Source organism: Ictalurus furcatus, chromosome 3 (genome assembly GCF_023375685.1).
Source record: "Ictalurus furcatus strain D&B chromosome 3, Billie_1.0, whole genome shotgun sequence".
Taxonomy (NCBI): Eukaryota; Metazoa; Chordata; class Actinopteri; order Siluriformes; family Ictaluridae; genus Ictalurus; species Ictalurus furcatus.
Window position 1 is genome coordinate 19,841,383 of NC_071257.1, and position 50,924 is coordinate 19,892,306.

The 50,924-nt window shown below is 37.2% G+C and overlaps 4 protein-coding genes across 9 annotated transcripts; 1 reads left to right on the forward strand and 3 right to left on the reverse strand.

Moving 5' to 3' along the window:
• Positions 1-11,068: 11,068 nt before the first annotated feature.
• On the reverse strand, positions 11,069-17,198 carry rps24 (ribosomal protein S24). 2 transcript variants are annotated; one of them, XM_053621299.1, is made up of 5 exons: positions 17,112-17,198; positions 16,347-16,412; positions 16,053-16,262; positions 15,765-15,878; positions 11,069-11,138 (listed from the first exon to the last, which is right to left on the reverse strand). In XM_053621299.1, the coding sequence occupies exons 1-5, from the start codon at positions 17,112-17,114 to the stop codon at positions 11,136-11,138; spliced, it is 396 nt and encodes a 131-aa protein (XP_053477274.1). In that variant the 5' UTR covers positions 17,115-17,198; the 3' UTR covers positions 11,069-11,135. The 2 variants fall into 2 exon arrangements, with proteins under 2 accessions (XP_053477274.1, XP_053477273.1); XM_053621298.1 differs by having other exon boundaries at positions 11,069-11,598.
• A 2,515-nt stretch (positions 17,199-19,713) lies between these two features.
• Positions 19,714-27,360, forward strand: LOC128605648 (microsomal triglyceride transfer protein large subunit). Of its 2 annotated transcripts, none has more exons than XM_053621296.1 (18): positions 19,714-19,850; positions 20,125-20,309; positions 20,497-20,622; positions 21,313-21,420; positions 21,644-21,763; positions 22,220-22,359; positions 22,500-22,650; positions 22,905-23,053; positions 23,161-23,329; positions 23,416-23,523; positions 23,687-23,896; positions 24,025-24,236; positions 24,953-25,050; positions 25,230-25,351; positions 25,742-25,966; positions 26,216-26,340; positions 26,479-26,649; positions 26,988-27,360. In XM_053621296.1, exons 1-18 carry the CDS (start codon positions 19,778-19,780, stop codon positions 27,136-27,138), a joined length of 2,643 nt encoding a protein of 880 aa, XP_053477271.1. In that variant the 5' UTR covers positions 19,714-19,777; the 3' UTR covers positions 27,139-27,360. The 2 variants fall into 2 exon arrangements, with proteins under 2 accessions (XP_053477271.1, XP_053477272.1); XM_053621297.1 differs by having other exon boundaries at positions 19,716-19,844.
• A 433-nt stretch (positions 27,361-27,793) lies between these two features.
• On the reverse strand, positions 27,794-44,030 carry pald1b (phosphatase domain containing paladin 1b). 4 transcript variants are annotated; one of them, XM_053621292.1, is made up of 21 exons: positions 42,922-42,940; positions 41,594-41,920; positions 41,107-41,307; positions 39,723-39,825; positions 39,022-39,201; positions 37,465-37,629; positions 37,175-37,335; positions 37,006-37,081; positions 35,943-36,094; positions 35,595-35,688; positions 35,382-35,486; positions 35,166-35,261; positions 34,859-34,993; positions 34,595-34,711; positions 34,331-34,510; positions 32,976-33,173; positions 32,729-32,869; positions 32,552-32,623; positions 32,211-32,351; positions 29,724-29,879; positions 27,794-28,710 (listed from the first exon to the last, which is right to left on the reverse strand). In XM_053621292.1, exons 2-21 carry the CDS (start codon positions 41,635-41,637, stop codon positions 28,561-28,563), a joined length of 2,667 nt encoding a protein of 888 aa, XP_053477267.1. In that variant the 5' UTR covers positions 41,638-41,920; positions 42,922-42,940; the 3' UTR covers positions 27,794-28,560. The 4 variants fall into 4 exon arrangements, with proteins under 4 accessions (XP_053477267.1, XP_053477269.1, XP_053477266.1 ...); XM_053621294.1 differs by lacking the exon at positions 41,594-41,920 and having other exon boundaries at positions 42,922-44,030; XM_053621291.1 differs by lacking the exon at positions 42,922-42,940 and having other exon boundaries at positions 41,594-42,911.
• A 4,011-nt stretch (positions 44,031-48,041) lies between these two features.
• On the reverse strand, positions 48,042-50,206 carry eif4ebp2 (eukaryotic translation initiation factor 4E binding protein 2). The gene is made up of 3 exons (XM_053621300.1): positions 49,900-50,206; positions 48,588-48,764; positions 48,042-48,474 (listed from the first exon to the last, which is right to left on the reverse strand). Exons 1-3 carry the CDS (start codon positions 50,030-50,032, stop codon positions 48,443-48,445), a joined length of 342 nt encoding a protein of 113 aa, XP_053477275.1. The 5' UTR covers positions 50,033-50,206; the 3' UTR covers positions 48,042-48,442.
• Between the last annotated feature and the right edge of the window lie 718 nt (positions 50,207-50,924).

Below are 50,924 nucleotides of genomic sequence, written 5' to 3' on the forward strand. Positions count from 1 at the left end.
GGAATAATTGGTTCAAGGAGCTCCATCTTTGCAATGCCCATTTTATCCCAGCTAAGTAGCTAACTATCATATCAGTGAAGTTGGCTTGCTGACTAAGAATTAAATAGGCTTAACTTGCTTGTTAGCTAATATGCTTAATTTACGTTGGGCAGCACTTTGGGTTTCAGCGCTACAACATCCTCAGTGTTGTAATCGTTAAACATTATGTCTTAAACATGGAAACAAGCAACAAAATTGTAAGCTTCAAGGGACTTTGATTTCTCTCTAGTATAAATGTTCAGAGTTCCTATGAGAAATGTATATAGGTCCAGCCATTGCAGGCTAGACCAACACTTAGGATCATTTAGCCACTGACTGCACCAAGCCATAAGGATCTTGTAGAGTTACACCATTTCAAATTGTTAGTTTATCCAAATAGTACTCCTTGTCTTTAAGTGGTAATCCATCAAATCATGCACAGTCAACATACACATACACATATGCAAAGTAGGATGAAAAACTAGCAGCTGTAATGGTAACTGTGCTGTGTAATTGTGCAAGCTTAACATTAGTACTTGTCTATCTTGATGAACAAATTGATTTTCAAATGTAAAGAGAATACGAATTGTGCAAAAACAAGAGGAGGGCCATAATAACATCAGTAGAAATCTGTCAGTGCAAAGGACTGCAGTAGTTGTTCACATTTATCTTAATTATAACCACAAGAAAGTGTTAAGGCAAAAATGGCAAGTCTGTCCATGGCACATCAGTCCATCATAGGGCACCATGTACACACATTCACATACTCATTCACACATAGGGCAATGAAGCACAGACAAAATACCTACCAGCATGTTTTTTGGGAGGTAAACCCACTAAGACACAGTGAGAATATATAATAACATCAACACATACAACAATCTGAAGTCAGGATCAAACCAAGGATACTGGATCTGTTACCACTAACCACTGCACCCCCTGAGCCCACACTGATCATACATCGATCAGCCATAACATTAAAACCACCTGCCTAATATTGTGTAGGTTCACCATGTGATGCCAAAACAGCTTGAAGCATGGACTCTTCAAGAACTCTGAAGGTGTGCTGTGGTATCTGGCACCAAGACGTCAGCAGCCGATACTTTAAGTCCTGTAAGTACTGAGGTGGAGCCTCCATGGATCGGACTTGTTTGTCCAGCACGTCCCACAGATGCTCGATCGGATTTAGATCTGGAGAATTTGGAGGCCAAGTCAACACCTTGAACTCTTTGTCATGTTTCTCAAACCATTCCTGAACAATTTTTGCAGTGTGTCAGGGCACATTATCCTGCTGAAAGAAGCCACTGCCATTAGGGAATACCGTTGCCATGAAGGGGTGTACTTGGTCTGCAGCAATGTTTAGTAGGTGGTACATGTCAAAGTAACATCCCCATGAATGCTAGGACACAAGGTTTTCCAGTAGAACATTGCCCAGAGTATCACACTGCCTATGTCGGCTTGCCTTCTTCCCATAGTGCATCCTGGTATCATTTCTAAGTGTAAGTGATGCACATGCACCCAACCATCCACAGGATGTAAACAAAAAGTGATTCATCAGACCAGGCTACATTCTTCCATTGCTCTATGGTCCAGTTCTGATGCTCACATGACCATTGTAGACACTTTTGCCGGTGGACAGTGCATTGGCACTCTAACCAGTCTGCGGCTACACAGCCCCATAAACAGCAAGCTGTGATGTACTATGTGTTCTGACCCCTTTCTATTATAGCCAGTATTAACTTTTTCAGCAATTTATTTTACAGTAGCTCTTCTGTGGGATTGAACAAGACGGACTAGACTTTGCTCCCCACACTCATCAGTGAGACTTGGGTGCCCATGATCCTGTCATTGGTTCACCGGTTCACCTTCCTTGGATCACTTTTGGTAGGTACCACTGCATACCGAGAACACCCCACAAGATCTGTCATTTTGGAGATGCTCTGACCCAGACATCTAGCCATCAAAATTTGGCCCTTGTCAAAATCACTCAGTTCCTTATGCTTGCCCATTTTTATAAAACTTAATGGCAATTAAAAATGTTGTGATCATGCATCATCTTACACAGAATATCAGCAATATAAATGTGTCTTGATTTTGGAAAACCATTGAATAAATGCCCTCTTGTCATAAATTCATACAGAAATAAAACCAGGAGAAAACATGTCATACAGATGAAAATAGAGTGAAATGTCTTAATGTGATATGTAGGGAATAAATCATTCAGACACAAGGCTTATTTGAAAATCACAGCTAGCAGAAAGCAGGTCGTAGACAGGGAGCAGTCCGTGTTTTGACATGTCAAATGACTGCAGTGAGAGGTGTGCGTGTGCTCTGCATTCAGCCGGTTTTTCCGGAAAATTCCACACAATCTCCTGCGGCTCGATGCGACCCCACCGGCAGCCCTTCTCACATCAAATTCAACATGCTTGTGCTACTAGAGGCTGGTGTCAATATTTTATTGACACCAGCCTCAAAGACTGCTGCTACAGTGACACCAGAGATAATTATTTTTTACCACAGTCTTTTTGTTCTGAGACATTTTCCCTCCTTCAACAGCCTGGCTCCAGCCATTCCTGTGGAGAATTGTTCTGCATAAATCAGCCAGTGGAATACTGAATCAGCTCCGCCACAGGGAATGTAGTTTTGTGTGCAGTGTGTGTGTGACTGATTATTACTACAAGTCGGGCCACAAAACCTAGGCAGAAGGAGCCCCCACGTGGCAGATTTTGTTACTGGAGTGGAAACACCATCTTTCACACACCCTGGGCCTGTTTCAATACTGTTTTAACAAGCACTCATTGACTTCATTTACCAGTTCCTTGTAGGGGAATCCCCACAACAGTCTTAATGGCCATGGTGTATTAAGTTTTGTAACATACTCTATTTGCTCATGTTTAGTAGATGAGCAGATCAAGTCAAAAGTGAGTGTTGAATTAAGGAGCAGAAGCTGCCTCAACGGCATTGCTATCTGATGAAAAAAAAATAGCAGTTATTTATAAAAGCTAACGTGAATAATAAAATATTTTATATAAAAAAATGATATTGTGCCTTGACTAAACTTTTATCCACGTCTATGTTTTGTAAGTTGGTATTAAAATTGGGATTTTTACCATTTGATTTTCACAACAAAGGTGGCATGGTGATGTAGCGGTAGCTTTGCTGACTCACAGCTCCAGGGTTCCTGGTTCGATCCTAATCTCAGGTTACTGTCTGTGTGGAGTTTTGCATGTTCTTCCTGTTTCCCTTTCAGTTCTCTGGTTTCCTCCCATCTCCAAAAAACATGGCAGTAAGAGAATTAGCTATGCTAAATTGGCCCTAGGGGTGAATGAGTGTGTGGATGTGTGTGCATGGTGCTCTGAATGGACTGGCATCAGATACTGGGTATATTCCCACTTTGCACCCTGTGTTTTCAGGATAGGCTCTAGATCCACCGCAACCCTGATGGGGATAAACCGGTTACTTAACCTGAATGAATGATTTACATAGTATGTCTAACATTTGAAGGTGCAAAATGTTTATACTATAGCACTAAAGTTGTTGCTGTTCTTTTGGCTGCTCCAATTCAGCGTCACCACAGCAGATCAGTGGTCCACATATTTGATTTGGTACAGTTTTTTACGCCGGATGCCCTTCCTGACACAACCCTCCCATTTTATCCCGGCTTGGGACTGGCACTGAGTGCAGTGGCTAGGGTTCCCTGCCCAGGAACTGAACCTGCGCCATGGTTGTGAGAGCACAGTATCCTTAGCCACTAGACCGCCAGGGAACACTATGGCACAAAGGTTATTTAAACAAAAAAGCAGACAAATGTTGGTTGCATAAGTTTTAACCCCTCAGTGTCAACACTAGAACCACGTTCTGGTTGAAACAGAAACAGTTTAGGGGATTCACAGAAATAAGGGAGGAAATACTTACGCAATTGCAATCTTTATGGTTTTTATTTGTAAATAAATATACAAACTATATTGACCCCCCTGCCCAAACATAGACACTGATATTATGAGCTATTTGTGTAGATTCATGACATATAATCCCAAATAAGTCCATTTTTGTTTCATGTTGTAATGCTACAAAATGTGAAAAAGTTCAAGGCTAGTTACTACTCATTTTGTATATGTGAAACAAACTGGATTTTACATTTACAATTACTGCATCTCTTACATGACAGCCGATTCTAACTACTTTCTTACTTTAGCCTACTTTGCTAGTTAACATAAGCTTATGTTAACATTTGTTTTTTGTAGCATAAGACTAAGAAACAAAGGTGCTGATTAAGATGAGACTATCTAATGAGAACTTCACCAGAGGGCAAGCTAACAATGCTAAAACATCTTTTTCTTGATGTAGGGACTCACATTTGTACTTCAGAGCACAAATAAAGATGAGCATTGCCACAGTAATCGTTCCACCTCATGCTAAGGTCTGTTTCCACTTGGCCTTGAAAACAGAGCTGTGATCAGTCCAAAAATATGATTACTGAACACTGCCCTGGGTAAGGACATCTGCCAAGCAAATAAATAATGTAATATAACATAATGCAAACCTAACCTCAGGGATCCTGGGGGAAGCATGGCTGTTATCCACTCTGATTATGTGCATATTTAATCGCTGTTTACAGGCATGCTAATGAAATGCTCTTCGGAGGATGCCGACCAGATCCTTCACATTCTTTTTATAAAGTGGATTTGAGGTACATTAACACTGTCTGCCATAGTCAGTGTTTCATCCAGTTTGAGCAACATGGCATTTCAGTTCAGTGAAAGGGCCAAATGCTTTCACTCTGAGCATCAATCAACATTCTCTTAAAAGCTTTTATTATTTTAATTACTCACAAATTATTACTGTGTTGTTCACAGTTGATCTTTCAAATAAAAGGCAAGCTAGCATGATACATTAGGACATGGATTGTTCATCGGATTGTTTATAAAATGGACAAACCTTGCTGCATTTGTAGAGCGCATTGCAGTTTTCACTCGGCACCTGTGCTGACAATAGAATATTCCTCCGTGAAGCACAGTGCCCTGAGGCAGGAACACAGAAAGGCATGAAATCTTCAGATTTCCCTGCATGTTCCCAATGTTTTTGTGACTCATAAATCAGTGGGTTTGAACTGAGGTCTGTGCACACAGGGTGCTCTGAGTTTCTGTGGTTACAGCAGAACCCTAAAGAGACAGTCTGCACAAGACTGCGTGCCCCAGTGGCATTTCTCTAACAAGATTTCCTTAAACACATTGCCAGTTTGTAAGCTCTTCATAACGATACAAAGAACAGCAGTAGGATTATCTCAGCCTTATTGTAAGCATGTGCACTACTGATGCAATAAAAGCACACATACTAGACCCCTTTGGCTCTCTCTCATAACTATTTATGTTGTTTTCTATAGGAGAAGCAAGTACAGCAGTCCACTGAAGCACTATGAGCTGTCTGCAGATCACACACAGTGAGATGAATTGTACAGTGGATATAAAAAGTCCACACCCCTCGGTTGAAATTGCAGGTTTTTGTGATGTTAAAAAAGAATCCAAGATAAGTCATGTCAGATCTTTTTACACTTTTAATGTGAAAAATAACAATAAAAACATTTACAAACTGCTTACAAAACATTTTGCTTGTAATACAGCACCCAGTGTTTTGGGTAAGAGCACATCTGAGCACTTAGCACATCTTGCTTTGACAATTTTATTGCTCCAGATCTATTAGATTGTGAGGGGATCCCCTGTGCACAGCTCTCTTTAAGTAAACCCACAGGTTTTTGGTAGGATTAAATCTGGACTCTGATTGGATCATTCTAAAATGTTAATCATCCATTCATTTGTTGACTTTGATTTGTGCTTTGCGTCGAAATTGTGCTGGAAGGTGAAATTTTACCTTTAGATGTCTAACACAGGCATGCAGGTTTTGTACAAAAACAGATTGATATTTGGAGTTCCTTAATCCATTATTCCCTCTATCTTGACTTGAGTCCCAGTCCCAGTTGAAGAGAAGCAGCATCAAAGCATAATACTGCCACCACCATGCTTCACTGTGGATATGGTGTTCTTCAGGTGATAAGCTGTCTTGTTTTTAGAATTATGCTCTACCTTTGTCTTATCAGACCACAACACACCTTACCCCATAACCATGACCTGAAAAATATGAGAGATTGTGGTCGTATGCAGGGAGTGGCCAGTACTTACCAGATGTTCCTGCAGCTCTTATAATGTTGCTGTAAGCCTCTTGGCAGCCTCCATGATAAGTTTCCTTCTTGTTCTGTTGGTGGTAATGTCACTGTGGTGCCCAATTTTCTCCACTTTATTACAAATTTGTAAGCATGCTACTATGTTGGGTTGACAAACAGGCTCTTCTACGAAGGTGCAACATTCTGAATCCACTGTAAGTTAATGATATGGCTCTGAAGCTTGTTCATTACAGTATTTTGGTATAGCTGTCACAAAAGCATGTATAACCTTCTTACTATTAGCAGTCAAGAGTCTGTCCTGGACTTCAGAAATATTATGTATTTTGCTAAGATGATTTTTTAGGGCTGATGTGACCATAAAAAATATTTATACATATCTGATGCAAATTCTTAAAGAGCAATTTAATGCAACAGCCAAGTTCATGTTCTCTAAGCAGAGAGCAGTATGTACAAATTGTACATTTCACTTTTGACGAGGACTGAAAGTGGAAATAATTCTACACCATAGAGCATTCCCTCTTGCGTGCACCTTTCATAAAATTACAAGAATATCAAGTCGGTTTACAAACACAGCTTCTCTCAAGCTCTTGCCTCTGACAAACAGCCTCAAATTTGGATGCGTCTGAACCACTTTTAAACATTCTTGGAGTTTGTGGGAAAGACTGATTTGGCATCAGCTGATTGACTTTGAAACTGTCAATCAAAACTCAAGCCACCAGTTACTGACAAAGTGTCTTGAACCCATGCTTTCTTGTGATCAGCGGTTTGAACCACACCCCTAAATAGTCTTCAAACCCCAGTGCATTGACTGAAAACTGAAATAAGGAAAGCAAAACAGAGTTATAAACGAAAGATTGAGAGGGAGCTTATTGACAACAATTTAGGTTCTGCCTGGGATGCTATGAAAACTATTGCTGGTTTAAAGAGCAAAAGGAACTCTAAAGTGGCACTGGAAGGTTATAGATGTGATTATCAGCTTGCATAAGAGTTTTATTTGAGGTTTGACACCCACAATTTTAAAAACAATAGTTTGAAAGCAGAAAATAAATATATCTGACAGTGGTCTTACTCCCTTTGGTGAACGTGATGTGGTTAAACACTCCAGAGCCTGGAACAGTCCTGGCCCTGATAATATAGGTAGATGCCTGCTTATCTGTTATCCCTTAATCAACAGAGGGTGCCAAAAATCTGGAAACAGTCTACAGTTATTCCAATCCCCAAACACTAAATGATTTTAGTGAAAACACAAAATCTCCTTGACCCATTACAGTTTGTTCATAGGGCTAGGCGGGGGGTAGAAGATGCTACTGCCATTCTGCTAAACCTGTTATTCAAACATATGGAAGGTAGTAAAACACATGCCAGGATTTTATTTAGTGTGTAGCACGTTTGCCTCACACCTCCAGGGTTGGGGTTCGATTCCCACCGTGGCCCTGTGTGTGCGGAGTTTGCAAGTTCTTCCCGTGCTGCGGGGGTTTCCTCCGGGTACTCCGGTTTCCTCCCCCAGTCCAAAGACATTCATGGTAGGCTGATTGGCATGGCTAAAGTGTCCGTAGTGCGTGAATGGGTGTGTGTGTGTGAGTGTGCCCTGCGATGGATTGGTACCCGGTCCAGGGTGTACCCCGCCTTGTGCCCGATGGCCTGAAAGAAGGATAAGTGGTATAGAAGATGGATGGATGGATCCCCACATTTTAGTAGACAAGTTCTTAAATTTTGCTCTTGATTTTAGTATAGTAGTCTGGATTCTTGATTTTTTTTAAACTGATAGAACTCTGTTAGACCTGTATGTCTGAAGAGATGTCATCATCCATAGAGTCTCCTCAGGGGTGTGTTCTCTCACCGCTTCTCTATATTCTTTACCCTGTTGATTGTCGCAGTCGGCATGATAACAGACATGTTTTAAAATTTGCAGATGATACTGCTATTTCCATCATCGATTTTAGGCGCAAGCCCTTAGCTCCTCAGAGTACTCAGAGTAAGGGGCAGGTGGTTAAAGTTGTAGAAACATACAGGTACTTTGGTGGCCTGATTGACAATAACTTGACTTAACTCTAACACAGAGATGCTTTCTAAAAAGGGCCAGCAACAAATATTTTGCCTGAATAAATTGTTGAAATTTCATGTTGATAAGACCTTGATGACCCTTTTTTTTGCAAATCCTACAATGAGTCTGTATTAACGTTTTCTGTAATATGTTGGTTTAGGAATCTCAGTATCAAGGGAAAAACTGCTTTATCCAAAATAGTGAAGGTCAGCAGTAAAATCCTAGTTGCCCAGCAAAGCAAACTCACTGATCTGTATAACAAACAGGTAGTGCAGAAAGCTAAATCTATTCTATCAGTCAGTGCCCACCCCCTTCACTCTGAGTTTCAGATTCTACCTTCCGGCTCCCGGTTTAGATTCCCCCCTGCAAAGAGCAATAGTATAGATCATTTATTCCTACTGCCATTTCCCTTCTTATTTCAGGTAAGGGGATAAGTTTAGGTTAGGAAAGTAGTGATGTTTTTCTTGTTAGTGATTTATTATTAGGGCCCGAGCACCGATGGTGTGAGGCCCTTATTGGATCTGCTCCGCTTATTGGATCTGGCCCTATCGTTTTTCTAAGGATCGTTATTAGGGCCCAAGCACCGGAGGCGCAGGCCGCTCTTGGCCTGCACCGAATAGGCATATCCCTATCGTTTTTAATGTTTATTATTATTTTGTTTAGCAATTTCATTCATTTTTGAGGCATTTGTGATGCTTCAAAATAAATAAAATTCGGCATACGCATCATACCTGGCAAAAATTAAAACATCATGTAGTAAATAGGCTTTTCTGTGGTTCAGCAACTCCATAGCGCCCCTGAACAGTTTGGTATGGTCGTTGCACTCATCATGTACGACAAGGTTCACTTGGTTGTATCTGACTCTGTCCAACAGGTAGACAGCCATACTGGCTGGAATGTGGGGTTTTCAAACATTCTTATGGTGTTTTGAGAGGCTTACAATGGCTGAAAATGCATGAAACTTTACATTTCTATTTCTGTTAGGACACCTTTTCATGTGATATCGCAGTTTAACATAGGTGTGCCTCCTGAGCTCCACAGCACCACCTAGGGTTTGAACACAAATTTGACACCCTTGTAGTGAATGAAAATATAAGAAAATTTGGCATACACAATTTTTATAATTCTTTGGTCATTTCTTTTAGGTTTTGGACAATTGACTCAATAGTGCCCCTAACATTTCTGAATGAGTTTATTGTTGTGGTTGCCACAAAGTTCACCTGATATTTACGAATTGTCCACATCATATCAGACATATTTCCCATTGGATCGTATTAGCTCCGCCCAACAGGACGTCGGCCATTTTGAAAGTTTCGCGTTTCTTCTTAGATAACCAGATTCACTTGAAATTTAATTATAAACTCCAGACATATGTGATTATAAATTGTGAAGGAATAGTGGATATCTTAAATAAGGATGTAATGGTGGACAATAGATTTGCTTAACACACAACACTATATCAGATTCAGAGGTTTTAATGGTAAGGAGACAGTTAGTTTGACAGTAATGAAATTTGGCATGAGCATGAATGTCATCATTGTACAAATTTTTAACATTAGTTTGAGTGACTCCGCCCAACAGAAAGTTGACCAATTTTGGAATTCATGCATTTTTTCCATATTTTTCTGAAACTCTTTCATACTCCTCCTAGTTCAGTGGATTTCCTTTAAATTTGGTTGGAATAAACTTCAGATATACGTGATTATAAATTGCCAAGGAATAGTGGATCTCAAATGAGGACATAATGGCTGCAAATTGATTTGCATGAGACACCACACCAAACCAGGAAGTGGACATAACTTGATGTTTGGTTTGATCAGCCTCAACTTGTGCATTGCTACTAATCGGCCACTCCCAATTACAGTAATGACAATTATGAGTCATCATTATAGCACCACTAGACTGAAACTGTTATATTGCACTTTAAAAAGTTTATATGGGTTTACCATATGGATTCATATTGATTTACTAGAGGGTTTGTCTGATTTGCTTGAGAAATAGTCACATGAACCAGGAAAATTAAGGTGGAAGATTAATTTAAATAGGGTTCAGTGATTAAGGTGGTGTCATTGCCATAAATGATACCATGCTAAATAGAAAGTGTGAATAATTCTGTGCTGGTTTGAATGATGGGCTTCAAACTTCAAGTAGTTACTCCATAGCAAGTCCTGATTACATCCACTTGACTTTTGTGCTTTTAGTTTTAGCACCACCTATATGGAAGAGTAGGTGCACTGCACTTTGATATACAAGCAGGAGGTTTGTTGATTTACCTGAAATTTGCCTACATCGATGTGTGGACACAATGTGTGTGATGAGTGTCAAATTTTCCTGCATGGATGATCAATATGGGGGTTAAAGGTGTGGTTGAGGGAAGTAGGCACATTTTCTATTGTGTTACAGGATGTAATGGTATACTGGAACTGTGTAAAACTGCTGTTTTGAAGGAAAAGTCTTAGATTAACTTGTTTACTGAATAGACAATGTTGATCATGCTCATTTGGATAGCATGGAATATAATGGTGTCTATTTTAAGAGACAAAATGTAGAGCAAAATGTTACAGCTATTGAGAGTGCAAGTGACCAGTGTGAGATCAGTTGCGAAAGATACCAGAGATTGGTAGTAGCTTTTCTGAATTCAATTCACTTCACTGCTGTGAAATCCTACATTTTGTCATGGGCTCGTTTTCTGTTTACTTAATAATGCTCACCGTACCTCAGGTTTTAAATACTAGAAGCATATGGTGCTTTTTCTTTTTTAATGTTAAAATGACTCCAAGTCAGAGTACAGTGTCCATAGGGATCAAATAAACCACACAAGACCAGCATCCTTTTAGAAATTTATTTGCGGACAATATACAAGAACATTCAGGATGATCATCTCCACTGAAGGTCTCACTGTTGGGACAAAAAATAAAGTACACATTAGAAAACAGTCAATTTGGAAAAAGAACTCATGGCATTTTGCTTTTTGAGAGTCATCTACTGCTGCTGCTTCTCTATGCACTCTAAAGGCAGTTCACTATAAAATATCAAGTGGTTAAAGTTGGGTGACAAACATGGAATCTGGTAGTCACACTTCAAGCATGCACTCAATCAGCTATTCTAGACAAATGTGGCGTTAACTAAACATCATGCTACTCATAGTGTAAATCCAAATTACTAGTCACAATATCAATCTTGCTTTTACATGTTCAGAAGTTAGAATTATACACGACAAACACAAACTGTCTTGTACTGGGATTTTCTCTAGAGGAAAAGTATTATAGGTTTAACATGCAGAGCACTCCAACTAAAAGTGGATTGCAATCAGTACACCATGCCAATTTCTGCTCTACCTTTTCCTGACATCTCATTTCTGAAAATATCCCGGAGAAGCAAAATAAAAAGGGCATAAAATGTGGGAAAGCATGAGATCCTTGTTCAAGACATGTGTGCAAAGAATTGTTCTGAAGGTTTTTTAACCTCTAAAAACTCCAAGGAACAAATGCTTACTTTTCTGTCTTAGAAAAGTTCTCTTAATCATTGTGCACTGTTTTCATGGTATTACTAAGTCAAGTGTTAAAAGGAGCATAAGAGGTTAAATCATAAACTTGCCAATAAGTTTAACTGTTCACGTCTACAAGTTGGTCATACAACTTGTGAAAGCCATCAGTGCCTTTTATTAGCACAGTCATGTGTCATAGATCTACTGATCACATTACATTGGTGGACAAATCAGTAGTCTGGGTGCTCAGGACAAGCAGATTGTGTGCCCGGGCTACTGATTTTACTCATAGTTGCCTGGTGGTTAAGTAGGTTGCTTGGTGGCACCAACATTTTTCATAACGCACTGCATTATGGTGTGACAGACCCTAATCAGAACATACAGGATTTTGCAGTTTTTTTGTGATCATTGCAGCCAAAAACACTTGATTTTGCTGCAGATTTTTTTTTTTACCAAAATTTGTGATGCAACTTTTACTAATATTGGCACCATTAGTAAATATGTGCAAAGATGGATGCGAAAATTGTCTGTTGCTTAACATTTTGATCTTTTGGTCAACAAAAATTCACAAATATACACAGCTCTCATGGATATTAAACAATTGCATACAAAGCAGGTTTTTTATATTATATATATATATATATATATAAAAACAATTAAATGTGTGCCAAAGTTATTGGCACCCTTATAGGTCAATACTTAATGCTACCTCCCTTTGCCATGATAATTCTAAGTTTTCTCCTACAAAACCTGATGAAGTTGGAGAATATATGGCAAGGAATCTGATACCAATCCTATAAACAGAATCTCTCTAGATCCTTCAAATTTTGAGGTCCACACTGGTGGCCTCTCCTTTTCAGTTTTTCTTTTTTTTTTTAAAACAGGTTTTCTGTGGGTTTTAAGTCAAGGGACTGGGATGGCCATGACAGGACCTTGATTTTGTGGTCAGTAAACCATTTGTGTTGATTTTGATGCATGTTTTGGACCAGTGTCCTGCTGGAAGATCCAATCATGGCCCAATTTAAAACTTTCTGGGGGATGCAGTCAGGTTTTCATTTAATATCTGTTGATATTTGATGGACCATGATGCCATGTATCCTAACAAAATGTCCACGTCCGATGGCAGAAAAACAGCTCCAAAACATGAAAGAGCCACCACAATATTTAACCGTGAGCATGAGGTACTTTTCCATATGGGTACCTTTCAGTGTGCGCCAAAACCACCTCTTGTTTATTGCCAAAAAGCTCTATTTTCGTTTCATCTGACCATAGAACCCGAACCCATTTGAAGTTCCATTAGTGTCTGGTAAAGTGAAGATGCTCGAGTTTGTTTTTGGAAGAGAATAGAGGATTTTTTCTTGAAACCCTTCCAAACAACTTGTGATGTAGGTGACTTCGGATTGTAGTTTTGGAGACTTTCTGACTCAAAGATGCAACTAACTTCTGCAATTCTCCAGCTGTGACTCATTTTTTTGGCCAGTCGAACCATCCTCTTCCCAGTGTGTTGAAATATAGACACGTGCAACTACAGGTTGATTCATAACATTTCCAGTTGACTAGAACTTCTTAATTATTGCCCTGATGGTGGAAATGGGCATTTTTAATGCTTTTGCTATTTTATTATAGCCACTTCCCATTTTGTGAAGCTCAACCTTTAGCTGCACATCACAGCTATATCCCTTGGTCTTACTCCTTGTTATGAATGACTAGGGCTGCATCCAAAAATCGCATATGTACTGCATTCGATACAGTACCTACTGCACGGCCACTGAAACAGTATGTACTAATGTGCGAGTGTGTGTAGTATGAACACAATCCCAGACATACTACACCCGCCATGTTGGCAGTCATGTGACCAACTTTTTCTATAAACAAAAAATCTTAAAGGGACCACCAGATTAACAACGACACTAACGGCAAAATGCACATCGGGAAAGTTAACTGAACTAGCTATTTAATGTGGGCAGTGTTAACAGGCTGAGGTCCCAAAAAATAAAAAATAAAAAAGGGGGGTTTCTTCTTTTTATAAACCTGTTTTGTTTGCAATTGTTTATCCATGAAAGCAGAACATTTGTAAAAATAATAAATTTTAAAAAATTATTTTAACAAAGGATCAAAAGGTTAAACAGTAAAGAATTTTTCACAGCCTTTTTTGCTTATATTTACCAAGGGTACCAATATTAGTGGAGGGCACTGTACATTACTTCTTTACACCCATCACTTTCAAGTAGCCATTTAGTCTCCCAAGCCATGGGACTTGGCAGCAGAGTTTTCATTTGCCCAGTGAGAGAGATAAAAGTATGATTTGTCCACCTCTGCATTACTACTTCAGCTAATTTTGCATTAGTGCAAAAGTCAAGTACAGTACCCTTAAAGGAATAGTACTTTCAAATAAGATGAAATGCACAAATTAACCCCTTACTAAATGTAGCTTAACAAATAAGACATTTGATATCTGAAGTTTGCATCTTTAGTGTTGCACTGGAGCTACAAGGCTAATGTAGTTAACCAGTAAGAGAAGCCCATAGCCTCCAGTTTATAATCATTCTTCAGACCACACACAGCTATACCATTTCAAACAGACTAAACAGATTGAGGTCTAAACTGGATTAAAAGCAAACTGCATAGTCAAAACATTAAACAATAAAAGCCCAAACCACCTTCTTAAGGTGTTTTCAGACCTGTGCTTTGTTCTGAAACAGGAACTTGTTACGATGCTGCATTCTCTCCTTGTCTTGGTTCCTTTTCACAATGCAATATTTCAAAACACAACAAAATGCGTTTATGTAAGTCCCGTAAACGAGTAAACTGCCCTCTCCTCGGTCAGAGTGCACCCGTTTATGTTCCGGGGTGTTCAAGATGGATAGACAGCAGCTTTGTGACCTTATCGTTGTGGCTTTCTTTTTTAGCTGTGGTTATTATAATTTAACAGTTTGAGCAGGAATCAACATTTTATTGTTAAATCGTTGCAGTTCACCTGTTTCAGAGAAGAGCCATTGCACGTAATTTTAAAATGAAGAGGCGCGCTTTGTTCTTGAATTGCCATGAATTCACCCACTGAATTCATCAATCTAGCATATCTATCACTCCTCAGCGTATTTAAATCGCAACAGCTTTTCAGGATTTCAGGAATGTTTAACCCTCTAATGCACAGTGTTGTCCCAGAGTAACAAAACTACTTGAATCTGATAGTAATTAAATGATTTTAAATACATTGATAGTCATGTTAATTTATGGATACCGGTGTGAAAGTTCCCATCATGCACTGCTATACAGATGGGTTTGTTGGGATGGATTGCTTTCTCACAACAAGCGAACCACTCTAGAGTTCACTTGCAATCAGGCTGCTTGTTTTTGTGTAGATCGGAGCGTGATTGCCTTGCTCATATCTAAATGAGCCAAACCAAGCGAAAAACAAGCTCCAGGTTCCAAAACAAACGCTCCAAACGAGCCAGGTGTGAAAACGCGCTTACTCTGTTTTTACATTTTTATTTTGCACAATTAAGACACAGGGAGGTGTGGCTTTGAAGGTGGAATTATGTGATAAGATATCTGAATTAGTTTCATTTATACTTTTTTTTTTTAAAAAACAGACTTGTTCTGATGTTTTGGGACAAACCTACAATAATTTAGCAAAAATATAAAACTTCAGATAAACTACATCTTAGATGAGGAGTTACATTCAGCATAAATGGAAAATAGGGTACATTTCATTTGACAAACTACTCCTTTATCTCAAGCGGGTAAATAGTGAGCCTTAAAGGATGAGTAGCCTGCAATAATATGCACACTACAGGTCAAAGACTTTTCTATGATATTAAGAAACACGTTATGGGATCTCACTCCAGTAAATCTTAAATAGGAATTAGTCCATTTACAAGATTTTACCTTCTACAGTCCAGATGTAGAAGTGAGAAGAAAGATGATATAAACATGGGAAAGGTGAGAATAATAATAATAAAAAAATAAAGACTGAAATATGGTATGGACAGAACTGAGAAAGTTGAATTGAACATGTGTAAATAGATTAACATTACCTTTTTGCCAGCAGCACCAACAGAGGCTTTCTTGGTGCCTCGTACTTTCTTCATTCGGTTCTTTCTCTCCTTGCGCTGTTTTCTGGAGGTCTTTTTCTTCTCATAGAGGCCGTGCTAAAATAAGAAAAGGCACATTTTTGAAAGCCTGACTAACACTACTGAATGGACATCCTCGACTCAGTGGTTCAGGCACACAGCCATCATCATTTTCATCTGTTCTACGTCTTTCACAAGAAGAAACTGGTTACTTCAGAATACGAAATGAAAAAGCATGGAGCAATGTCTCACTCTGGCCAGTCTGTATTTGGGCTCATTCTTCTTGGCGTAGTCCAGTGAATCGTAGACCATGGCGAAACCTGTTGTCTTGCCGCCACCGAATTGAGTCTTGAAACCGAAGACGAACACCACATCAGGCGTGGTCTTGTACATTTTGGCAAGCTTCTCCCTGATTTCAGTCTTGGGGACTGTTGCTTTTCCAGGGTGCAGGACATCCAGAACCTGAGAAGGAAAGCATGCATCACTTATCAAGCATCAACATGACAGGTACAGTTTAACTACCAGACTGTTTAAACCCTCACTCACCATTTGCTTCCTCTGAAGCAAGCGGTTTGTCATGAACTTCCGAGTCCTGAGTGTGACACTGTCATTCTGAAACAGAAAAGGATAAACTGATTATCCTCTGCATGCACACATTTACAAGTTATTCAGACTTACAATTAAGCAAATAAACATGAACTCCCATGAGAACTGAGGTACAAATTTTCACTGAGACGTTAGAATTAATTTCAACTCAATTTTAAAGGCCAGGCCACAAGCATCACTTACTAAAACACTTCTACTACCAAAAAAAACAAACAAAAAAAAAAAACCGCAAGCAGTTTCTCATATACTGCACCCAGCACTAATTACTAACAAAGCTAGCTAACTATTTGAAAAGGACCAGCGAGGAAGCAAAAAACACCTGGATGGCTAACTAGCTTAGCACTGGGCTAACTACACTAGGCTGTTTAATAACCACACACACCAGCTATAATAGTTAAAAACTCAAGACAACTAAAAGGTTTCATATCTTACAGCCAATTTCTACAAGCATTCTTTCCTCATACACAGCGTAACTGGAGCACGAGCCCGGACTAAGCCCTCAATAACAGGGTAAAAGCTAAACATAGACCTACATGCTACCACATCGTATTATACACTACAAAAAATAAACTCACACCCCTACATTCATCTCAATATAGCCTTAATACATTCAGATACATTATATAGAATTTTATTTTACTAATTTGGTAAGTTTGGTGCTTATGATTGCAAGGATTTTATTAGATTACTTTCAGGGAAACTCACCATCTTGGCGTCGACTTGCTCAGGGGCGAAAAAAAGGAAGGAGGACCTGGAAGTGCCCAGTAATATGCCTGACCGGATCGGTGTTTGGGTGGCCGCGTTATTGCCTGACTATAAAAAGCAGACTAACTGAAGACAATGACGTCGAAGCAGGTGGAAGAAAATGCGTTCACTGTACGAAAATAGTTAAAACGTAAACAATGATGGGTTGTTGTTTTTTTTTTTTAAACATGTAAGCGAAAAAAATAAAGGGATTTTTTATTATTTTAAAAAAGAGCAACAAAGAACTAAACCATAAACTTGTCTATGGCTAAAACCCATTCGCTGTTTATGATGTAAATTTTACTGCTGCTAAAGGTCAGTAAAGTTTAGATACAAGACCAGCTAAATATCATAGTCCTACATAGCACTGTAGCAGTTTTAGTTTAATGAATTAATGGTTTTCGCTTTAATAGGCCTTTCCTAGATGTTACACTGTTACCCAGCCAGGGCTATCTGTATTGGCCTAAGATATTAACTCAAGAGTGTTACTGAAAAATAATAATAATAATAATAATAATAAAGACTTGATGTTAAAGTGTCAAAGACAGCATGATATTGTAGCTATTTATAACTCAGTGGCTTACATTTTTTTATATGTCTTATATATGAAGGTAGTAATATCCAAACTAGTCGTGTTTCCAGAACATTCTGAGAACGATTGTTTTTGGTTCCCGAGACCTTCTGATAACACATCTTTTTTTTTTTGGAGGGGGGTGTTTCTGGAAATATAACATTTTGTTGTGCCTTATGGTTCAGAGAACATTTCCCTAATGTTTCCCAAACATTCCTATAACTTTTAAATCATTTGAACCGCGCAGTAACCTTGTGCTAACCCATGATGGCTTGGAGAATGTTCCCCTACGTTACATGATTTACTTTAAATACTCTGATAGGTCATCCACTTTTGGGTTACAAAGCTGAGATTATCCCTTCTGTATTGGCCTACAATATTTACTCAGTGCTTATAAAATAACATAGACCTGATGTTGAAAACAGTCTGGCACCGTATCCATCAACCTCATTATACAAATAACATTTTGTAGCTTACATTGTCACATATCTGTTATATAAGAAGATAGTAATATAATATGTTAAAGAGCTCCTGGTGTATAAAAGCAGCCTGTTACAGGAGAACAAGGAATGTTGTAATAATGGTGGCATGTAAGTGGTGGAATAGCTGCACTCTTTACTGCACACATAATGATGATCATTATATCATGCTGAAAGTCTTTCTTTTTAACCTGTGTTAAAATACAAGAGATAAGGAAAGAGCCAGTTTAAAATGAATAGCCATACTACATAGAATTCAGATTCGTTTTGGTATGAAAATACCTCGTCAATCAAATTCAGTAGCAGAGAAAAGGTTCTGAATCTTTAAATGGTTTTTGCAAGGACATCAGACATCAAAATTGTTTCCTGATTATCACCCTAAAAGTAGATGATAATGCAAAAATCATTTGCTATAAAACCTAGGGAATTTGTCAAACATGTAGCCTAAAACGGCATGCCTAGATCCTACAACATTAGATTTATTTAAGTTTAAACAAATCAGTTATGGAGTTTTATCTGTATGCACAGGGTATTTCACTTCAAACACATTTCAGTGGTGTCATTGTGCTCTCTGCCACTATCCGCCTTATCTCAGGTTTACTTACAGATTTCCTATGATAAATGTGAAAAATCTAAATATTTGATGTCTTCTAAGGTAAAGTTAAAGTTTATACTTCAGTTTATACTAGAGTTACTGTACAGTTAAGATAAACCTTATACTTCTAGTAGTGTGACCAAAAGGAGAGGTCAGAAAGACCTTTTTCAAATGTTCTTTGGCAAATCGGAATCATGTTGGATCAGTAGCACCATGTCCTCATGTGCCCTCATGATTAGAGCAGGGTTTTTGTTTTTTTTTTGCATTTTATTTTACATAAAGCAACATCATGTATGGTAAAAATAAAAGGTAATAAATTCTTGATCCCCTTGATGTTTGAACATAATATGCTTTAATGAGATGGATGTCTTTTTTATTATTTAAATCAGTGTAATTATTGAAAAAGCAACAATCATGGAAATCCAATGATTAAATCCAGTAATAAACATCACTGAAATATATCATGACTAATACACATGACATTTCAGATACTGTATACATTCATTCACACCTATGGGTAATTAATGTAGATAATTCACCTACCTACCTGTTTTTTGGAGATGGGAGGAAACTGAGGAATGAGGAGGAAACCTACATGAGGATGGGGAGAACATGAACAACTTCACACAGACAATAACCTGAGCTCAGGATGGAGCTGAGGACCCGTGAGCTGTGACGTGACATTACTATGCATCTCACCTTTCTGCCACGTAATACAATGATCGTCTTTAGTTATTGCTACGCAGAGAAGAAACTGATGTTACTGAATAAACACTAGTTTTTGAAGAAGTACATGTTGGCATGGAGCAATTCATTACAGGTATTTAAGCCACAGTACAAAACATCTCTGTATTGGCAGATGTTCAGTTTCTATATTGCATCATCCCCGCTTTCATTGGTAAAGCTTTTTCGTTGACACTGTTCTTTGTCAGACTGACCGAGTAAACCTGCCAGAGTATTCTTGCTGCTCCAGTTCACAAAAATGAAGCCATCCGTTTGTTTGACATTCTGCTTCCTTTTTCTTATTGGAATTAGGGACAATGTGAGCGGTAAAGGTCATTTTATTCATCTGAACGATTTTTCATGAGGGATTTAATACTCCTTCAATTTTTTTTCCACAATATTTCTTGTCTTCTGTTTGATTAATGACGTTTCTAATGTTTAATTTCAAACAGCTGATGCATTACTGAAATACAGCTGTTTCTAATTTTGGTACTACTGTGCTATTGATTTCTGTATTTTTCACCCTGCTTATTCATTTGATAATACCACTATGAGTTACTTAACACTTTTGTACTTCATTGAGTATAAACAGTGCTGGTGTTTCAGTCGTGCTCAGTACAGGCCTCCACTTCGATCCGGGGGTTCTGTATGAGTATGAGTACAGCACGTCTATGGAGGTGGCTCCCATCTCTGAGGATTTTGGAGAAGCTACTGCATTCACTGTGCTAGCAACCATACACATCCATTCACTATGGAGGAACAGCCAGCAAGAACAGCTTCTGCAATTACAAGTAAGTTTTATATTAGAAATAAAGGACTTTCAAGCTTAAGGAATTTTATAATTTTTATAGGTATATAATATTTAATGTTGCTAATATTGCATGTCTACATGAAGCGCTTTTCACCTGCAAGGGTCTGGGAAATAGTTTTTTTTTTTGTTTTTTTTAAAAAAATATATTCTACACTCTTTTTCTGCAGATTCAAAATCTAAAACTTAATCCCAATTCAAGTGACTCCACCAGCAAACCTTTGGTCCTTGGTGACATGGCGAGTGGCTCTGAACATGTTAAGGAACCATTTCTTGTGCATATTCACTCAGGAAAGGTATGATTATTCTTCTGAAAAATGGAAAACTCAAGTAGAGCACAGATGCCCTGTAATAGTGCTGCTAAAGGTTTTGATTCAAACCAAGCAGAAGCAAAACCAACATAACTCATCAATTAGTTTCAACCTAGTTGGAAAAACTGCAGTCAGTATAGCTATTTGTGGATGAGATTAATCACTCTTATAGAGTCAGTGCAGAAACTACACAGATGTCTTTCAAAATAAACAATTTAAATATTAGTCTTGATAATGATAAGGAATAAAGAATGAGGAAAGCTTGCTGAAGCAGGCACTATGCATTTAAAAGGACACTAAATGGTCCTTACCATATTGAACTAGATTTACATTTTGTGGAAATGTACAGTGCCCTCAAAAATTTTTATAGTATTATTTTATTTAAGAATTATATAGTTTTATTTAAAAAAAAAATTCAAACACAAAGGTTTTTTTTTTAAGTATTGCACTGGTTTCAAAATGATCAACATCTGACATAAACTGTATTTGATTATCTCTTTAATTCATCTCTTCCTGTTTCTCTGGCATTGCATTTCTAAAACTAATTTCAAAAATCAGAATTCACAGGGATTTACTAGAAGACCTAGTGTAAAATATAAGGATCTCCAATTTGTCATGTAATGCCTTTGCTAAACTTAACTAAAATGTCCAGTAACATGTCTGTGATGTATTTAGATTAAAGGAGTTTTTGATGTTTCTTCGGACAACACGGTCAGCTTGAATTTCAAAAAAGGATTGGCGATGCTGCTCCAAATTCAAGCTCAGTCTGGAACCATTAAGGAAGTAAGCTGAAAACTTTTTTTTTTTTTTTTATCTTAATCCAATATTTTAAAGTCATGTTGTTTCACATTTTCAGCACCAGTTTACTCAAATCACTTTCAGATACTATAGTTAAATACTACAGTGTTAACTTACTATATAGTTATACTTTTCCCTTTTAGTGAATCATAAGATATGATATCCATTTAATAAAAATATTTTTGTCTTATGACTCATTTCATTTCAGGATGACACAACAGGACAGTGCCAGGTCTCATACCATATGTCAGGGGATGACATTATCAAAGTCAAACATCATGAAAACTGTGAAAAGAGAATGACTGATGGGAAGATGTTTGCTAACCAGGTATAAATATTACATATTCTGTAGTCATAAGAGCTTGGAACTCTCGTGTTAACTGATTGTGCAAAATGTATGATGGAATCTTATTTTGCACTGTGTAAAAATGTTAGTAGTATGCTGCTCAGAGAACACAGCAGACAGTTGTGCAGACCAAGGGTCATGTGAGCTTTTTATTTGGCAAACAGTAACGTGAAATCGTGAACCTCAAAACAAATAACTCTGCAGCTTCCCTGCCCGCCTGACTTTGCTACACAATTGGCATGCTGCAAATTTAACTGTTAACAGCTGAGTTGAATACCACAGAACTTATATTGTTACTACACCATTTTCACAATATTCTATTAAGAGCAGACATGTACCGCATAGCCCTAGTGTGGCACTGAAACTTCTAAGAGTTTTGATTTATTAAACGATAAGAAATGTATTTTATGTTTGTCCTAAATATTTCTGTAACTTTAGTTCTTTAGGGTGAGTTCAGGTGGGAGCTCTGAAACAGTTTTCACTATGGATGGTAGCCACATAAAATCAGTCATTTCAGAGGAATTTGGCTCACTGGTTTTAGATGAATATCCTACAGTAGGAATCCACATTTCTTCAAGGTATACTGCATGATTGTTTGGTTGAACCAGATGGCATTTAAAAATCTGTTGCATTATAAGCAGACCACATTTATACTGTAAGATTAAATCATGATTGTGCATGAGACTGCATGTGGTGAAATCTGTGCGATTGTCTTCAGGCAGTTGTTGCAGCTCTTATCTACACACTCTGGTCCTAATGAGGCACAGGGAGCACTGCAGGACATGCTCAGGTCTCTCAAGGCAGGCTATGTGAATCATACCATTCATGCAATACCTGCTGTCAGGCAGCCTGCCATCAAGAGATATTCAGTAAGTTACAATGATTTCTCACATTGTAATGCCTAATTAATTCATAGCCACAAAACACACATACAGTCTTAAGAATGCCGTTGTAATGTCATGATCCTGAAACATGTGGTTTAAGCAGGGCTTATTATATAAACTAAGTGTTTATAATGAATCTCAAGTTACTCAAAGAAGACACAATTAATGTAAAAACACAAGATAAAAGAAATCTAAAAATGCCGAAAACCAGTTCACTTTTTGTTGAAATTTTCTTTTAGGTTCCTAAAATCCTAGCTCATTTGAAAGCAAAAGAGTTGCACACTCAGTCAACGACAGTGAACATGTTCCTCCAGCTGTCAGAATCCCTGCGAAATCTGGAAATGGTTCAAATAAAAAATATTTTGAAAAAGGCTCATGCCAATTTTGTGTAAGTATAAAATAAATAATTATGCCTGTTTCTGTGCCATCAGAGTTGATGATTTATTATTATTATTAATATTATTATTATGATTATTATCATTATTATTTCTTTAGTCCTATTCTGATAGATGCAGCTGCAGCGGCCTCTACACCTGCTTCCCTGGAGGCCCTTGTCTCTTTTATCAACATCCCAAATCCAAAGACATCACCGCTGCTGGAGAAATTTCTCTACGCCTGTGCATTCTCTTCTCAGCCATCCACTCATTTAATTAATATCATCACTGTAAGGGAAATTCTAAACTATATTTACTATTGAGTTATAATTAGGAACTTTTTACTTAATTATACATTTTAATGTTTGTCTTCTAGCACATCCTTACACACACATCTGCACAGTGGGAGACACATGAAATGGCTCTCATTGTTCTTGGGACAGTAATCCGGAAAATGTGTTCTGCAGACATGTGCTACCTTCAGGTAAAATATAAGACAATGATTTTTTGTTCCCCCATTTGTTTTTATATTTTATGTTTATATATTTGCTTACATTTTTAGAAAGACACTTAGCACAGCATCCTATGAATGTAAGAAATGAAATGCTCCATTTTAAACTTTAAACACTTTGTATTTTACCTCCAAGGAAGTTGAACATGCTAAGGGACTTATTGTGAAAGGGCTGAGTGCATCCACTGAAGAAAGAGAGATAAAGTCCTACCTGCTAGCCCTAAAAAGTGCTCGCCTTCCAGAGACAGTGCCTGTCCTTCTCCAGTATATTGATCACTCCAAATCTGTGTCAAGCATTGTACTCTCAGCATTGCAGGGCTTTCCACCTCAATATATCACAAAAGAGGTAAAATAAACATTTTCTTTTTTTTAAAGTCTTGTAGAAAGAGTGTGGGGAATAGCCAATGCCACCTCTGTGTAAACAGGGCACAGACTGCATGCATAATTACCTTTTGATATGCACTCTCTTGTTAGGTTAAGGAGCATGCCAGAAACATATTTAACCAAAGAAAGAAGTCTTTTTCCGTTCCTGTACGTCTGGATGCTGCTCAGCTCTTGCTTATGTATGATCCTCTGGACATAGATGTCCAAGAGATAATCCTGAAAATTGCAGAAGAAAAGCCTGAGGTCTCCAAGTTTCTTACCACCAAAATTATGAGCGTGCTACGGTCAGATTCTCCTGCCAGGTAGGATCTATTTCCTTGAAGATTAAAAAATTAATTAAAATTAAAAATTATTTCTTTTTTCAAAGCATTGCCTTAAGGGATTTTTCTACACCTTGTGCTTAGTTATATTTTTTACAAGATGTATGATTCAAAAAAAAAAAGAAAGAAAAGAAAGAAAAAGGGCCAAGCTCAAAATAGCAAAATATTAAGCTTTTAATGGTCTTAACAATAAACCATTGGTCAGAAAATTAGCAAGAATTAAACAAATGCACTCCTGAGACCTCCTGTGCCACCAACATGCTCATTTTCTTTTGCTCAATTGAACTGTTTGGGGAAAAGCTAAAAACAGGGAAATTTACTTATATAGTCTTCTTGTATGCAAAGGTAAAATCATGATAATGATTAAAATGTTTGGTGTAAAATTCAAAAACACAAAATAAAGAAAGTGTACAAAATGATCTGAAAGTTTACCTAAAAGGCTTAAACATTTAAAGAAATCAAAGGGAAAAGCTACCCCATTCTAAGTTACTTTATCTATTTGTTTAATTCTTGCTAATTTTCTGACCAATGATTTGTTAAGACCATTAAAAGCATAATATTTTGCCATTTTGTGCTTGGCCCATTTTTATTTTTTGATTTTTTTTTTTTACCCAGGAGTGTACTCTGATGGAATTTTGATATAAATTTTAAAAAATATATCTTCCTCTGCTTATCAAAATCTCTTGATCTCTTTTTAGAAATGTTATTCGTAATGTGTTGAAAGACCCAAAACTGAATAATTATTTCCATCTTGCACGATCTGGTTGTTCTTCTTCATATGCTGGACTGATGACAGGTATTAAACATTTCCATTCACTTCCCAGATTTGAAATCTTTACCTTATTAAAGTTATTGCTTCTATTTTTGTCATCCAACCAACTCTATATGAATGAATTTAAACTGATTGAGACTAGTGCTGAATATGCTAAGTGACATGAGAGTATTTTTCATCTTAATCTATTTAATGCTCCACAGAGAACAAGAACATGCTTGCATCATATGACTTTGAATTTCTCTTTTCTGAGTCTGGAGCTCCAAAGCAAAGCAATAGCCAATTCTATGCCCAAACCAGAGGGAGAAGTTTGCATTTACTGCAGGTACAAAAAGCAACTGTAATATTCACTAGCTAATGTAAAGAAATTCTTGTAACATAGACCATGAAGGCACTTTTAGGCATGATTTAGAAATGTTCCCACATCTTGGAAAAGAGTATGTTAAAGTAATCAGTATACATTATGTGGAGTGTTATTTTCACACTTTCATAAACCCACCACTAATGAATGAGCTCAATTGAACTGAACATCATTAAATCATTATTGCACGATGCTGTTTAATTACTGTATAATTAAGAGTTACCAAGACAACTTGAATTTTCATAAAGATACAATACACATTAATTGTTCATAGAAGAGAGTCACCTACCACCTAGTTCACATTACAAGGAAAGGAAGAAACAATAGATTAGCTTGTATTTTTGTATGCCCCAGGTTTCTCTAGAGACAAGTGGTCTTGATTCTCTGTTTGGGACTGAAGCAACAGGAGCAGAAGAGGAAGAGTTAATGGCAGGAATGTCAGCCATGTTTCTGGGTGTGCAGATCCAGCCCATTGTCTTCTTCCAGGGCTATGGAGACTTGATGAGCAAGTATTTCTCAGCAGGTGAAGGACCAATGAACATTATCTCTGGAAATATTCTCATTCTCGATAACAGACAGGTAAAATTTTGAGATGCATTTTTTTTGTTGTACTTTATTCATTGATCATTGATATTTTATTCCATAATTCATCCTTTACTCTCAGAATTGACTATCTGAGGTACTTAATCATGACACATTATGAGATAAAAAATAATAATAATTAAAATCAGATCAAATCAAAATATTAAAGCATTTGCAGATAATCCCAAAGCAGAAATCATTCAAAGCAGAACTTAAAAACAGCCTATGTACTCTTACCTCTATCAGAGTCTAATTCTCCAGTCTGGACTACAAGCTCATGGTGTTTTTCATGGTGGTCTTTCTGTTGACGTATCAGCTGATTTGGCATTCAGCATATTCACTCAGGAGTCAAAAACCTCTGTCAATAACAAGTATGTAAAATTGAGTGTGTGTATTACGATTACATTGTCATTTCTATTCTTTATGTCTTTCCTTACGAGCACTTATAATGATCCATAAATTAATTTTTCTTGGGGAATTTATTAAAAAGAATCTTGTGCATTTCTTAGGTTCTCACTAATTGTCAGTGCCAAGGCAGAAGTGGACGCTCCACTCATAAGCACTACAGCTGAGACTGTGGTGAAGATGGACCCTTCTGTCAGATTTGTCACCACTGTTAGCTTCTATGACACCCCTGTACAATACTGTCTGCAGCTCATCAGAGATCCTCTGCTTTACAGGTAGAAGACTTAGATTTAAATATAGACTAATTTAAATGATATTTTTGGGACATTGTTTCAGAATGTATATATGTATACAATGTTAATCATACAAGCTTCAAAGTGGTCAAGCATTACATTGACCAGTCAAAGGATATAACACATATGACAAATTGTATGACTATAATATCATAAAAATCTAAACATAGTATTCACAGACAACTTTAGCCTGACATACAGGCATGTATCTAATATTAAAGATGTACAGTATTTAAAATACAGAATACTGTAAGCTATTACTTTTACAGAGATTCTGTTATAATCTGTATTTTAATTAGCATTTCCATTTTCCTCCTCAGAGAGAGTGTGTCTACCCGAGTAAACATTCAAAACAGAACAAAACTTGTTCAGCGACGCAAACAAAAATGGACTCTTTCCGGAGAAGAGGCAGCATTCAATAAGGAAAATTCAAAGATGTGTAGAAATCTACTTAACCCAAACTCCAAATAACAATAAAATAAATTTGAGTCTTCATGATCATCCACTCATAAAGAGCATCGAGTTTCTCATTCGTTGAGTATAACAGGTGGATAACACTGTAGCTGTATATGACTACACAAGTTCGTGCCTCAGAGACTAAAGGGACATGCTAAGCAGAGTGTTATAACAAATGAAACCCTTTACAATTCAGACAAGCGAGAAAAACAAATCAGTAAACTACTTTTCAATGTTTGCTGAATGATGCTGTAACTCTCTCAGGTGGAGCATAGTTAAGTGTTTACTATGGTTAAATATAATTTTAGGGTTTGTACTTTACTTGATTATGGAAAATACTCATATTTGTACTATTACTCAGCTACACTATTTTTACCATTTACATTTTCATTTTGAACTTACAGGTAATGCTTACAAATTTCAGAGAGCATGCCTTAAAGTATTTTTTACTCTGCCTCGATACCTTAATTCAGTTGATCAAACTGAGAAGCTCAGTTTTCATCCTGCTTCTACACATCAGACACTGTAATAAAAAAATCAAATCATAATTGGTGTTGCCAGGTTCTAAAAATAATATAACAAGTCACTCACAGAAAACCCTATATACAGTATATTATATAAATATACATTCACCAGACACTTAAGAGGAACACCTGTACATTTGCTCATTCATGTAATTATACAAATCCAGTCATGTGGCTACAGTGCAATTAATAAAGTCATGCAGATACAGGTGAAGAGCTTCAGTTAGCGTTCACGTCAAACATCAGAAAGGGAAAATGTGTGATCTCAGTGACTTTGACCATGGCATAGATGTTGGTGCCAGACAGGCTGGATTGAGTATTTCAGAAACTGCTGATCTCCTGGGATTTTCATGCACAAATGTCTTTAGAGTTTACACATAAGGGTGTGAAAAATGGATAGTTGAAGATTGGAAAAACATCACATTTTATTTACTTTTTCGGTGAGCCTGTGCCCACTGTAGCTTAGGATTTCGGTTCTTGACAGGAATGGAACTCGATGTGATCATCTGCTGTTGTACCTATCCACCTCCACGTTTGCCATGTTGTGCATCATAGCCTGTGTTGGCTTAGTTTAGAAAAGGGGGTAAAACCTTTGCGTGAAATTTGACACCACAGCTGAATTTGCACAATCTCTGAAGTTTAATTCAGTTTCATATATTTAGGAATAATCAGAGATGTGAATCATCATTTCCACTTATTAATTTCACAAGCACTTTCATCCTTACACTTGAGCTGAGCAGTTAGGGGGTTAAGGGCCTTACTCAAGCGGTATCTTGGTGGTGCTGGCATTTGCCCTCTTAACATTCTAATCAGTAGCCCAAAATTGACTGAGCCACTGCTCATCAAACCTAAAATAGTGTCCCGAATCATAAAACAGCCCAATCTGAATCCTCTGTGAAAAGCTAGCATTCTGTTAGATGAGCTCTCCACGGATGGGCAGCGAGTAAGCATTATACTGTCTCCAGCGGTAGCGTAGTCTGGCCAGTGGACAGCTCTTAGGTGCCTCAAACTCAGGGAAGCCCAGCTGGTTGAGGAAATCGTAGATGCCGGCTCGTGCTGCCACCTGCCAAATCATTCAAAGAGATGAGACATGAGATTTCTTTTCAAACATTTAATTCATATTTTAAACAGCAAAACTCCACACATCTGCAGTGTAGCTGTTTTCTGATGCTGTTAATGCAACTAAAACTGTAATAATGTTCATGTCAGGGTATGTCCTAATATTTATATATAATGTATAATGTAATATAATATAATAGAATTTATTTATATGTTTTTACATTTTACTCTTTACTCCTATTAAAAATGAAATGGGTGTTTACTTGCATAATTCAGGTCTAACAAAAAAAAAAATTGAAAATAACATTATGCACATTCATGCCGATCATGAATAAGACTAAAATTTTGGAACAGTTAGATAAGAGAATGTAACAGTCCCAAAATGTATATAAATATATTAGAGATAATATGGTGGTGGATCACTGAGGCTTTGGGGCTGTTTGTTTAGATGCTCATGTGAACATAGTGATAACATTACAAATTCTAGTAATTACAAAATGTGGTTGCCTCCGTCGAGAGGTTAAAATTAGACCATGGATGGACCTTTCCACAAAAAATACATCCAGATCACTACAGACACAGGAATGGTTGCAGGACACAAAATTAATGTTTTGCAGTGGCAATGTGAGTGTCTGGATTTAAAACCTATCGAAATCTTGAGAATTGAAGTGGGCAGTTTATTACATGAGCAAACGTAAGACTATAAAGGAGCTTGAAATGTTCTGTGTGGAGGAATTTGAGACATTATAGGAAGAGGATCAGTAGTGTTATTCACTAAAAAAAAAATATTGTGAGGATGCCAATAATTCTGAAAGCAGTGTTTTGCAAAGAAAAACTATTTTATGAATCCCGAAACACCTAGACTAAAAATGGTTATAATTATTTTTAAAAGTAAAATAAAAAGGGTTTTTTTTTTCCTTTTACTGTTAACAAGTATGAGTTTATTATCCCAGAGCAACAGCATGTGCATGTCAGCTCTGTGTTTTGGTCTACACTGTTTATTGCATATGCGGTCACCTGGTGCATCCACAGGCTGAACGGTCGTCTCCAGGAGTCTTTCTTCTCTAGGTGGAGGTAACTGTTGAATAGGATGAAGTAAATATAGCGCTCCAAGTACTGCAGGCTTCTCAGACGTAACTGCTGCAATTCAGCATCTGATTTTGCTGTTTTGATCTGAGAAGGAAGAAGGAATGTCACATTTTTTGCTACTTGTCATTTGAAGTTATATAGAGCTGATGGCAGAACAAGGAGGACGTTGGCTCTATTCTACGCATATCTGTATGCTAGAAACTAAGGGGAAAGTATTAATACAAAAATGTACTGGATAGAAAAGTCTGTCTTTGTGAAATTTTACACAAGTGCGCCATCGTTCATGAACTATTTGTTCATTTTGAATGAATTTTTAATATGACTCAGGAACAACGATTTGTCTGAGTGTGATTTGTCCATTTTTGACATGCACGCGCTGCAACATTGTCATAGGTTCTGTACCGGAAACGGAAATGATTAGTTCACCTCTCGAGTCATTCGTTCTTCCGGTGCATAGGCAATGCACCATACAGTACCGGAAACGGGAAGAACGAACGACTCGAACCCGAAGACTCAAGACGTGAACTAATCATTTCGTTTCCAGGGAACAGACGTGACAAATATGACGTGACTAAAGAAAGAAGGACTCGGATCGGGAGGTGAGGTGAACGAACAGACTGCATTGCCTGAAGTCCTAATGCTAAACTATTACTGAATCATTTCTGTTTATCATAATTCGGCCTTGGCTGCATTAGCCTATAGTTTATTTTAATATAGTTTATTAAGTACTAGATGTGTTGGGGAATTTAACATGTAACGTTTTAATTATATTCTGCTGAAATGAACGAAAATACTCGAAAAAAAATTCGTTCATTTTGCTGATTGAGATTCAAAGATCCGAATCACTAAAATGATCTAACTTCCCATTACTAGTGCCAACCCCATTAAAACAATCCCACTAGTGGTCATAGTGAAATTGCAGTTTTAATAAATGATGACCTTCTAGAGTTGCTGTAGTTAGTGTTGCATCAGATACGCTGTATGGCTCAAGCACTTCAGCACATATCCTAGCAAGTGCAGAAAAATCTGCATTTTTCCCCCCTGTCTGTTGACAGTTTGATTAATTTGTTGAGCAAGAAACTGAAACTTCTTGTATAATTTGTGTAATAAAGTGCGTATGGTGACGATTGCATTTATGTCTTCTTCAAATAGTCCATTAGGACTATTTGGAAAGGAAAGGAAAGGAAAAGACTGAAATGAGGAAGCTGAATGAAAAGTACTGGAGTAATATTGTACAATTCAATTGAATGGTAGCCACTGGCTTGGAATCCGTTTATTAACCTTAAGACAATAAAGAAGTGAGTTTTAATGTAAACCATAAGCTTTTCTTCTTTTCTTTTTTTTTTTTTTTTTAAAGCTAGACGAGGTTTGAGTTGCATTAGTTACCAGCTGCATGTAAGGGTTTTTATAAATGTCTGTGTCAGTAGCGGTAACACTTTTTTTTTTGCTGAACACAAAATAAATAAAATGTCTAATAATAAATGCTGCAGCAGTTTAAGTGGTTATTGCTTTCTATTTCTTTGAGGGGTTTTTTTTGTTGGTGGTGATGGTGTTTTTGTTTTTACATCCTTGTCATGTCTCCTGCTGCCACTAGGAGGTGTTCTGAGCTCAAGGGAGATAAAGATGGTCCCATCAGATTACTTTAAACCTTACATGGGCTGTCATTTTGCTAAGAATTTTCTAAGAATGTCTATTAGTGACCTGATATGGTTTGACTCCCCTCATGGAGATTGTTACTAAAATTACTACTACTATTGTTTCTACTCTTCTTTAGTGCCTTGCCCTGCCTCATCCTCAGATGCTCTGCCCATGGACCACGCAGAGCCTGATATCTTTTGAACACATTTCTGGCGACAAGCATCAGGATCTTAAAAGCTGCAATCTGATCTACACACTTCAGTCTAGATGCATTTCCATGTGCTGGTTTTCAGCAGGAAACCTTTGAACACTGTGACCCAAATGAGCTTTTTGGTGTAGGATATAGTTACCTATAGTTCATGGCATCAAATCTTTCAATTTTATTAAAGGGTTTAATTAGAAGTAGGCAAATGCTGAGTAAACAGCATAAAGTCACATTTACAGATACACTACCGCAAAAGGTCTGCGGTTGCTCATCTGCCATGTTAGTCAGATGGCTCCTTTTTGTTGTCCTTGGCCATACATACTGATGAAATATACCTGACTTGCTAGTTCTGGAGCGTTCAGTATTTGGGTTTTTAAGAAATCACCCATAATTTTTTTGGTTATTATTCACATATTAATGACAGGAAAACCCATTAATATGCACAAATCAGCTATAAAGAATGAGTTCCCATTGAATATATGAAGAAAATTGTACCCATCAACAGAAATGTAACAATACTGTCTTCTTGTTGCTTAGATGAATAAGCCTGAAGTAAAGGCACAAAAAGTCACCTGTTTATACGAGCATATAATGATCTCCCGTAAGTGGTAATGCATGGGAGTCATTGTCTCGCTGACGATGTCTAGGGCCATGTCCACTTCTCTTTTCATACGGTGACCATCAGGGAGCAGTCTGACCACCTGCATCACCACCTGAACATGCAAACACACCGTGTTAAATTTAAATGCTAGCACCAAAAACAAAACTGTGATGATACATTAATAGTGTCCTGGGGAGGTTTAAACAGAAAATGACCTAGATGAGAATTTTTTTTAAATTCTGCTCTAACCCACACAGTTGCTGGAACATGTTTGAAAGTGATTCAAAGACAATAACAAGGAAAAAACTGTACCTCAAACTCTCCTTTTGTGTACTTTGCGTCTGGCACACTTACAATTTCGTCATCCACACAGTCAGGAAAGCCCTGAAGAAATCATTGTTATGACGTTATATCTTTGATCAGTCTGAGACTGATGATTGAGAATGATGCATTTCAGTAAAAATGTTCACTCTAGACAGCGTGACCTACATTGAAGTGCCAGAGAGTAAGTGTGGCGATGACCATGGCAGTTGTAGTTCGATCTTTCCCATCACTGCAGTTGAAGATAAAAGCTGAGCTGGGGTCCTCTCCAAGACTGCACTTCATGGCCTCTAATAGCTGGTCAAAAAACTAAAAGGCAGCAGTAACAGTTAATATCATTTACACCATATGTCATTTAAGTGTAATCTTTTACAGTTCTTGGCACTCAGAGGAATCCTGCGATGTGTTGTATTACCTCCTCCTTTGGAGCACAACAGTCAGTAATAGGGAGACGCTGATATGTGAGGCCTGGGTAAATGCTCTTTTGCTTGGCAAAGACTTCCTGGACAGTATAACAGCTTTTCAGCATTCTCATCTGCTTCTCTTGTTCAAGAACTACCTCAAGCCACTTCTCACACCTGAGAATATCCTCCTTTAGTGCCAGCTCCATTGTCTGCGAAACAATATTATTTCTGCTGAATGTGGTTCGTATTTTGATTTTACTCCTTATAATCAATGTGAGAGCAGATTTGACAATAGCTCATCATAAAGCTTTTAGCATGACATCAACATGCGAAACACAGCTTACTGGTATACAGTGAATTATTTGCACCTTCCAAGAATTTCCAAAAATAATTATCTATATATAAATGAATAAAATGCAATTTGGGATATGTTTAAGCTTAATTATATGGAGATGCTGTACAGTTTCATTGTGTGTGGTTTTTTTTTTTTCAAACAAGTTATTTTCTAAATGGTTCATTTTTCTACAAATCACTGGTTTCCAAATGATCATCACTTCCACAATTAATTTTTGTTGAAGTCTACCCTGGAAAAAATAACAGCACAGACAATAACAGCGTCTCTAACAAGGTTGATCTTACACCACTCCTCCACAGAAAACTGTTTTATATTCTTTGTTTTATATTCCCACAGATTCAGCATTCAATTTTGGTCTCATCTGGCCAGAACACATTTTAATTGCAGTGATGCCTGGTACAGTCCAGCAGCTGCATTTTGTGGGTTGCTTCCTTCATGCAATGTTTCTAAACAGCTTGTTGTTATGGAGGAGATGTCTAATAGTTTATTTTGAAACTTGACAACCCCAAGGATCTTTCCCTCATTCACCATCCTTTTCACCATCCTTTTCACATGGCACATTTGTCTTCTCAAAGGCAATGTTTAACTGTTCCAGACTTTTAAAACTTAATCGCTTATGTATTTGTAAATTCATTATCTGATTTGTCCATGTCAACAACTATCTAGATAGTTTGTGGAGAAAACTCCAACTAATTTTGACATACATGTTGAAAATACCACTATTTATATTTAAAAAAAGACATTTTGATGAGAATATTCTTGGTTAGAAGAAAGGTAAGTATTTTCTCTAGTTGTGTACAGTTTGAGTCATTATATTTAATGTTTATTTTAATTTAAAAAATGTTTTCTTGATGGGTGCCAATAATTCTGAAGTTATATCCATCTTCATGTATTCTAAGGCAAAACTCTTAGATCAGTTCAGATAATTGATTCTGAAAGTGTTTAAAGAGCTGCAGTGTTGAAGAGCTGAAACTATATGTTAAATATGTAGACACCAAGTACTGGAAGTACCTCATGTTGTTGTGGGTTCTGCACATACACTTGGATTGGTTGCTCCAGACAGCCTGGTTCTCGAGAGGTGAACATCTGCCCATTACCTTCCAGAATCAGTTCCTCTTGCAGATTCACCCATACAATGCTGGAATGCCTCCGTCGCTCATCCGTGAGGTAAGATAACACAATAGAAACAGCCTGAAATAGGATTTAGTTTATTCTTAGCCTTTCACTCAACATAGAATTACAACAGGACTATAAATGCAAGAAACCAGACTTTACCTCAGAGCTTGGCTGGGCCATGCCATACACAGTTGTCTTAAGAACTCGTCTGAAGTTGGCCACCCTCATTTCCTTGGCTGTACCAAGTACGTCTGGTACCAAAAACTCACTGGCCACCTTACAAACAAATCAATTATCTTTAGTGAGCAGTGTGTTTCTGGGGTAAATGTGTTGATGTGTTGAGCTTTACATTCCAAGGCACATAAAAGATCGACAGAACTCTCTTCTAATATACTGTATAAGAATGAGCACAAGAAACCTTACCAGTATCCTGGTTCCATCAGTGACAAGGCTGGTTGGTGCTAAGAGCTCAGAACGGTTCATACTGCCAAGCAGCCTGTAGATCCATGCATTCACACACAGCCATTGACTGAAACTCTGGCCAAACATCTGAGGATACTAGATGCCAATGATAGAGAAAGACCGATCACACAAAATCTATAATGAAAAAAATGTGAAAATGTATACAGAGAAAGACATTGAGGACTGAGATAGATTCAGAAAAGCAAAGAAAGATAAAGAAATACTGTGTAGATCATGCATTCCTTAATAATAATGCATGTTACAGTACCTGATCGTGAAGATAAGCATTGAACACTATTAAGTAGAAGTAAGACTCAAGACTCTGAAGGGTTCTTTGCAAGAAATAGGCCTTTGTACTGCTACCCTATAATAATAATAATGAAAAAGAAACACGCAATGCATTCATCACATGCCTCTTTCATAAACCTTGCTCACATACATACAAATATGCTAAAAACAGTTAAAGTAAAAAAAATATACTCACTTGTATCTGATAATCCTCACAAATTGCTTCCATTTTTCTTTTATTTTCATATATTGCATCTTTGATGTTATGCATTTCTGAACACATTTCAATTGCGTTATTGACCTAAAGTGAAAGAGCACAAAACATTTTTCACACTGCTGCAAACATACTAGACGCAAAAGGACTACAGTGTCATTAGGTACAGTGCTATCTGCAACTGTGAGAACTAACCTCATCAAGCACTTGTTGACCTTTAGGGAGACGACTGATCAGATTCTGAATGACTTGAAACTCTGGCTGTTGCTTGACCAGTGTATCCTCTTCCCTTGACAATGAGACAAACATTTAACAATTTAACTCCACAAATGAATTCTTTTCACTGACTCTCTTTTTGGAAAAATGTGTGTATATAAGACTATCATATCAAACCCAGTGAATTGAAAGAGCTTTTGCATGAAGAAAAAAATCATTTGTGTTTTACTGATTAATATTTTTCCACATTAATGTTTCAGCTAAAGGCAGAGCAAATGGTAGAGGTAACACTGACTACCATTGCTGTATTGCTAGAAATACCCTCACCTGGTGTTATACTGCGCCCCATGTAGATGGTGAAAGACTAGTGCACCGAGGATAAGGCCGAGGTTGGTTCGTCCCACCCCCACCTGGCAGCTAAACAGCAGTGCAGGCAGAGGCTTGGAGCGATCACGCAATACTGACAAGCTAGGGCTTTTCTGTGTAGGAGAGGATGTCATCATATACATGGAGTGTTATGAGTTTGTGTGTGTGACATTCACTGTATGTAGGTCAGCATTAATACACAGTATTGAAAATAACTTCTGTAGCTTAATCTACATAAACGCATTTTATGGTACATCTTTGGTAGTAATAATATTTTTTAAACTATTCCATTCCTTAGCTATGTACCTAAAGCTTTTAAATCAGTAATTACCAATAAATCCTCGGTTAATGATTGTTGAGGCAAAAAATGCTTGATTTTGCTGTCTTTTTTTAAAAAAAAATTGCGATGCAATTTGTGGAGTTGGTGGTGCTTTTTTTGTGGAAAACTACTTGAATTGGTGAAATTGCAATTGCACAATACCGTCTTTCACAGTGATGTTTGTTGGTAAATGAGACCTTTTAGCTGTGTCCATGTTTGACGCATATGAATTGAAGGGGGCTTTGGCTGAATGCGTGGAGTGATGACATCACATGGTGTGTCAAATCTGTTGTGTCAAATCTGTGGTAATTTTGAAAAATTGCAAACTCCTGCAAATATTGTGGCGTTTCCTTGATTTTGTGTTTATTTCTGTAACTGCAAAACCGCAAACTCCTGGAGGGACTGCTAAACTGAATATAGATTTAGTAAAAAGGAATCCAGCTGTATGCACCAGATAAATCAGATATTAGCCACCAATTTAAGGACATCAAATGCTTAATTATGACAGAACTGAAGTTCTTTCATTGGGTTCAAAACCTGCTGTCTCAGTATTAAATCTCAATTTCTTTTCTGTTGTTGTAACTGTTGTAACAGTTGTAACTGTGAAAAACCTTGGTCTTGGCAAGCCACAATAACCCCATAAAAGGGAAGTTAACAACATTTAAAAAGTGATAGTAGCACAGTAGTCATGAAATATGATCTTACCCTAAGCACATTTACAAATGCATCAAAATCCTCCTCCTCTGGTGCCCCCTCCATAGGAAGCAGGAGTCTGTAATATCTTCAAGAGAAATTCACTGGGCACTTAGAATTAAGAAATGTGATATACAGCAAATCAAATATTGCCTCGACCACAAAATGAACTACACATTACCTGTAAGAAGACAAATTAAACTGTGGTCTTTTGTAAACCTCCTCGGTTACATGTATGTCCTCCTCAGACACAATCCTAACATGTTGCGGCTCATCTTTAAAGTTTTCAATGTCATTATAAACGTAGAAGATGTTCTCACAGAGTTTAGCAAAGTCACACAGCTGGTGAAAAGTAAATAAAAAAACAAGAAGCACATGATCAGTACCATACGGGATAAATACGGTGAATCTAGTCTAATATAAGGAGCTTGAGCTACATTTACATATCAAACAGGCTAGTGTATAACCTGCCTCTTTTCTGATGGTGAGCTCCAGCTGCTCTGCTCTGGCCACCCTTCTCAGGTCATGTAGGTTCTCATGGAGGTTCTCTTTCCTTCTGGGAGTGTATGGAATAAAGTCTTTATCCAGACGCAGGAAAACAACAGGCTCTTCCCGCACACAGATGAATATCACTTCCTGTACATATAAAAATATATATTAAGGTGGATAAATTCTTCACAATGCAGTTGAGTAGCTAAAGCGCTAATGATAGTGTACTATATAAACAATATATGGGAATCACAGGTCTATGTTATTGAAGTATACTGTATATCTGTGTGGGTTATCTGTTTCATCTGCTGGTCTGTACTTCTGTATAATACTCAGTCTCATCTCATAAGTGAGAGCATCAAAAGACTTTTCCAAAATCATGCTGACAAGATTAGTACTGTTTGCCAGATAAGATGCTAGCTTACTAACTCACTTTCACTGTAGAAGGTAGTGACAGCTAGCTAGACCTATAAATAAACAACAAAAATTTTTGCTTTATATTTTCAATTTATTTACATTATTTACCATTACAATTTACAACAATAATATAACAAGCTATACTAGCTGTGTAAAACATTATGGAATAAGTTTCCGGACGACTACTGCAGATCCAAGCATACTGTCTGTCTGACTAGCGCCGAAATGTTCAAATTTGAGATGTCGAGATGTCAGTCATGTTCAACAACATTTCAATTATTGGGAGTTGGTTATGAGGTTCCAACCCCTTTGAGAGATCTCCCAATCTTCATATGGAGAAGTCGTGCATCAGGGCCAGACAAGCAAAGTGTGCACTGTCCAATAAATGTAGAGAAGCCATGCGTCCGGGTGTGACCAAAAATTATGTATTAAAAGCCTGTTGTCCAATGAGCACTGATCTTTTTTATGCAGGATATGCTGTCTACCAAACACAGTTTGTGTTGAATATACAAACAGCAAGATATTGTGATAAGTGAGACATTTTCAAATTTTATTTGCTTAAATAGTCTATTTCACCATGAGTGATGAATAATATTGATACATTTCTACATTTAATATAGAAAAACTTCACTGCTGCATGTTAATGATTTTTTTTTAGGTCAAGCCAGGCTGCCTATATAGTCTCAAAGCAATCACCTCTGATTACTATACAACCCCTTTGTCTGAACTTCAACACACACACACACACACACACACACATACACACACACACACACACATACATATATATATATATATATATATATATGCACACACACACACATATACACACACACCCCTCAAAAAATTCGAGTATTGTGGAAAGTTCATTTTTTTCTGTAATTTAATTTAAAAAAGTGGAACTTTCATATATTCTAGGTTCATTACACATAAAGTGAAATAATTCAAGCCTTTTTTTGTTTTAATGTTGATGATTACGGCTTACAGCTCATGGAAATCAAAAATCCAGTATCTCAAATTATTAGAATAAAGAATTTATAATAAAGAAATGTAATATATATGTATTATATCCTTAACACAACTGAAATAGGAGGTTTTTCCTATTGCACAATAATGACTGACCTCATAAGCTTCATTCTCTAGCCTCTGGAGGACCTGTTTGAAGCCGTTCAGGCTGGCCTGGCCCATTCCAAACAGAGGGTAGTTTTCCTTAGCTTTCCGGAAGTTAGGGGCCCCGTAGCTTCCTGTAGTGTTTAAGACATCTGCTCTACTATTCACATCCTGCACCATAAAAAACTCCCCCTGGGCAATAAAAAGCATATAAATATTGTGAGAGTGATAGTCACTCGTGTTTTCAGTTAAAGTATGGCCCCTCATATCCCCTAAAACAAATCTTTCAGTCTTTCAATCTTTTAATCTTTCAATCTGGTCAAGGAATTCTGGACGTAAGTCTTTGAAAATATTAAAGGTCAGGAGAAATATGACAGGAATGATATTAAAAATCTAATTTCAAATAAAATGTCATGTTCCATAGAAATAAAAGACTAAATATTTGTAGGTTGTACTGACTTTCCTTTCATAGTGTTTCTCAATGCTGAGATTAAAAAATTATGTAATAATATAATATATAAAAATTTGATGGTGGGTGTTTATTTAAATATTTCTGCCTAAAGGTTCTGACAATAAAGGCTTCCCCTTCAGGAGCAAGCTGTTTTTCAACAGTTAACAGTTGAACAATTTCACCATTAAATCACTATGAGATGAAAATATCTACCCAAGTTTTCATAATATTGGTAAATCAGCTTCAAAAAGAGAATACTTACCAACACTAGGTAATGCTCAGGCAGTGTATCAGATATTTTTCCCACAGTGTAGTTAGCTGAGAGGATACTGTCATGAATTTGAAACTCTTCCCGGCAGTTATACCTGCTCAAAGAGACAGCACTTAGTTTCTTCTCAAAACGTTTCGGCATAATCTAAACCTCTGGTTGATTTCATGGTTGACTGAAGTGATATTTGTGTCCCACTGATATTACATTTACAAATATGTATGTAAATTATAGATAAAAGACATTATAAACATAGGTGACGTGGACTTTGAAATGAATCCATTTAACATGGCACACTTGACACATTCTTTACAATGAGCTATCATCAATTATAGGTTATGAAATATTTGGAATAAGTCACATGTTCACCAAGAAGTTGCATTATAAAAATGTACCAAAGATCATGGGAAGAAGAAAAATAAGACATATTATTATACATATTATAAAAATAAGATATATTGACTAATGACATCACTTTGAACCCTGATCACCCGAATTGCAAACTGAAGTAAATCATTATAATGTTTTAATGTTCTCGTGATAAAAGCAAGGAATGCCACTTAACCACATTTTGAGTATTTTCTTTTCTGAAACGCAACACTGGCTATATTTACATGCACATCAATATTCCAATATTAATCAGAATTTGGCAATATTCTAATTAGTACCAAGTCATGTAAACGCCACAACCCGATTGCCTGATTCAAATTAAGACAATATTCTTATTCCCCAAATGCTGATTCCCACCCCTGGAATATGCCCATTTTTAATCTGTTGCATGTAAACACCTTATTCAGAAAATCCACTGAAAGCAGATACATGTGCATGCTCAGTCTACAAAGAATTGTGGGTGCTAACAGATGCTTAGCTGTAGGCTAGGTATTTAGGAATGGCAACTCAGGCATATGTACAACAACCATGTATACAGGAATATTCTGATGCCTGTACGCATATAAACATCATATTTGGAATATGGTTGCAACCCGAATATAGACCTTAAACAGAATTTGATGTGCATGTAAACGTAGTCACTGTTACTCATTTAATAGTAAAACGCAGCCACTGTCAGTAAAGAAACCTTGTAAGAAACACACATTGTTACCATGCAAGTTAACACTTTTTTTATGATTATATGCATGCTTTCTGATTTTAAAAAATACATTTTAATTTTTAAGAGTTACAACAGCTAAATGGTACCCTAACCATGGAATCACCCTTCTATTGCTAATTACATACATACATTACATTACACTGTTACAGCATGTTGATTTTAGGCAAACTGAATAGGAGAAAATGCAAAACACATTATGAGAGCGTATGATATCAAGCACAGGATTAAGATATCACATTGGACAATCAGTTTGGTATTAGTGCTTACGTGATGACAACCGGGGCCACCTTGTTTGTGATAATGGACTTGGCCTTGCTGTTGGGAATGTTCAGTGCCTGCGAAGAGCTGCTGCTCATGGAACGCTTGTCTTCAGCTATGTCACCAACTTGGTGATCGATGTGGTGTGTAGGAGTCGCTGACGCAGGCTGAGACCCTGCACTAGCAGTAGTGCCCATAATCTTCACAGAGCTGTAATCAGAGCACACACTGAAAGATTTTCACAGGAGAGACAGCAATACACAATTGCAAGGACAAATCAAGTGAATTTTGAGCTACTGTGATTTGAAAAAAAAAAAAAGATATTACAATACAACCTAATTAATGCACAAGGACACATTTAAACAAGACAGACTCCACTTACTAGAGTGGACTTGCATACATGAACAAGAGAATTGGGTACATTAAAAAAAAAAAAAACTATATCGCATTTTCTATGATATTCGAACTGTCATTTAATATTAAAAGAATGTCTCACGATCTCACAGCTGTGCCGATGTCCTTTGCTTTTTGCTTCTTCATTTCAGACCACTTCAAGCTTTTTTTAATGAAACAAACCAACAAACAAAGCAACAAAGTTTCTGAGCTGCTAGCTTTATCTTCTCAACATAACAAGCCCTGTTTTCTGAAGCACAAACACAAAAGCCAACTAGACATTTGCTACTCTTTAGTCATGTAGCTTCTGGTTCTTTTCTTACAGTGCCAGAGTTGAAGTAGGAGCTCCCAAGGGGGCAGCGGGGAAGTACTGTACATCTGGCAGCCAGACAGCTCTGTGGGCAGCTCCAGACATTCACAGGACAACCCCCTTTCATGGAGCAGACCCAAAACACACAACTACTAAGTACCAAAACCAAGCAGAAAGAGAATGAGATACAAACTAGAGCCTTTATTATTATTTCTACAGAAGTCTAATTTATGCATCAGCTGAGGTTTCAGGAATACAGTATATATCAGTAGTGTGATTTTCTACACACATTTAATTTAATAAATACATAAAATAAAGCATCCTAGTGCATGTTTTTATTCTTTCATATTAGTACAGTATAACTGACTGGTCTACTTGAGGTTTGGACACTGTCCCAGACATCGGGAATGTTTATGCCTTTTCCGAAGACTTGATTGAAATTCCATTTGTGCTGCAATAGATCAGACAAAAAAAGCAAGGAGGAAAATCTCTAAATATGGCCAGAAAAAAATCTCAGGATGCATTTGTGTGATGTCACACAGATAGGAGGAAGGATATGAGCACCAAAGAGCCTTAGTGGAGAGGAGGAAGTGCTAAAGTACTGGGGGTACTAATGATTGATATATCCTTATTTTAAAGTTCATGAAGAAAAATGTGGATTATTATCAAGTCCCAGTGCTCATCCAAAAACACTTTAAAAAAACAAAAACAAACAAACAAAAAAATAGTTCTGACACACCTCAAAGTTACAAAGATACACTTCTGTGTATACATCCAGTTGTGTATATAAAGTATGTGTCTTTCTCATAAGCTAGCACAGCCAATAACAGAGCATTACACCACCCATAGACAGCCACATGTTAGTGAGCTTATTTCCTTACTTAGATAACAAGGCTTAGCACACTGATGTTACAAACAACTGGACTATTTAACTCCATAGAATTATTACTTGAAACACTATATTTGTGATATAAGCAAGGTTTCGCTTTTATGCAGCCATGAAAGCCAAGCAAAAAAAAGCTCAAAGCACAATTTGGAAAGTTTTTTTTTCTCTTGAGGACAATCAGAATAGTCTAGTCACTGTGGAAGGAAAAGTAAATATTGTATAACAGATTCCTTACCTAATTACTTCTTCAATTATATGACCATGAGATTTTCAGTGTTCACGTGTAGAGGAGAATGAAGCATAGAAAAAAAAATCTTCACTAATTTGTCTTGCATCTTGAATTCCCCAGAACTAAGCTCTCTGTATGAATCCTTTCTCAGTTGATCTTGGTCATGTGGTCAGGCCTGAATGCAGGACTAAAGCAGCAAGGCAGAGGCTAGTTTACACAGAGAGAACAAGGGAGGTGGGCAAGTACTTATCCTCACCACCTCTTCAACTCACACAGGGTGAGGATATGAGATGAGGATGTGGGGGAGGACTCTTGTCTCATACACTCACCAATCAGCAATTCCATCTCCTGGCAACGTAGCACCTACACTTCAACGTGGGAACAACGAGGATGAGGAGGATTTACAGTAAAAGCAAAGCATTAGTGAGTCAACAAGACCTTGCACGAAGAGTCTTCTGTACCAAAGAAAAGGAGGTCATCAGCACTCTTCTACACTTCTCACTAATCAGATTTTATTACCATACAGAAGAAGGATATGGCATTTAGCATTTCACAATATCCTGCGATACTCACATAACCAACCACAAAACTGATGTTTTGACCGCATTCTCAAGTATGAATAGTGACTAAAATAATCTGTACTCAATGTCCTTTAATTAGTGAATGCAAATGTGGATTAGTAAACGGGAATGGAAAATTCCACTAGTGTCACTTTTGTATTCAGGGACAAACAGCCTTAGTTTTCAGTGCCAGTTTCTTTCAGTGTTTTTAGTCCCAGTTAAATAAAGTCTTTTTAAGAGGTGGCGCCTTTCACAGTGCTGATAAAGAACACCCTCAGCTGGAAGGCCTGCTGGTCCGCCGTGGACAGTGTTGCCATGGGTTTCCAAGCAACTGAGCACATCTCAAGAATCATTTATACACTGTAGTTTCAACAAGATTAATTGCCTGAAAAGTAGGAAAGAAAGGTTTAAACACTCCTTTTAAAGTCTCTTTTTTTGGTCTGGTTGTGAGTGAAATTTTTTTGTGATATATCCCAAATATTCTGAGATTACATGCCATTTAACCCTCCTAGTATGATGAAAAAAAGTTTATGTTATGGGTCAAGATGACTTCCACAGTTTAAATACACACAAAAAACAAAGACCAGCTTAAAACAGTAAACATTTATTATGGCTTGTCCGAGACCACAAAAAGAATTTTTTGCATACAAGTTCATGACCCTAAATGAGGAAAAGTCAAAGAATTTAAAAGAGAAGAATTGAGATTAACCAGAATTTCAGACATCTCAAATGTGGAAATGGGTCAAATTGACCCATAACATAATGGCAGGGTTAAAATGGTATTTAAAGCACTCTTGTGGCAGATCAGATCTACCAAAATGAAAAATAAATAGAATTATGAAAAAAAGACAATGCTGATATTAATAAATGAAATCACAAAACAATGGTGTCTATGTGCAAGTTCTTTTGACTATATGAAGGACTTTAATAATCTTTTTTATAGCATTTCGTAGCATAGTACATAAAGTATTTCAGGTAATTATTTGTCTACTGTATGCATTTACTCATTTGTTATATATTTTCATTCATTAACTCTTTTTTCCTGTCCTTGTGATATAGGGCGGTCAATCAAATGTCAGAGTATTCCCATTGGTTGGTTGATATAATACCCCATAGATTGACTGCACATAGGTTTGCATCATCACTATACACAAAGTGTGCTACACAGAAATAACTGAATAAAGGCAACATACAGCCCAAGATTTAAGACTATGAGCCGGATTATTGAACTGGAAGACTAAACGTGGGATTATTTATACCTCTAAAAATCACAGTGAGTTTTAGAAATTTTGTTGCACACACACTGATACTCTGGCTCAATAAATGATTAATCTATTTTTTTAAAAAACTCTGAGAAAAAACAATATTTAAACTGTGATTCAACTATTAATATATTTGTATTTTAATAGAAGTTTGCAGTTACATAAAATATTGACCGTCAGCCACCTAGGGGGCCCTCCATACACAGTAAAATCCCTAGTGTTGAATTAACACCCAGAGTGCTCCAGTCCAATGGACTTTATATAAGCACTGTAGGGTGTAAATTCAACACTCTGGGTGTTAAATCAACACTGGCGATTTTGCTGTGTACATAGATTATATGGCCAAAGAATGTGGACACCTGACCATCACACCCAAATGTGGTCCTTCCCACAAATTGTTGCCACAATGTTGGAAGTACACAATTGTATAGATGCCATTGTATTCTGTAGCATTAAGACTTCTCTTCACTGGAACTAAAGGGCCAAAACCTGTTCTAGCATCACAATGCACCTGTGCACAAAGCAAGCTCCATGAAGACAAGGTTAAATCTGTAATGGGATGTTCAAAAACCACATAGGTGTGTGTCAGGTGTACACATACGTCTGGCCATATAGTATACCATGCATCATAAGGTTCATATGCATCATTTAGACATCAGTTAGAACTGATTCATAGAACCATGGATAACCATCATACCATCCCCACACCCGTTCTGCCATCTAGTGGTCACGTAAGATAAATTGCCCTTTTAACCCTAGTACTTACCAATAGCAGGGTTCCTACTCCAATGTAAAATTCCATGATTTTTCCCTGACCAAAATCTTGAATTTCCATGACCTACTGTACGAAGAATGGTACAATGTATGTAACCCATTAAATCTGTAAGCTTGATTTCCTGGTTAACAGACATTCAGTGCAAAACTTAGTTTTCATTGCTTAAAAAGAACACATACTTATCTCATGACTAGTCTTTATACCTCAAACAAAATGGTCCTAATAATACTAAATATTTCTTTGATGTAAATAAAATCAATTCATTTACAAGGTACCGTAAGCCATTTTAAGTACATTTGTTTTACCCATAACACTGTCACATTCAGCAAATGAGCACACTGTCTGTTTATTTAAAAAACAGAAACCAGATTATAACTATCGCTCAAATTTTAGCTAATACATTTGAAAAAATTACAAACAAAATTCCCTGACTTCAACCTCAAAATGATAAAATTCCCTGACTTTCCATGACTGGAATAGACTTTATTAAATTTCCATGACATTCCAGAAATTCCATGACCCGTGGGAACCCTGAATAGATACAGAGAGCGACAAGTTGTTTTTTTTTTTTCTTTCAAGGAACTTTTATTGATTTTGCTGTAATAGTGTCCACTGGCATTGGAATTTAATTTACAATCAAATTTATGTCAATTTTACAGGGTCTCTGTTACAGAACAAAAATGACTGACACTTTGTTTGCCTTTTGGTAAATTAATCTGGGAAGGCTCCTACAAATTGTATAAATGTCTAATGGGCAATTTATGAATTTCAGTCTGAATTTTACGGCATGTAAAAAATACACAAGGTTTCAGTTAAGGGGTTGAAAGACAATGGATTTGACAGCTCACAATACATTACGAGTGTACATTTAGCAAATAGCAAATACGCCACTGTCTGCTTCAACATACGTTTCATCTTGCCAACTGGTTATTTAAATCTGAAATGCGAGTTAAATCTTTAAAAAAAAAAAAGAGCCGTTAAGTCCAATCAGTTACAATTTAAGTTGACCCAAATCAATTATCTTATTTCAACCAATATATTGCTGCAAGCCCAAACCTTTACCTCTAAAGCAGAGAAAAAGAATAACCAACATGTCTCCAAAAATATAAATGTATTCTGATAAACATCTTAATCCTAAACTCAGAAAAGGAAGGAAGAAAAAAAAAATGTGAATTTTGGGGAAAAAGGAGCTAAACTTGTTTACGTCACAGCTGTGACACTTAGTAAAGTAAGGCATGGGTAAAGAGACTTATGTTACAAGAAAAATTAATGATTTAAGCACATAAGGTGTAAAGCAGAGAATGAGTTGTATTCTCTTTTAAGTCACTTTTGAAAGACAATCACTTTGCTCTCTTGTGGAAAATCTAAAACCTTTTCCATTTCCCATGAGGAAGCAGGAAACAAAAATAAGAAACTTCACAGAAAATCAACATTTCTATAATGCTGACATCTGAGCTTAGGATAAGATATACAAGAGCTTAAACAAGATGCATAGAGGAGTATTGGAAATGTTTCATTCAAGCTTTTGATCCACCAATAAAAATAAAAATAATAATCAAATGTCAGGTCACTGCAACTATCCATCACCTCAAATGCTGCTACAACTTTCCTAACTGCATTATGAGTGACGCATAATAGCAGCGCAAACTTCCTGACAACACTTCAGTGCTTTCCTACCTTTGATCTGATGTTGCAGGTTTGTAAATATAGTAGCAAACGGAAAGCAAAAGTAGACGTCACAACTGGCATTAGGATAAATACATATACTTCCCTGTTATTTCACCTGCATGAGCTAAAAGTGATATTGTACATGACATAAGTGCATACTGAGACCAGCTCTGGAATGGGGCTTATTTCTATTCATTACCGATTTATAAATCATATTTAACCATTCACTGGTCCAAAGCTGTGCATGTTGTCATTACCTTTGTCCAACAACTAATTTTGGGTCACTTGTACTACAGCATGTGTTGTTTATTAGACTCAGTGACCACTAAGCTGATGGTAATGCTTCAAGTATCATCAGGATTTACTCATAAATCAAAGGCAGGGGCAAATTATATTGCTAGCAGGTTCAATCTGAAAATTTAAACACAGTATCTCTAGCTGAAGACCAACTGGTCATCAATATTTTTAACGGAATTTTTTTTTTTTTTTTTTGCATTAAATAAAGGGGAGGAGGGAGGGCAGTTGTGGTAGAAATTTGGCAGGATTCTAACTGCATTCTTACTTAAGGTCCATGGTTTAGGCATTTTATAAACCCCATGCTGAATCACATTTTAAAACAAAGCCCCCCTCCCCCCCCCCCCCAAAAAAACCCAATGGATCCTGCTATGTATCAATGCCCAATTCAAAGGCTTGAAATGACAATGGTACTCTTTAAATCTGAACCAAAATGCATGATGCCAGTCTATGCTACTAGGGCTTTTATGGACATAAAAATAAAATATACTGAAAAGGTTGACACTGTTTAAAAATGATGAAACAACAAGGAGGTAACAGAAGGTGCACTAATGAGTAGATGTCTGGATGACAGACAACCACTGAGCATTTTGGATCATTTATCTTCCTGTGAAAGCAGCACTAAATTAACATGAAGAAATCTCTTGGTGGCTGTTTTGCAAGTGAATCTGTTTACATTAATTTTTATATTTGGGCACTTAAATACAGACATTTCCGTTGCTGGGTAGCCAAAGCCTGTACAACTGTTGGTAGACCTGAAACCTAACCAAACAAAATCAATCATTTGTTAACTTTCAGGGAGCCAGCAGCCCAGTGGGCCAACAGGAGTTGACTATCCCCATGATTATTTAGCAACCAACAGCTAGAGAGAGCTAAAGGAGAGGGCTCACAACAGTGTTTTCTACAAGCCAAGCCACTGGCACGTGGACGCCAGATCATTATTCGCTCATCATGTTGGTTCCTCTTCTTCAGATGTCCATCTCAAACTGAGCATCTTCACCTGAACCACAAAGTAAAGTCTCAACACAACATTTACAACAAGTAGAACAGCAGCACATCTAATTTATTAACAGCACTCATCAGTTTGAGGTTTAAGTGAATAAGAAGACAAACCTGTTCCTGGTTTGCCATCATGGTTATTGATGTTATTAGCTTCATTCCTTTTGTTCTCATTCAGGATGTTTTGGCTCGTCACTCCAGGGATGACGGGCAGGTGTGCTGGTGGAGTCTGGGCTATAGGGGAATTGCGCCGGTCTAACAGGAACTTACGGTCATAGATGATCCGGGTGCCTAAAATAAACAATAAGTAAATTATCAATAAAAACAAAAAAAAATTAAATAAATTAAAACAATTTTATTTTTTTCCTGCTTCTAAATATACTCAACGGTTGCACGTCAAGGTATACATAAATTACCCTGCCAAAAAAAAAAAAAAGAAACAAATAGAATTTGTAATGTTTTAATGTAAACTGAAATGGTCCCTGTGGGTCTCTGCTGGTAATTTATTGCCTTCTATTGGTGGCATGTCTAGCAGAAACCATTAAGGAACAGTAATGGTTAGATGATCGTTTGTAATGGTATTTGTAGTGGAAACCACTAACATTTCTGTGCCTGTTTTTTTCTCTCCTTCCCAGCAGGATAATTTCAAAGCAAATAAACCTTATTAAAACATACAAGTCACATAACTAGATCATGGAGATCTCTCCACCTATACACACACACACACACACACACAATACATATTAGTAGCAAACAAATATATTATTTATATTTATATATATATATATATATATTATATTATATTATATTATATTATATTATATTATATATTATATTATATATATATATATATATATATATATATATATATATATATATATATATATATATAAAATCATGTATGCCTTCCTCAAATATTTGTACCTAATAATTAGCTAATAGAATGAAATTGTATAGACTGCCGTGGCTCTCTAAACATGTTTCAGGCTATTTCTGGTAAACAAATCGTTTTTAACGGAAGTATAAAGCCAAACGTTCTACTGTTGTCGACGTTTAACACAGAATCTCTCTCATGATTGGACAAACTCAATCACTGCGCTGCAGAGTGACCAATCACACCATTTTAAACAATAGCGGGGCGGGGCGAGCCACCTGCCAGCATCCCAAATACCACAGTATTGCACACAGAAGGCGCTGTAAAGAGTGCAGAAGTCATTCTTTTACACCCGAAATAGTGAGCCTACATAGGAAGTAGGGCGCCATTTGAAACCCAGCCCTTGTTTTTGTTTTGAACATGCTAGGTTTTCTAGCGAGGCGAGTAGGCCACAGGCTAAAGTCGAGCACAGTGAATGGAAGAACAAGTGACAACTATTTTGCATGTGAATTTTGGTCTAAGTAGCAAAAACCCGCTTTAAAATGCCATTACCGCCCGGGGTAGTTGAAAATAAAGTGCCTCCAGGAGTGGTGCAATAATCGTGAGGTAGCTGCGTTGAGTCGTCGATCAGCACCGTCCTGGTCGGAATGGCCCTGCTCTCGCTATGCTGACGACTGGACGACATTGCATTAGATTGGGTCGCTGAACGGTGGCGAGCTAAAGTTTTAATGCCGACGGAAAGTAGAACCCCGGGCCCTTTTCCTTCTTTTCTGTCTTTTTCTAAAGCTTTCTTGTCGTTTGACTCGACCTCCCAGCCTTCAGCACCGTCCCTCCCTCCGCCAGGCAGGAAGCAGAGCGCCTCCGCAGGATATAAGCGCAAAACTAGAGCTGAACACGTGTCCACATGGGGCGCGCCTCACTTAGTGATGGGAAGTTCGGATCATGTTACTGATTCGGTTCTTGTTTTTTTCTTTTTCTTAAACGAATCGTTTTTCGAGTCATTTCGTTCATTTCAGCAGAATATAATTAAAATGTTAGGTGTTACATGTTAGATTCCCCAACACATCTAGTACTTAGGCAAACGTTGATCACATTTGGAATAAAAATAAACTATAGACTAATGCAGCCAAGGCCGAATTATGAGAAACAGAAATGATTAATTAATAGTTTAGCATTAGGTCTTCAGGCAATGCAGTCTGTTAGTTCACCTCACCTCCCGATCTGAGTCGTTCTTTCTTCTGTCACGTCACATTTGTCACGTCTGTTCCCCGGAAACAGAAATGATTAGTTGGACCGTGTTGCATGCATCAATTTCAAAATAAACATTTACCTTCAAAAAAATTATGCAGTTGATTATGTAAAACATCAAATACCATGTCTTTATGATTTTTTGTTTGTTTGTTTAAATACAAGTCAAAGTACATTTACAAATCATTCCTCTTCTCGGCATTTTCCATACTGTCCCAACTTTATTGGAATTGGGGTTGTATTTTATAAGGATGATGTTCACTTCTCCAGTACAGTTCCAGAGACGTAGAATCTGTGCCAAGACATGTTGAAGTTGTTCTTGCAGCTTG

What these genes read in the sequence shown, in the direction of transcription:
- rps24 (XM_053621298.1), bottom strand. An exon ending in TGCTTCAGAGGAAGCAAATG is followed by an intron (nt 16,263 to 16,346) that starts GTGAGTGAGGGT and finishes TTTCCTTCTCAG; the next exon opens with GTTCTGGATGTCCTGCACCC. An exon ending in CCAAATACAGACTGGCCAGA is followed by an intron (nt 15,879 to 16,052) that starts GTGAGACATTGC and finishes TTCTTATTTTAG; the next exon opens with CACGGCCTCTATGAGAAGAA.
- LOC128605648 (XM_053621296.1), top strand. Translation starts at nt 19,778, where the DNA reads ATGAAGCCATCCGTTTGTTTGACATTCTGCTTCCTTTTTCTTATTGGA. An exon ending in TGCATATTCACTCAGGAAAG is followed by an intron (nt 20,623 to 21,312) that starts GTATGATTATTC and finishes TGATGTATTTAG; the next exon opens with ATTAAAGGAGTTTTTGATGT. An exon ending in CGGTCAGATTCTCCTGCCAG is followed by an intron (nt 24,237 to 24,952) that starts GTAGGATCTATT and finishes ATCTCTTTTTAG; the next exon opens with AAATGTTATTCGTAATGTGT.
- pald1b (XM_053621292.1), bottom strand. Translation starts at nt 41,637, where the DNA reads ATGAAGAAGCAAAAAGCAAAGGACATCGGCACAGCTGTGAGATC. An exon ending in TAGAGAATGAAGCTTATGAG is followed by an intron (nt 37,630 to 39,021) that starts GTCAGTCATTAT and finishes TTATATGTACAG; the next exon opens with GAAGTGATATTCATCTGTGT. An exon ending in TCAGCCTGTGGATGCACCAG is followed by an intron (nt 28,711 to 29,723) that starts GTGACCGCATAT and finishes ATGATTTGGCAG; the next exon opens with GTGGCAGCACGAGCCGGCAT.
- eif4ebp2 (XM_053621300.1), bottom strand. Translation starts at nt 50,032, where the DNA reads ATGTCGTCCAGTCGTCAGCATAGCGAGAGCAGGGCCATTCCGACCAGG. An exon ending in ATTTTCAACTACCCCGGGCG is followed by an intron (nt 48,765 to 49,899) that starts GTAATGGCATTT and finishes TGTTTATTTTAG; the next exon opens with GCACCCGGATCATCTATGAC. An exon ending in TGATGGCAAACCAGGAACAG is followed by an intron (nt 48,475 to 48,587) that starts GTTTGTCTTCTT and finishes TTTGTGGTTCAG; the next exon opens with GTGAAGATGCTCAGTTTGAG.